This window comes from Nicotiana tabacum, chromosome 24 (genome assembly GCF_000715075.1).
Source record: "Nicotiana tabacum cultivar K326 chromosome 24, ASM71507v2, whole genome shotgun sequence".
Taxonomy (NCBI): Eukaryota; Viridiplantae; Streptophyta; class Magnoliopsida; order Solanales; family Solanaceae; genus Nicotiana; species Nicotiana tabacum.
In genome coordinates this window covers 65,098,048-65,170,136 of record NC_134103.1, presented here as the reverse complement: position 1 = coordinate 65,170,136, position 72,089 = coordinate 65,098,048, and the positions used below count along the sequence as shown (strand labels likewise).

The 72,089-nt window shown below is 38.2% G+C and overlaps 1 protein-coding gene and 1 non-coding gene across 9 annotated transcripts; one reads left to right on the top strand and one right to left on the bottom strand.

The window, feature by feature from the left end:
- Positions 1 to 28,653: 28,653 nt before the first annotated feature.
- Positions 28,654 to 33,200, top strand: LOC107770921 (uncharacterized). Of its 8 annotated transcripts, none has more exons than XM_075248165.1 (9): positions 28,660 to 29,046; positions 29,216 to 29,327; positions 29,662 to 29,762; positions 29,868 to 29,936; positions 30,377 to 30,423; positions 30,545 to 30,637; positions 30,726 to 30,815; positions 31,100 to 31,148; positions 32,358 to 33,200. In XM_075248165.1, the coding sequence occupies exons 3-8, from the start codon at positions 29,699 to 29,701 to the stop codon at positions 31,106 to 31,108; spliced, it is 372 nt and encodes a 123-aa protein (XP_075104266.1). In that variant the 5' UTR covers positions 28,660 to 29,046; positions 29,216 to 29,327; positions 29,662 to 29,698; the 3' UTR covers positions 31,109 to 31,148; positions 32,358 to 33,200. The 8 variants fall into 8 exon arrangements, 7 of the variants coding, with proteins under 7 accessions (XP_075104271.1, XP_075104270.1, XP_075104269.1 ...); XM_075248164.1 differs by having other exon boundaries at positions 31,417 to 33,200; XM_075248166.1 differs by having other exon boundaries at positions 28,661 to 29,046; positions 32,687 to 33,200.
- A 701-nt stretch (positions 33,201 to 33,901) lies between these two features.
- Positions 33,902 to 34,121, bottom strand: LOC142178731 (small nucleolar RNA U3). Its single transcript, XR_012706994.1, has one exon. It is a non-coding gene; the product is annotated as a small nucleolar RNA U3 (small nucleolar RNA).
- Positions 34,122 to 72,089: the final 37,968 nt, after the last annotated feature.

The following is a 72,089-nucleotide window of genomic DNA, read 5'->3' as shown; positions in this document are numbered from 1 at the left end:
CGATCCATATAACCTCACATAGCTCACAGCTCGGCACTCAGGCCCCATCTCAGTCACTAACCTCTCCAGCCCCTCGGGCTCATAAAATATCATAATAATCAGCCCAAACAGAGAATACAACAAGTATCAACAAGAATTGAGAGAGAACAAAGATGTAACACACAAGTAAGACTTTGACTGAGTGCAAGACATCAATTAGCAGTCAATTCAATAAGTATACGACCGCTATGGGTCCCAACAGTGATATCATATGGCCTAAGCATGGTTTCTAACATAAAAGGTAGTCAATTGCTCAAAGACAAGGAAAAACAAGTAATAATAATGGCTATTCGACTTTACAGTCTCATGGGACGGACCAAGTCACAATCCCTCGCGGTGCACGCTCACACGCTAGTCACCTAGCATGTGTGTCACCTCCAAATACTCACATCATACCAATTCTTGGGGTTTCATACCCTCAAAACCAGATTTAAGACTGCTATTTACCTCAAACCGAGCAAATCTCTACTCCGAAATGCCTTTGCCTTTCAAATCGGTCTCCAAACGTCCCGAATCTAGACACAAGTATAACAATACAATCAATATAGGCTAAAATGATCAATTCCACAAGAAAAGTACTAAATTATAGCCAAAACTCCGAAATTGGCTCGAACCTGGCTCCCGGGCCCATGTCTCAAAATCTGACAAAAGTCACAAAACCCGAAAGCCTATTCACTCACGAGTCTAACCATATCAAATTTACTCAAATCTGATAATAAAATCCCATTCAAAACCTCAAAATCCCAACTCAAGAGTTCTCCCTCTTTTTCCCCAATTTCTCACCCCAAATCACAAATTAGAAGATAAAATTAAAGATGAAATCATGGGATTTAACCAAAACCAAGTAAGAATCACTTACCCCAATCAATTCCACGAAAATCCCTTCAAGAATCGCCCAATTCCGTGTTCTCTAGCTCAAAATGTGCAAAATGGGTTCAAAACCCTCGTTTTTGAAATTAATATTGCCTGCCCAGATATCCTTCATCGCGATCGCGGAACATTCCACGCATTCGCGAAACACAACTTCGCACACATACGCGATCACGTAGAACAAACTCCTTGCGATCGCGTACAAGGAAACCAAAACCGGCTGCAACCAGACTTCAACTATCAAGCCAAGTCCAAAAATGATTCGTTAACCACATGAAACTCACCCGAGGCCCCCAGGACCTCAACCAAGCATACCAACACATCGTACAAACTTAGTCGAGCCTTCGAATCACTCAAAACAACATCAAAACACCAATTACACTCGGATTCAAGCCTAAAGAACATCTAAACTTTCAAATTCCACAAACGACGCCGAAACCTTCCAAACCACGTCTGATTGACCTCAAATTTTGTACACAAGTCATATTCAACATTACGGACCTACTCCAACTTTTGGAATCGGAATCCGACCCCGATATCAAAAAGTCAACCCCCCGGTCAAACTTTTCAAAAATTCAACTTTCGCCATTTCAAGCCTAAATTAGCTACAGACCTCAAATTCACAGTTCAGACACGCTCCTAAGTCCAAAATCACCCAACGGAGCTAACGGAATCGACGAAACTCCATTCCGGAGTCGTCTTCATACACTTTCGATGACAGTCAAACTCCTAAGATTTAAACCTCCATTTAGGGACTAAGAGCCCGTTTGGATTAGCTGATTTGAAGTAGCTGATAAGAATTAGGTGTTGAAAAGCACTTTTAAGTGCTGCAACTTATTTAATAAATAAGCAGTTACGTGTTTGGATACAAGTGCTGAAATTGATAATAAGATGTTGCAGTATTTGATAAAAAAGTGTTGATAAGCTCTTTTTCTGTTAAAATGACTTAAATAACCTTAGAAGTGTTTATACTTATTAGGGCGTAATTTCTTCAAAATTTTAGATTCCAAATCAATTCAAATGCCAAATATTCTATTTGTCATTTTATTTTAAATACAATTGTGCTTAGATAAGATAACTTTTATGATAAATATTATTTATTTTATGATAAGCATATAATCATAAGTTATAATAATTAATAAATTGATTAAAGTTTCTCAGTAAAAAATAAACCTTTAGGACAAAATATTTGAAGAGAAACAAACACTATCTTTATCACCACAACACTTAGAAAGCAAAACACCAAAAATTTGATATGTCCTCATTTATTACATACAGCTCAAAGATTAATACACAATCACATAGATATAAATATGCAAAGGAATAGAGAATTTGCTTATCTTAAATAGTCAATGAGCATTGCAGACTTGAAGAGGCGGGGGAGGGGGGGTTAGGTTGAAATAGTACTTGAAGCAGTGAGTATCGATGTAAGAGTTTTATTCTAAAAAAGAATATTTTAAGCATAAAATAGTAAATATTTTGGTCAAACTTAAAGTGCTTATAAGCTAAAAATTTATAAGTTGGGGGTGACCAGCTTATGACATTTGGCTTATTTTTGACTTATAAGCACTTTTAACTTTACCAAACGCGTAGATAAGCCGAAAAGTGCTTATAAGCTAGTTTGACCAGCTTATAAGCTTAGCCAAACATTCTCTAAGTGTCCCAAAACAATCCAAAAACCAAAACGAAATCTCCCGGCAAGTCACATAAGCAGAAACAGATACGGGAAAAATAGTAAATAGGGGATCGGGGCTAATACACTCAAAATGATCGACCGGGTCGTTACATCCTCCCCATCTTAAATCAATCGTTCGTCCTCGAAAGAACATAGAGACATACCTGAAGTGGCGAAAAGATGATAACGACTGCGCATATCATGCTCGGTCTCCCAAGTCGCCTCCTCGGCCGGATGACCCCTCCACTAAACCTTCACAGAAGCAATACTCTTCGACCTCAACTTTCTAACTTGCCTATCTAAGATCGCCATCGGCTCCTCAACATAAGATAAATCCTTGTCCAACTGGACTGAACTGAAATCCAACATGTGAGACGGATCACCGTGATAATTCTTGAGCATAGAAACATGGAATACTGGATGAACTCTTGCTAGATTGGGAGGCAAGGCAAGCTCGTAAGCAACCTCCCCAACACGTTGCAATACCTCAAATGGTCCAATAAACCTCGGGCTCAGTTTGCCCTTCTTTCCGAACCTCATAACACCCTTCATGGGTGACACCCGGAGCAAGACCCGCTCTCCAACCATGAATTCAACATTGCAAACCTTTCGATCCATATAACTCTTCTGTCTGGACTGGGCTGTGCGTAGTCTATCCTGAATTACTCTATCCTTCTCCAGCGCATCCTGAACCAAGTCTGTACCCAATACTCTAGCCTCGCCCGGCTCGAACCAACCCACTGGAGACCTACACCACCTACCATACAGAGCCTCATACGGTGCCATCTGGATGCTCGACTGGTAACTATTGTTGTAAGCAAACTCCGCTAGAGGAAAGAACTGATCCTGCGAAACCTCAAACTCCATCACACATGCATGAAGCATATCCTCTAATATCTAAATAGTGCGCTCAAACTGTCCGTCCATCTAAGGGTGAAATGTTATGCTCAACTCCACTCGAGTACCTAACTCATGTTGTATGGCCCTCCAGAACCGTGATGTAAACTGTGTAGCACGGTCCGAGATGATAGATACCGGTACGCCATGAAGCCTGACGATCTCGCAGATATACACTCGAGCCAGCTGCTCAGAAGAATAGGTAGTAATCACAAGAATGAAATGAGCTGACTTGGTCAGCCGGTCCATAATTACCCAAACTGCATCAAACTTTCGCTGAGTCCGTGGAAGCCCAACAACGAAATCCATAGTGATCCTCTCCCATTTCTACTCCGGAATCTCTAACTTCTTAAATAACCCACCTAGTCGTTGATGCTCATACTTTACCCGCTAGCAATTTAGACACCGAGCTACATACTCCACTATGTCTTTATTCATTCTCCTCCACCAGTAATGTTGTCTCAAGTCCTGATACATCTTCGCGGCACCCGGATGAATAGAATACCACAAACCGTGAGCATCCTGAAGAATCAACTCACGTAAACCATCTACATTGGGCACACATAGCCTGCCTTGCATCCTTAATTCACCATCATACCCAATAGTGACCTACTTAGCATTACCGTGATGGACCGTGTCCTTAAGGACAAGCAGATGGGGGTCCTCATACTGACGCTCCATGATACTATCATAAATAGAAGACCGAGAGACCCCACAAACCAATACTCGACTTGGCTCAGAAACATCCAATCTAACAAACTGACTAGCTAAGGCATGAACATCCAATGCCAATGGCCTCTCTGCTGCTAGAAGATATGCTAAGCTCCCCAAACTCTCCGCCCGGCGACTCAAGGCATCGGCCACCACATTGGCCTTCCGGGGATGGTACAAAATGGTGATATCATAGTCCTTAAGAAGCTCCAACCACCCCCGCTAATGCAAGTTAAGATCCTTCTATTTGAACAGATGCTGCAAACTCCGATGATCAGTGTAAATTGCACAATGGACCCCGTGCAAATAGTGCCGCCAAATCTTCAAGGCGTGAACAATAGTTGCTAACTCAAGGTCGTGGATAGGATAGTTCTTCTCATGGGGCTTCAACTGGCGTGAAGCATAAGCAATCACTCTACCCTCCTGCATCAGAACACACCCAATACCGATCCGTGAGGTATCACAATACACTGTGTATGAACCAAAAGCTGATGGTAGAAATAGAACTGGAGCCATGGTCAAAGCAGTCTTGAGCTTCTGAAAGCTCTCCTCGCACTCATCCGACCACCTGAATGGAGCACCCTTTTGGGTCAATTTGGTCAAGGGCGATGAAATAGATGAAAAACCCTCTACAAAACGATGGTAATAGCCTGCCAAACCCAGAAAGCTCCTAATCTCTATGGCTGAGGACGATCTAGGCCAACTCTATACCGGCTCTATCTTCTTCGGATCTACCTGAATACCCTTGCTGGACACCATGTGCCACAAGAATGCCACTGAACCGAGCCAAAACTCACACTTGGAGAACTCTGCATAAAGCTTCTCCTCCCTCAATCTCTGCAACACAATTCTTAAATGCTCTACATGTTTCTCCTGGCTACGAGAGTACATCAGGATATCATCAATGAATATAATAACGAACGAGTCCAAATAAGGCTGAAACACATTGTTCATCAAATGCATGAACGTTGTTGGGGCATTGGTCAGCCCAAAAGACATCACAAGGAGCTTATAATGGCCATATCGGGTCTTGAAAGCTATCTTAAGAATATCTTAGTCCCGTATCTTTAGCTGGTGATACCCTGACCTCAAATCAATCTTGGAGAATACCCTTGCTCCCCAAAGCTGGTCAAACAAATCATCAATATGCGGCAATGGATACTTGTTCTTGATTGTGACCTTGTTCAACTGCCTGTAATCAATACACATTCTTATGGTACCATCCTTCTTTTTTACAAATAGAACTGGTACACCCCAAGGTGACACGCTAGGCCGAATAAACCCCTTATCAAGGAGTTCTGAAGCTGCTCCTTCAATTCCTTCAACTCAGCCGGTGCCATACGGTACGGTGGAATAGAAATGGGCTGAGTGCCCGGTACCAAATCAATACCGAAATCAATATCCATGTCGGGCAGCATGCCCGGAAGGTCTGCAGGAAACACATCCGGGAAATTTCGCACCACAGGAACAGAATCAATAGCAGGGACCTCTGCACTAACATCCCTCACAAAATCCAAATATGATAGACAACCCTTCTCAACCATCCGCTGAGCCTTCAAGTATGAGATTACTGTACTAGGAACATAGTCTATAGATCCGCTCCACTTAACCCTCGGCAACCCCAGTTTCTCCAACATCACAGTCTTAGCATGACAATCTAGAATAGCATGACATGGAGACAACCAATCCATACCCAATATCACGTCAAAATCGACCATACTGAGCAAAAAAAGATCCACTTTGGTCTCCAAACCCCAATAGTCACCACACATGACCGATATACACGGTCCACAATAATAGTATCGCCCATAGGAGCAGATACATGAACAGATGAAACTAAAGACTCACGGGGCATATCCAGAAAATGAGTGAAATACGAGGAAACATATGAATAAGTGGAACCAGGGTCAAATAATACAGAGGCATCTCTGTGGCAAACTGAGACAACACCTGTAAGCACAGCATCTGAAGCAATGGCATCTGGTCTGGCAGGGAGGGCATAGAAACGGGCTTGGCCACCCCCTGATCTGCCTCCCCCTCTCGAGTGACCCCTAACTGACAGGGCTCCACCCCGAGCTGGCTAAACGGGTGGTGAAGAGACTGGTGCTGATATCGTAGACTGGCTCATCTGCTGAGCCAGACCTCCCATAAGGCGGGGACAATGTCTCCTAATGTGGCCAAACTCTCCACACTCATAGCAACTCCTCGGTGCTGGTGCTGGGGACTGAAGGGAGCCCCGAGCACCGGGATGGCTGGTAGAAGGACCTGGCATAGACGAGCCCTGACCCAATGGAGCACGGGACAAACTCAGAGCTGGGAGGGCACTGAGAGATGAATGGCCCTGCTGATAACTGTGTCACCCATGGCCAGATGATACACCATGGTGGACTGGGCGAGCCGTCTGAGCATGTCTGAAAGGACAATCCCTATTGTGGTGGAACTGCCCACCAGAAGGAACACTGCTAAATCCACCCTATCCATCAGGCTTCTTGGCCTCCCTCTCAACCCTCTCCTGACTGCGAACCATCTCAATCTGATGAGTAATGTCGACAACCTCATCAAAAGTAGCACCAGACACACTCTCTCTGGTCATAAGCAATCGCAGCTGAAAAGTGAGGCCATCTATAAACCTCCTGATCCTCTCCCTGTCTGTGGGAACCAACCAGATAGCATGACAGGCCAACTCCGAGAATCGTATCTCATAAAGTGTCACAGACATATCACCCTAACAAAGCTGCTCGAACTGCCTGCGCAGCTCCTCTCTGCAGGACTGTGGCACGAACTTCTCCAGGAATAGACTGGAGAACTGCTGCCAGGTAAGGGGTGCTGCGCCAACCGGCCTACGCCTCTCGTAAGCCTCCCACTAACTGAAGGCAGCCCTATAGAACTGAAATGTAGTGAACGAGAGCCCACTGGCCTCTAGAATACCTGTTGTACGGAGTATCCTCTGACACCTGTCCAAGAAACTCTATGCATCCTCTCCCTCGATACCACTGAAAGATGAAGGATGGAGTTTCCCAAACCTCTCCAATCTACGCTGCTCATCCTCAGGCATAGCAGGAACCACATAGTCCTGAGCAGCTGCAACCGGCTGGGCTGGTGCTGCCCCCGGTGTCTGGAATCCCTGTACCACCTGCTCTGGCATGCGGGCGACGGGAGTCTGAGCACCTCCCCCAGCCTGAGAAGGGGTTGCTGCGGCCGGAACAGAGACCGCCCGAGCAAGACTGGTACACGCAGTCAAAATCTGAGCTAAGGCCTCCTGAAGGCCTGGAATCACAATAGGCACAGGTGGTGCATGAGCTGGTGCATCAACAACTGGAATCTGGTCTGATATAGGGCAACTAGTGGATCTGTAGGTACTGCCCCAGCTGCTGTGCGGGCTGCACCTCTGCCCCTACCGCGGCCTCGGACTCTCGTGACCCTGGCTGGTGGTATTGGTGGCTGTCCATCCTGCCCGGTAGTACGAGTCCCCACCATCTGTGAGAGAATGAAACAATAGATGTTTAGTTACTAGAATCAACAGATTCGTATGACAAAAATTTAAGAATGTGAAGTTTCCTAAGGATTCGGCAGCCTCTCGAAGATAAGTACGGACGTCTCCGGACCGATCCGTAAGACTCTACTAAACCTGCTCATGACTCGTGAGACCTATGTAAACTAGGCTCTGATACCAACTTGTCACGACCCAAAACCTAACCCGTCGTGATGGCGCCTATCGTGGTACTAGGCAAGCCGACCTTTCCAAAACACTTTCAAAACATTTAACGGAAATGAATTAAACATTAAAAATAACCAGAGTTTTTCATAAAATGGTGTAAAACCCAATTACAACATACGTGTGGAAAAACAAAATAGCCCGACATCCGTGTGTCACTAAGTCACGAGCATCTAACAACCAATCTAGAAATAGAGTCTACTACAGTCTGTGCCAAATGCCAATACAGGAGAGAAAAGATAAGAAGAAAGGAGAAACAAGGACTGCGAACACCGGCAGCTACCTCGTAAGTCTCCGATAATCAGCCTGCACACGAACTCAGCGACCGTCAGAACCGTACACACCTAGATCTGCACATGAAGTGCAGGGTGTAGTATGAGTACAACCAACTGACCAAGTAACAGAATTAAATAAGGAACTGAGAACCAGTGACGAGCTATAAAAATATAGTTCATTTCAAAAGATTTCAGTAAAGAGTGAACATGCTTTCAATTCCAGTGGTGTAAGTCAAATCAGTTCGAGCTCAAGTAAAACAGATATGAATCTTCTAGAAATTTCACCACAATAACTGATAACAACTAAGTGCATCAATAAATAAAAACAAATGCAGCCTCTCAAGGCATTAGTCACTCAATTTATCTCAATAACTCATACTCTCGGCTCTCAACCCTCAATACACACTCTCAATATGTACCTGCACTTACTGGGGGTGTGCAGACTCCGGAGGGGCTCCTTTCAGCCCAAGCACTATATCGTTGCGGCGTGCAGCCCGACCCAATCTTATAAGTAGCCATAAGGCTCGTTTCGGCGTGCAACCCGATCCATATAACCTCACATAGCTCACAGCTCGGCACTCGGGCCCTATCTCAATCACTAACCTCTCCAGCCCCTCGGCTCACAAAATATCATAATAATCAGCCTAAACAGAGAATACAACAAGTATCAACAAGAACTAAGAGGGAACAGATATGTAACACACAAGTAAGACAGTGACTGAGTACAAGACATCAATTAGCAGTCAATTCAACAAGTATACGACCGATGCGGGTCCCAACAGTGATATCATATGGCCTAAGCATGGTTTCTAACATAAAAGGTAGTCAATTCGTCAAATACAAGAAAAAACAAGTAATAACAATTGTTATTCGACTTTACAGTTTCACAAGACGGACCAAGTCACAATCCCTCGTGGTGCACACTCACACGCCCGTCACCTAGCATGTGCGTCACCTCCAAATACTCACATCATACCAATTCTCAGGGTTTCATACCCTCAAAACCAGATTTAAGACTGTTACTTACCTCAAACCGAGCAAATCTCTACTCCGAAATGCTTTTGCCTCAAAAAGCGATCTCCAAATATCCCGAATCTAGCTACAAGTAGAAAAATACAACCAATATAGGCTAAAGGGATCAATTCCACAAGAAAAGTACTAAATTATAGCCAAAAATCCGAAATTGGCCCGAACCCGGCTCCTGGGCCCACGTCTCGAATCCGACAAAAGTCACAAAACCCGAAAGCCCATTTACTCACGAGTTTAACCATACCAAATTTACTCAAATCCGATAATAAAATCCCATTCAAAACCTCAAAATCCCAACTCAAGAGTTCTCCCTCTTTTTCCCCAATTTCTCACCCCAAATCACAAATTAGATGATAAAATTAAAGATGAAATCATGGAATTTAACCAAAACCAAGTAAGAATCACTTACCCCAATCAACTCCACGAAAATCCCTTCAAGAATCGCCCAATTCCGTGTTCTCTAGCTCAAAATATTCAAAATGGGTTCAAACCCTCATTTTTGAAATTAATACTGCCTGCCCAGATATCCTTCATCGCGATCGCGGAACATTCCTCGCGATCGCGAAGCACAACTATGTTGCCCCGCATTTTTACCCTATGCGATCGCGGAATCACCCACGCAATTGCGGATTACTTCCTCTCATACCTACGCGATCGCTTCCTGACTCACGCGATCGCATCCTGACTCACGCGATCGCATAGAGCATTGGCCACACCTCCCCTCCTGCTCAAATCTTTCTACGCGAACGCGACCTTAGCCACGAGTTCGTAAAGCACAACTTTGCACACATACGCGATCGCGTAGAACAATCTCACCTCTGCCTCAAATAAGCTTACGCGATCGCGAATGAATCCCTGCAATCACATACAAGGAAACCAGAACCTACTGCAACCAGACTTCAGCTATCAAGCCAAGTCCAAAAATGATCTGTTAACCACCCGAAACTCACCCGAGGCTCCCGAGACATCAACCAAGCGTACCAACACATCCAAAAATATAATACGAACTTAGTCGAGCCTTCGAATCACTCAAAACAACATCAAAACACCAATTACACCCGGATTCAAGCCTAAAGAACTTCTAAACTTTCAAATTCCACAAACGACGCCGAAACCTACCAAACCACGTCCGATTGACCTCAAATTTTGCACACAAGTCATATTCAATATTACGGACCTACTCCAACTTCCGGAATTTTAATCTGACCCCGATATCAAAAAGTCAACCCCCCAGTCAAACTTCCCAAAAATTCGACTTTCGCCATTTCAAGCCTAAATTAGCTACAGACCTCAAATTCATAGTCCGGACACGCTCCTAAGTCCAAAATCACCCAACGGAGCTAACGAAACCAATGAAATTCCATTCCGAAGTCGTCTTCACACACTTCTGACTACGGTCAAACTTTTGAGACTTAAACCTCCATTTAGGGACTAAGTGTCCCAAAACACTCCAAAAACCAAAACAAAACCTCCCGACAAGTCACATAAGCAGAAACAGATACGGGGAAAACAGTAAATATGGGATCAGGGATAATACACTCAAAACGACCGGTCGGGTCGTTACAATGCTAATCCTCAAAACAACCAATCGGGTCGTTACATTCTTCCCCTTTTAAACAAACGTTCATCCTCGAACGTGCCAAGAATCATTCCGAAATCCTCAAATCACTAAATGTACTCACCATACATATACTCACGGGTGATCTCACAACACCCCAATCCATATAGGCCCGACGACACCATCCCGACTGAAATGTATTCCTTCCACCAATACCAATAAGCCTTAGAACCAAATTTCTCACCATCTGATCATTTCCAAAAGACCCGATTCCTAGATCAACACACGGTATCAGCCTCAACCAGTTGCAACAACTCATGCCTACACCCACCAGGTATAACCACACAATGTAACACATCACACATATGCCCATAACAACATCTCTGATCATAATAGCTGCCCATAATCAAATCCAGCACCGGCAATTAACCTCAATCCGCTAGAACCCTGCTCCAAACCTTCACAACACTAACAACGATGCAAGAAACATGAAGACTTCATAACTATTCACCTGAATAAACAAGTCACATCTAACACCACCTGGGCATACACCTCGCAAGCTAAAACCCAATAAGTACAGCACGAATATGACTGAATATACAAGGATACACATGAAAGAACCATCAAACATGACCGACAGGCACAACTCCCTATCAGTAGCGTACTACAAATCAATTCCACAATGGATAATCAAAGTATATGAACAAATCACAAGGATCTCATCCTAATATAACTCCATTGCGGCCCGCAGCTCGATTCAAACATATCAAATCACATGAAGACGCGAGGATCCTATCCTCAGCTATGAATCACAAGTAGTATACGCATCGAACCAACTGAAACCTTCCACTAATTTAATTTCGCCAACAAAATCACAACACATACTGAACTCCTACACTAATAGAGCATCTAAATCACAAGTCGTAACCAATCACCCAGAAATCACATCAAAAACCTACCGTAATGGATAATAGAAAGTCACTCCTAGTCTCATAGCTCTCAATAATGAATAAAACAAAATGATAGACACGGGCTACCACTATAGATTCTCCCAACAGGGGTAAACACATAAGCAGAGTATAAAATCACGAAACTCACCCATATGTGAAGCAACATAGGAGGAATCACCCCGATAAGCAGAACCGAAACAAAATACGAATGATGCTCCTCCATAACAAATCGAAACCAAACTTGTACGACACCATCTGGCACAACGGCCTTAGCCCTACAGTAGAAAGCACATCAACGGGTCGGGCCTCCCCCTCTTGGGCGCCCTCTACTTGCCTGACCTGCACCCCAAGCTGGCGGTGCAGGGATATCAATAACTAGATAAGAACTCGTCACATGTACCCCAAGCTCTCACCATGTGGCTAGTATCTCCACACTCAAAGCAACCTCTCTGCTGACATCCCTGTGGAATTTGTCCGGTATGGGTACCCTGAGACCCATGGGTACCTGAAACACCGTGCGAAGCCTGAAGTACAAACTGAACTGGCTGACCCACAAAACCTCGATCATGTCGTACCCTTCCCCTAAAATAGGGACCAGTAGATCCTCCTGGTCTACGAGGCTTCTTAGACTCCCTGTTCCTCCTTAGATGTTGCTTCCCTAACCACGGGTTGAACTGGAACAACAAGTTTAGTCGGCATGACACCTAGAATCTGAACAACATGGACTCGCTTCTCTGGAGTACGGGCGGCGGGAGTCTAAGCTCCTCCCCCGATCTGTAAAGTAGTTGGTGCAACCGAAATCAGTCCCGCCTGGAACAATGTGCCAAACATGCTTAGTAACTGTGCTAACGTCTCTTGAAATCCTGGGGTAACAACAGGCGCCTCCAGTATCTGTCTCCCAACCGGAGCTACTGGCAGCTCCTCAACTGATGCTCTGACAGGTGCTCTAGCTACAGCATGCGCTCCTCCTCGGCCTCTGCCTCTACCTCTGCTTCAGCCCCGGCCCCTAGCAACACCGGCTCTACGGCAGCATCATCGGGAACTGCAACTTGTGTCCTCACCATCTGTGAGAGAATAGAATGACAAAGGCTCAAACTCCGAGATCCATAAACGCACACGATAGCAATGAAAGAAGTGAAATTATCCTAATAGTTTTGTACCCTCTTGAAGATAAGCACAGATATCTCCGTACCGATCCGAAAAACTCTACTAAACTCGATTATGACTCGTAGCACCTATGAACCTAGAGCTCTGATACCAACTTGTCATGACCCCAATTTCCCTTCGTAGGATGTCGTGACGGCACCTAGTCTCTAAGACTAGGTAAGCCTAACAATTATTGAATTAATAGCAAAATTCAACCAACAACTATTAAATATGAAATAGAAATCTCTATACAATCCTTACAATCCTAAAACTAGTAGTACAAGTCATAAGCTCTACTGAGTTTTCTAGAAAATCCCTAAGTACATCTGTTCCGGAATAGAAATAACAGTACAAGGTAAAATTCCAGAAGGTGACTCTGAGCCTTGCGAATGTAACAGTAGGTTTACTTTAGTCTCTACAGCAAAGCTAGCTAGCTATTGATCAACCAACTCTGAAATACATGGATCTGCACAAAAATATGCAGAAAGCATAGCATGAGTACACCACAGCAGTACCCAATAAGTATCAAGACTAACCTCGGTGGAGTAGTGACGAGGGACAGTCAAGACACCCACTGGACTAAACAACCTGAACAAGTATGAAGGTGAACTAACGAGGAAACAATGTTAATATAAAGCTAAGCATGGTAAGGAAGATAAAACAATACTCGCAATGAAACACTAGAAACAACAATTAGCAACAAGAAGCAAACACCTAGTAATATTGTAGACTAAGTTGAACACAGTCTAAGTCCGATTAAACCAAATAAAGGAAAACAAGTAACAACTCAATAAGAACAACTGATTTTACATCAGATTTATTCAAAATTTCTACGATGTACCAAATCTCATAATCACAAATCACGGGTCCCAATTCATGAACCCTAATCACTTGGCATCTTGTGCCCACATTACAATTCATAACGCAAGGACGACTTACGTGCCAAGAGAGTGACAATATCTAATATTCGCACGGACCACTCGCGTGCCAACAATAACAATGAATCATGACTGCACGGAAAACTCATGTGCCAACAAAATAACTCTCACACAGAAGGCAAGTACACGGGAGCATATGTAAATGGTCAATAATATCAGGATTCATCTTCTTAAACCAATATGGGTGATTTGTTTACGTGTATGCCTGTGCAAGTGTTCTACCACAATTCAAGTCAACAAGCAAGAGTAAAGACAATGAATGGCACATAAGAAACGATCACCCCAAAATGTAAACGGTATAACTCACACCAGGTAGGCATACCACTACACAAATATCAACAATAACAATGCCCTCGGGCCATCACATGTCATCGCATATCATTCCCCAACATAGCCCACCTTGTCTCGCCACGTGCACAATAATAAAGTAAATTCTCGCCTTGTCTCACCGCACGCGCACAATAATATTCCAACCTTATCTCGCCACATTCGTAAACTCACATATATAGCCCGCATTATCATGCCGCATGTGCAAATATCAATAGTAACAACAGCACTGATAACTCACGTGCGAACACTCCAACAATCCTCACGACAATACCACGTGTGCCAAAACATAGCAACACAATAAAATGAATTTCACAAAACGTGCCCATATGCCACAACATTTCCTCAAAACATTTTCAATACCACAACCACGCATAGCCCTCGGCTTAACAACACTGAATACAACAGCAACAACAATAATAATACGAGAATACGGCAAGGAAATCAACACAAGAACTTCGCAACACAAGAAACGGAAGAACGAGCTCACAAAAAAAGAAACAACATGGAATAATGGTCTCAACAAGAATAGCTTAACAAGGGAAAGATAATGTGTAACAACGATTCCACAAAAGTACAATTCGACGATAAGAGAAAGAGAGCATGAATCAATGATCCCAAATAAGAATACGTCAACAATGAAAGGGATAACAACACTTCAATTAAGGCTAAGCAATTACGGAAGAGATACTAATAACTTCAATTAAGGTTAGGCAATTACGGAAGAGAAAATAATAACTTCAATTAAGGTTAAGAAATTATGGAAGAGATAATAATAACTTCAATTAAGGTTAAGCAATTATGGAAGAGATAATAATAACTCCAATTAAGGTTAAGCAATTATGGAAGAGATAGGAACGCAATAAAAGAGGCAACAACTTCAAATAAGGCACGTAGGAGTTTAATTGGCAATAAGAGCAGAACATGAATCAATTAATTCAAAATAAGACACGTAAGGGTGAATTTAGTAAATAGAGGATTTAACATGACAAAACAACTTCATATCTAATGAGCATAAGAACCTAAGAGCCCTAAACGGTCAAATTTCCACAATTAAGCTCGAGTACGAACTCGTCACCATGCGTGCACAACCTTCACATGACACAATTGGCACAAATGACTCAAATCTTAAGGGGTAGTTCTACACACAAAGTTAGGTAAGATACTTACCTCAAAGAAGCTAGACCGATACTCTAAAATAACCTTCTCGAGTGAAACAACCTCCGGACGGCTAAAATATAGCCAAAATAACTTCAAATCATAAATAAAACTCATATGAAATAATTTCGGATAATAAAGCTTTGATTTTTAATTAAAAATAAAAAGTCTACCCAAACATCAACCACTGGGCCCACACCTCAGAACCCGATAAAATTTACAAAAATCAAACACCCATTCTAATACGAGTCCAACCATACCAAAATTATCAAATTCCGATATCGAATCGCCCTTTAAGTCCTCATTTTACATTTTTGAAAGTTTTTCTCAAAATCCTCATTTTCCCCAACTCAAACCACTAATTAAATGATAAAAATAAAGATGGAATCATGAAATATAATAAATTTCGGATAAAGAATACTTACCCCAATCGAACACGTGAAGAACCCCTCAAAAATCGCTAAAATCCAAAGTCTCTAGCTCAAAAGATGAAAAATAGAACAAAACCCTCGATTTTGGAAATTACATTCTGCTGCCCAGGTAACATGAATCGCGATCGCGAAGATTTGTATGCGATCGCGAAGAAGAAAAATAACAGATGCCAATAATACACTTCGCGATTGCAAGAGAAGGGGTGCGATCGCGATGAAGAAATATCACTGCCCCAAAAAGGCACTACGCGAACGCGGATGATCAAACGCGAACACGAAGTAGCAATACCCATACGCACGTGATCACAGACATAGTCATGCGAACGCGAAGAGGAAAAAGGACCGGTCACCAAAACAGCCTTCGCGATCGCGGTTGTACCTACGTGATCGCATAGAAGGACATCAGACACCAGTAACAGCATTCCAAACGAGGAGGAAATGGCCCATAGCCCATCCGAAATACACTCGAGGCCCCCGGGACCCCGTTGAAATATACCAACAAGTTCCATAACATAACTCGGACCTTCTTGAGGTCTCGAATCACATCAAACAACGTATCTTACCTCGAATCAAACTTATGAATTTTCAAATCTTCCAACTTCCAAAACTCGTGCTGAAACATATCAAATCAATCCGGAATGAAGTCATATTTTGCATGCAAGTCCCAAATGACATAAAGGAGCTAATCCAACTCTCGGAATCGCAATCTGAGCCCGATATCAACCAAGTCAACTCTCGGTCATACCTCTCAACCTTCCAAAACTTCAACTTTCTAATTTTTGCCAAAATGTTTCAAATTATCCTACGTCCCTCCAAATCTAAATCCGGACACACGCCTCAGTCCTAAATCACTATACGAAGCTATTGGAATCATCAAAATGCCATTTCAGAATCGTCTACATAAAAATCAAACCCCGGTCAACTCTTACAGCTTAAGCTTCTAAAACAAGAATCCTTCTTCCAAATCAATCCCGAATTATCCGAAATCTGAATTCGACCATGCACGCACCTCATAACAAATACAAAGCTGGTTGAGACCTTAAGCTACCGAACGGGACGCTAATCCTCAAAACGATCAGTCGGGTTGTTACAGTGATTTTACATGTGTTTTCCTGATTTGATCATATATCTACTTTATACTTGTTGGAAGTTTATGAACTTGTACAGGTGACTAGCGAGTATCATTTATAATTCTTGTTTCTATTACCTCGCCAAGGTTAGTTATGATATTTATCGAGTACATAGGATCGGTTGTACTCATACTACACTTCTGCACCTCGCGTGAAAATCTTGGTGCTGATGTTGTTGTGTATGGCGGGAGCCGGTATTGAAGATGTACCTGCATTCTGGTTATAGCTGTCACTTGTCCTTGGTAACTTTAGATTTGCAATTCTATTTATGTATATTTCAAATAAATGATGAATTTATTTCGTACCAACTTTGTAAATTCAAAGTCTTAGAAGCTCATGACTTGTACTACCAATTCTTGGAATTTTGTGTAGAAGTTCAGTTATTTTACTCTTTGGTTCTTATTATTCTCCTTTGAGTTGTGTTGAATGTTATTTGGCTTATCTAGCGGGTTGGGTTAGGTGTCATTACGACTAGATGAATTTCGGGTCATGACAAATAATTTTGTCTAGATTTTTAAGAAAAATATGATTTTATGTGATGGTTGGGATATGTGTATTGTAATTTAACAAATGTATAAAAATATAATTAAATATAAAAAAATTAATTCTGTGATTTTATATTTTGAATGGTGCCTTCTCTTGCACCATGTAGAACTTTATTGTGTCTTTATTTTGTATGAGGTAGATATATTTTAATAATTAGGAATCTTTATATGAATCGTTGACCGAATTCATTTATCTTTTTTAGCTAATATACATAGATTATATAATAATATATATATATATATATATATATATATATATATATATATATATGGATTAAACATATATTATAAATTCACCGATTATTTTCAGTTTAAGCAATTTAGAGAACGAATATTTAAGTTAATATATCTATATTTTATTATAAAAGTATGAATATTTTATGCTAAATATTGAACTACAAAATATCCCCAAAATATTGATCGACTTTTATGTCCTTTAATATTTACATTAATTTTCACAAGAAGTTACACGTAAAGGACACAACTGAAATTACCGGAAATACTACACTTTAATTGAAGTCCTACATTAGGACGTCCAAACTAAAAGTTGGGACTTTGGAACCAAATAGATCACTTAATTTGATTTGCACAAGGATTGATACTGTAAGATTAATCATTATGCAGAATAATCTCATAGAGTTTCTACTCTCTCTCTACTTTATTATCTATAATTTGTTTCAATGTATGATTGATACCCAATAATAATAATGATAAAATTTGCAGGATAAATATGGTTGTCCTTAGATACAATTTGAGTGACTCTCTAGGTATTTTTCTAATAAAACTTGCAAAGCGACTGAAACTTCTTTAGACTTACAAGTTCGAATTCTCTTAGAAATCAATCAAATACAATTTAATATCTTTAACAGATGCATATGTCTGCCACCTTCATCCATGGATGTTATTTTTCTATTGAATTTCAGCATATTTTATGTAGCATATTTCAATACCGTTTTTCAGTTAATTTCTCTTGACATGGATATTGCTTCTTTGGATTTTTAGAATCAATACAAATTAAAGGACTCAATCTGGCAATCATATTTGCAGCAAAAACCCAGGATAAAGCGGACTTCTTACTTCTTCCATGTTACCCTGAGGTAAGTTTCTGTTCATTACTTTTTTTCTTACTTCATTACTAATGTTATTTGACTTTTCATGCAAAAAATTGGTATTCTTACTATTTATGTTGTCAGGTACTAACTTCAAGAGCTACGACATAGTTGAAACTTGCTACTTAACTCTTTAGGATCATAATCACATCTACTTTTCGAGAAAACCAAATGACGAAGAAGGAGAGGGGGACACCATTATGATGGTTGATTTCTATTATCTTAAAAAAATTAAGTTTTTTTAATATGAATGTATTAATAAATTTACTTTTTCTCTTCTTGCATAAGAAATATCGACTACAAATTATATTCGTAGAAACTGGTTACTAGAAAATAGGAATGTTAAAACGCGCAATATTTAAAGACGAAAATATTCTCGACCAAAGCTAAAATATATTTTTGAAATATATATATAATTTCACGCCCGATAAAATTATCATATTTAAAATTTTACCCAATATATGAGACTTTGAATTAAACTAGAATTATTATTTGGCTACAGTTGTGAAATTAAATTTTATATGATATCTAGGACTTTGAATACAATGATGAAATTAGAATCCTACTAAACTTTTCTCTAAAGGCAAGGAAATCCATTGTAGTAAAGGAGTATTATCTTTAGAGGCTGGCCTTTAATGTTATTTTGCTTTTAGACATTATGTTTGGTATGGTTTGATGCAGTTTGATAAAGATTACAAAGCAAGTTTTATTGGAGGATAAGGATTTACACGAGAGTTTACTTTATCTCAATTTAGTTTTATATATTTTTATTTGGAAAAGGGAGAAAAAAGGAGTACGTGAAGGGACAAGAGATAGAAAATAGGTTTTAAGAATATTTCGTGCAAGGAAGAGAAAAAACGCTCTCAGATAATATTTCTAGATGTCCCCAAAAGAGTTTATTTAACCATGCATGTCCAACTCAAAAATTAAAATTGCTGGCTTAATTAAAGAAGAAGATTTTGGAATTGACAATAAAATTTAGTTGAAACTATATTATTTGAGAGAGGAAACAAAAAGAAATTAGTTTTAAGTAAGAAATTTGTAGTATCATATGAGAGCCTGATTGTCACGACCCAATTTTTCCTATACACCGTGATGGCGCCCAACGTCGTCGCTAGGCAAGCCAACAGTGAACTAGTCATGTATTTGTTCTTTTTAATAATTTTAAAGTAGATAATTTTTATTTATTAAGTAAATGAGTAGTGAAAAATTATAGTAAGGTAAATCATAAACTAATGAGAGAATAAATACAATAAAATTAATATTCAAAACCATAAAGTGTCTACTAAAATACTCCCAAAATTCGGTGTCACAAGTGTATGAGAAACTAGTAGAATATACAAACCACATATGCTATTGTCTGGAATAAGATAGACAGAAAGTAAATACAAAAGAGAGACTGCGGGTGCTGCAGAACGGACACAGAGAGCAGCTCACCACTATGCCTCGGGATAACGGGGGTGCGCGCCTGAATGACTGCTAGATACACCTGCCTCAGATCCTGCACGATTAGTGTAGAAGTATAGCATGAGTACATAAACAACATGTACCCAGTAAGTATCTGGTCTAACCTTGAAGAATTAGTGACGAGGGGTCGACATCGACACTTACTATGGGCCAATAAATAAAGTACAAAAATTCTAAATAGTCATGGAATACATCAATAATAATAACACAATAACAAACAGTAAACAAGTGATTCTTTAACTAGAAGTCAATTTAAAATCTCTAATTAGCGCATACTAGCTTCAACAAATACGGGCCATCAAGTAAACTATAATTTATCAAGTCATGGAAGTAATATCAAGTGTAATTGGATTCTGAACATTATCACGCACGATTTATGCCAAGGTCGTACGGCCCGATATAGAATAATGTGTACATTGCCGAGGGTGGCCGGCACGAACCATAGATGCATCTATTATACTGCCGAGGCGTTCGACCCGCTCCACAAGAAGAGAGAATACTCTACGAACATCTAATTTAAAGGCTATCACAAGACTAATATACAAGGAGGCACAATTTCTATCAACGGTCAAGTAACCCTCCAAAACTCAAAGTAAGTGAAGTTCGGTCTTTACAAATCCTTTATCAAGTTTCAATATAATTTAAGCACTTAAATTGACAAGTAGAGTGCAAATAATTGTGATGACCCAAAATATCATCTTTAAATTTAATAAGTAGTTCTGTGTTCTAAGACCTCAAAAAATATTATTTTTTATTTCTCGACTTACGTGCGCAGTCCGAAAAATTTTTCAGAAAGTTTTCATGTGAAAAATGGATTAAAATGTGAAATAGAGCTTTAAAACTCAATTGAGTTGACTTTGGTCAATATTTTTAGTAAACGGACCCGGATCAATATTTTGACAGTTTCAGTAGCTCTGTATCGTGATTTGGGACTTGGGCGTATGTCCGGAATTTAATTTGGAGGTACCTAACTCAAGTTATGACCATTTAACGGAATTAGCAATTTAAAGGCTAAAGATTTCCAAGTTTGACCACGGGGTTGACTTTTTGATATCGGAGCCGGAATTCGATTCTGGAAATTTGAACAACTCCGTTATCTCATTTATGACTTGTGTGCCAAATTTGAAGTCATTCCGGATTCATTTAATATGTTTTGGCACGAGATTTGCAAATTGAAAAGTTTAAAACTCAAAGTTTGAATCGGGGTATGAATTATAATTTCAGCGTTGTTTGACATGAAACGAGACCCCGAGTAAGTCCGTATTATGTTATTGGACTTGTTGGTATATTCGTACGGGGTCCCGAGTACCCCGAGAGTGATACTGATTGAAATCGGATCAAGAACTGGACTTAAGCAAAATCTGTATTTTTCCTTCTGCTGTAATCGCACCTGGGGATTTTTGCCCGCAGGTACGAGCTCGCAGAAGCGAGCCTTCCATCGCAGATGCGCCCAGGCGTGTCCAGGCTTCAATCACATAAGCGGACAACTTCTCGCAGAAGCGTGTCCGCAGATGCGCACCAAATCACGCAAATACGGGACTGTGCTGGCCTGGGGTCTTCGCAGGTGCGGCCATTTTGCGCAGAAGCGGATGTCGCAGGTGCAACAGGAGTGTCCGCAAATGCGGAACTTCACCTGGCAGCCTGGCATCACAAATGCAAGTTTTGTCTCGCAAATACGGAACTTTTATCTGCAGATGCGAAAATGACTGGGCAGAGCCCATAAAGTCGCCATTTTTACTTATTTTTTAGTTTCAAGTCTCGGATTTGGGCGATTTCAAGGAAAATTTTCACGACTTTGAATTGGGTAAGTGTTATTTAACCAAAAGTGATTATATTTCATAAATACATGTCTATATTCATCATTTATTTCGGATTTAGATGGAAGAAATCAGATTTTTATAAAATCTTTCAAAAACGAAAAGTTAAGATTTGAAGGTCCATTTGACATCGGAATTGGAAAATTTTTGTATGGTTGAACTCGTATCGGAACGAGTATTCGGATTTCGCAAGATTTTTCGGGATTTGAGACGTGGGTCCCATTGTCGAATATTTAAATAAATTTTAAATTTTTATCCGAAAAATTTGTAAATTCATATGGAATTAATTCCTATGATTAGTATTGAATATATCGAATTGTTTGTGAATAAATTTGTGGTTGAGTAATTGATTGGAATTTGCAAAGCAAGGTAAGTGTCGTGGTTAACCTTGACTTGAGGGAATAGAACCCTTAAATTATTTATTATGTGAATTGCATGTGAATGACTTATAGGCGAGGTGATGAGTGTCTATACGTCGTCAAATTAATTGTTTGCCTGCTTACTTGAAATATCATAAATTATTTTAAATCATAAATTAATTATTATAATAATTGTTTCTCTCCTATTCTTTGTCAAATATTAATTCTTGAATTCCTGCATTAATTGTTACATGCTATTTGAATTATGTGTTTTAATTGTTATTTGACATTTAGCATATTAAATATTAAACTACCTAATGTCTCTATGATTTTTATAATAAATTGTTATTTGTCATTGTTTGGTTCATAAATAAATTATAATTATTGTGTGCCTTGATACTTAATAATTTCTCATTGGAAATGGTATTTATTGGAGTAAGTTTTATTACATTTATGAGTTGTTTAAAATTATATTGGGGGAACGGGTTGCACGCCGCAACGGAAATGAAAGTATATATATATATTGGGGGATCACATTGCACGCCGCGATAGACTTATTTAAAAGTCAATATTGGGGGATCGGATTGCACGCCGCAATAGACTTATTTAAAAGTCAATATTGGGGGGATCGGATTGCATGCCGCAACAGACTTATTTAAAAGTCTATATATATACTTGATTGAAATAAATATATAACAGACTTGATTAAAAGGAATATATTGGGAGAGCGGGTTGCACGCTACAACAGAATTGGGTGAAATAATAATGGATTATGACTGCTGAGTTGGCTTCAATTATTATAAATGAGTTACCTGATTTATTTCTATTATTTGTTGTTGTTATTAATATTGCGTACAGGTTAATATAAGTGAACCGCCTTAGCCTCGTCACTACTTCGTTGAGGTTAGGCTCAGCACTTACCTGTACATGGGGTCGGTTGTACTGATACTACACTCTGCACTTCTTGTGCAGATTTCGGAGTTGGTCCCAGCGGCGTGCCATAGACTTGCTCGGATTTCAGCTATTCGGAGGAGACTTGAGGTATAACTGCATGGCGTCCGCAGTTCTGAAGTCCCTGTCTATTTTACTTAGCTGTGTGTTTATTTTCAGACAACTTTATTTTATTCAGATCTTTATTTGTATTATTCTAGAAGCTTGTGCACTTGTGACACCAATTCTGGGATGGTATTTAGACACCGTTATTTTTATGAATTTTTTACTACATTTCAGACTTTACTTCCACATTTGTTCTTTGATTATTAATAAATTTAAATTTTTTTTAAAAATAGATAATATTACTCTAACGTTGGATTTCCTAGCAAGTGAAATGTTAGGCGCCATTATGGTCCGAACGTGTGAATTTCAGGTCATGACAACAATACAAGTATTTCATGATAGGGTCCTAAAACTACCCGGACATAAGCATGATTTATATCTATTCAAGAACTCTCGTCACTTCGTGCGTATGTAGCACCCACAATTAGAAGTAAATAGTAATTTAAAACACATATAGGGTAAATTTCCTCTTACAAGGTTAGGAAAGAGACTTACCTCGTCCCAAAGCTCACTTTTCGGTCCATAAATTCACTCTAAATCCTCAAGTTGGTGCCAAACAATCCGAAGCTAGCCAAATATTATATAAATTAATCAATATACACTCAAAAATTCATAATTTAACTATTAGAGTACTTACCCAACCCAAGTTGGAAGATTCCTAATATTCGCCCCCAGGCCCACGTGCCCGGATCCCGGAACTTTTTGAAGATAATCATTATTCATAGCCTCATGAACCCAAATATATAATTTTTTCTCAATTCCATAATCATTTTCGTGGTCAAATTCTATTTTTATCAAAACCTAGGTTTTTCAACTAAACCCATAATTTCTATAATCTTCATGTTAAGAATCTACCCAAAATTCGCATATTAAACTAACATTAAGTAGTAATTACTTACCTCACTATGATTGGTGAAACGTCCCTCTCCAAGAGCTCCACAATCGACCACCCCAAGTGAAAAATGAGAGAAAAAGAAACTTAAGTTCGATATGAATGCACCCTTACTGCCCCAGTGATTTTCGCACCTGCGAAGAATCGTCGCTTCTGCAGGGCTGCTCCTGCGGTCACTTGTCCGCATATGCGGAACACGCATGACCCACGACTGTTCGAACCTGCGGTCAAGTCCCGCATTTGCGAGCCCGCATCTGCGAAACACGCACGACCCACGACTGTTCGCACTTGCGGCCAAGTCCCGCATCTGCGAGCCCACTTCTGCGGCTCGCCTCGCGCACCTGCGACCATGGCCAGACTGCCTCTCTCCACATCTGCGGACCCTCCAATGCAGAAGCGAGTTCGTTTCTGTAGAAAATGCTTCACTTCTGCGGACCTTACTGACTCCCCTCCATTTCGCTTCTGCGAATAATACGTCGCGCCTGCGGTCCCTACCGCAAGTGCGAACGCACCAGATGCCATCCCCTTCAGCTCTTCTCCAAAAAGCAATCAAGCTTTGTCGACCCTCCGAATTCTACACGGGGACTCCGGGGCCTTGACGAAATATATTAACAAGTTTGTAAACATAAAACGGACTCGCTAGAACCCTCGGAATGCGTAAAACAACATCAAAACTAAGAATCGCACCACAAAACCAAATCGAATCAACTTATGAACTTCAAGTTTTTCCAACTTACTTCGAACGCGCCGAGTCATACTTAAACTACACGGAATGACACCAAACTTTGCGTGCAAGTTCTAAATCACCATACGTAACTATTCCCAGGTTCGGAATCACAAACGGACCTCAATAATACCAAAGTCTACTCCAAACCAAACTTAAAGAACTTAAAAACCTTCAATGCGCCAACTTTCAATATTAAGCACTGAAACGCTCCCGGTTCATCCGAAACCCGATCCGAACATACGCCCAAGTCCAAAATCATCATACGAACCTATTGGGACCATCAAATTCCGGTTCCGAGGTCGTTTACTTAAAATGTTGACTCAAGTCAAATTTAACCATTATAAACCACTATTAAGGAACTAAGTGTTCCGATTTCAACCCGAACCCTTCCAAACCCGAACTAACCATCCCCGCAAGTTATAAAACAGTAAAAGCACATACATGGAGTCTTAATTAACTGAACATGGATCTAGAAAGTAAAACGACCGGTCGGGTCGTTACACTGACTAAGCGCAACCAAATACTTATTGAGACATTCACTAAGCTAAATTTTTGACAACAATACTAAAATTTACTCTGATGGCCACGAACAAGTAAAGGAGTATATTTTCAAAGGCTGGTTTGTACATAAATATTTTGACAACAACATCACCATAAAATGAAGAATATCTTTTTAAATAATAATTTTTAATATGCATTTGTTTTACAATGATAATAAATAAATGCATGATTAGATAATCTCTAATGTTGGACTATGTTTATTGCATTATGTTTTCTTACATAAACTATGTATTGTACTTCAAAGAGAGATTAATGTCAACAATAAAAATTTTACTCATAATACAGTATCCAAAATTGACTAAAAGGAATACACAAAAATATTATCTACAAAGAAGTATTAGATAAGATATGAGTTATGACTATATTGACTAAATACAATGTTCTATTGGAAGTACACCCGTTCGAGGAAGCAAATATAAAAGCCCACTTTTATGCGAATTCTCCTCTGAAAGTACTAGCTACCGGGTTAGCAAATTGTAACTAGAGATTATGGAATTGCTTATTCACAAAGCTTATTTTAGGCAGACAGCAAATATTGTCGAACTAACTTAATTACTAAACAGATCATCTTTATTGGTCCAGATAATATCCAATCTTTTTGAATTTAAGTATTATATTAATGTAAATAATATTGATTTTCAATATTTAAAAGATTGTTGCATTTTATCTACTCCAATTGCTTTACACTAATTCTTTCTTCTTCTACGTTTTAATAAAAAAAAATCATTGGTATAAATAATTGATCAAAGATTCACGCGCAACGCGTGTACAGAAAGACTAGTTCTTCCAAAAAATATTTACTAACTCGTTGGAGTGGACCTACATTTCTGTTCAAAAAAAAAAGATAAACATTTTAGTGATTATGTTGGTGGGATAAACAATTTGAAATGCCATGATAAATTAAGGGATTGTTTAATTCCATGTTTGCTATAATTTTTTATTCCGGTATTAATTATGCCACAATTGTTGTAATATTTTTATATCATCCTCAATGAGATTACTAATCTCGGGAGAAATCAGCAAAATGACAAGGATTTCCTTCTCCAATGCTCTTTCTCCAAAGACCTTTAAAATCCTAAGGCTAAAATTAAAAATAAAAAATTATCCTAAGTTATCTATTGTAAATTCTAACACATATTTTATATTATACTTTATATATCCAATTATTAGCCCAATAAATCAAATATCTACCAATAAAAGTATATCCACTAAATAATCTCATTATTATTTTAAGCATCGTATTATCTTCCTGGATAATTTGTTTCCCAATCAAACGGTCCTTTAGATCGGGACTATTTCACTCTCGACTTTAGATCTTTATAATTTATTGGGAATGAACAAAGTTATGATATGAAGTGGTTCTCGTTTTAATAGATTTTACCTGACGTTAATCTAGATTAATAAGAGTCCAAAAAGAATATCTGACACCGAATGAAAAAGTAAAAAATTAACTTAAAAGAAACAATACATACAACCTAGATATTTTTTCTTTCATGGATTCAGGTGGTCATCTATCAGGTGAAGATGTATACCACGTTTAGGTGGGTAATACATTCCATGACAGTCACCCCTCACCTTGGATAAGTTTCCACAAAAATAAAGCATATAGCAAAGAAATTGTGAGAAAACCACAATGTCAGTGGTGACGGGGCGGCCCAACGGTGTTTGGGACTTAAAGCCAAACTTCAATGAGATGCCCTAAGTTTTTCGGTATTAAAAAACTCATTTAGTAAAATTTTATTTAAAGTTTATTTTTCTAGTTTATTGAGATGTAAAATTATTAATAATTTATTTATAATCGATTTCTTGACTAGGATTATATATGTTTCCACTTTCTAGGATTATTATTCAATTCTTTTAGGATTTCTTGATTTTTTTAAAAATCTGTGACTCACCAATTTCTTCTTCTTGGATTCCATTGTCGTTTAACTCAACTATATTAGTGATTTGTTCATCTACCACAAAATTTTCCCTAATTTTTTATTTAAAATTTTTATTGTTCGTTAAAAATTTATCAAACGCTCCTTTTTGGGATTGTATTAAAGTTTCAATTCTTCCATTTTTTGGTATTTTTTAATACGTGGATTCATATTTTCTTGTTGACATATTAAAATTCATAATAAATAAATAAAAAGATAATACATATACTTACAAACAAAAGATATAAAAAAATAACAAATTCTAGTTGCAAAGTAATAAGAAAAGTACGGAACAATTGAACCTGGTTTAACAAACAGTTATAGATAACTTGATATTACTTTTGTTGCTTCAATATTTTTGGTGCAATGCCGGAAAGCTTGACAAAAACGGGTTGTAATTGCCTTTTGCTATCTTACTTGACGGAATGTTTTATGAGATAGTTGACTTGTAAAGAAAGACAAAGTAATTAAAGTAATATGAGCCTCATGATAATGGTGATAGTGTTTAAAGGAAGCAAGAAATATATTCACAACTAAAGTTTAGAAATCCCAAAAATAACTATTTATATTATCAAATTATCTCTTATTTCCTTTTTCATAAAAAATATATTTTTATTTTTGATATATTAGATATTTTTTTAAAATAAATATTATATACAACTATTTAATATTAAAAAATTTTGGACCCCATGAATATGTGGCCTCAAACAGTTGCTTCAGTTGCCTTAGTATCAAGCCGCCCTTGTCAGGTGAAACAGAGGCGGGAACTTCCTACCTTCCCACTTTCATTTCTTCTTGTATGCATGTAAAAAAAACATTTTACTGTTTGATTGGTGAATGAAAATATTTTCAAAAAAGATAAATATTAGTAATAATAATAATAGGGTGTAAATCCTAGTAAGGTCTGAAGAGGGTAGTGTGTACGCAGACCTTACTCCTACCCTGGGGTAGAGAGGCTGTTTCCGATAGATCCTCGGCTACCTCCTTCCAAGAACTCCCCAGTTTGCTCTTGGGGTGACTCGAACTCACAACCTCTTGGTTGGAAGTGGAGGGTACTTACCACTAGACCAAGTAAAATGAGATAATTTTTTCTCCTTTTTTGATAAAAAAAATATATTTTTTTAAAATGACTAATGTCATGTTAAAAAATATAAAAGAAATTTTTAATAAAATATATTTCTGAAAAATAATTTCCTTCATACTAAACACACTCAATTCATTTGATCTTTCATCATTTACCGGTCTTCATAAAATATATTAAAAGCCAGTACCGGGTGTCAATAAATATATTTCGTGTATATAATGCACTCTAATTGTATGCATATAATAAAAAGAAATTATAAAAATAGGAGTATATTTATTTTTATAATGAAGCTCAACAGTACAATCTGCATTTATAATTCTGATCCATTTTTGATTCATATCAATCTCTTTGTCCCACCAAACTCAAAACGCATTTTCACTCTGTTCTCTGTACACTCTGAACTTTCACTTGTCTGTCTTCAAATAATTGGATCACCCTTTTGAGGAATGGAAGTAACTACCACCTGAATTACGAATTCGTACGTGTCTTTCTTGGTCTTGGAATATTAGGTTCATTTTAGACTTCAACAACTGAAGGAAGCTGCTAAAAGTGTGTAATTTTGGGATCTGAGTAAGTGTTGTGTTTATGGTAAAAGAAAAAAAAATGGGAAGTTTTGAGGAGAAAGTTGTTGCCGTGATCATGGTGGGAGGACCCACAAAAGGTATGATCTTTATTGAAGCTGAGCCCTCCAATCTGAATTCTAATGATTTTTTGGTGTAGAAAATCAATGAGAACCCTTCAATCATTTGTTTCAATTCTATGAAATTAGTATTGTTCCATTTTGTTTCAATTGATTCTGTATGATGTCAACCATAATCTTGCATTAACAGGTACGCGATTCCGGCCATTGTCATTGAATATCCCAAAGGCCAAAGCCACTCTTTCCATTAGCAGGACTGCCTATGGTTCATCATCCAATGTCCAATCTCTGCTTGCAAAAGGGTATGCTTTGTTTAGAAGTCTGTAATGCCTAAAATGGCAATAAAGTTTAAACTTTTTGGTGTTCTACAAATAGAAAGTCTCGCGCCCAACACATTCTAGATTCTTGTGGTATACACGTTCTTATTTTTGTGCATTGCTTTTTTATGAGTTATATATCCTTTCAGAGATTTATATGTCGGTAAAGAACTTTTCGTACATTTTATTTTTCTTTGTATTATAAGTTTATATGGTGTAACATGATCAATTAAGATTCCTATAGTTAATCCCTACTTGTTTGGGACTGATGCATAGTTGTTGTTGAACTGATAGTAAGTTTTGTACCATGGCTTTTCAGATTCCGAACCTAGCGCAGATCTACCTCGTTGGCTTCTATGAGGAGCGTGAATTCGCATTATATGTTTCCTCAATCTCGAATGAACTTTAAGTTCCTGTCAGGTTATATAATTTGCCTAATGTTTCTTGCATTGAATTTTCAATTAAATTTTGGATTTGAAGCGTATTGCAGTCTCTATTGAACTTGTTAAAATTAGATATTTGAAGGAGGACAAGCCACATGGTTCAGCTGGGGGACTCTACAACTTCAGGGATCTACTAATGGAAGACAGCCCGGTTCTAATCTTACACTCTTCTTCGTTACATTTTTGTGTTTGATAATTGTAGTTGGCGTGATATTGCTTAAATTGATTTGAGAGACTGATAGTAGAGGTAGTAAGTCGAAAATAACTGCAATTAATAATTAAGACTACTGCCTCATCACATTTGATAAACATTCTTAACACAGTTATATTGTTTCACATGGTAGTCGCATATTTTTTTGCTCAACTGTGATGTCTGCTGCAGTTTTCCACTGCCTGAGATGCTTGGTACTTTGATTTTCTTTTGCTGTCTGAACTTTTCTTACCTCGCACGCAGCTTGATACTTTCCCTTTTTAAGATTTCCATTTTCCTTACTTTCCATCTTAACCAATGTTGAACTAAGACAGACCACCGTACTGACTTTGAGTTTGATTCTCAAAATATTACCATCTTTTTTTGCTTCAAATTTGCAGAGGCTCATAGAAGATACGGTGGGATGGGTACTATTCTTGTCAGCAAGGTAGGTAAAATTACTCTCGAGCTGTCTGTCGTGGCTGCTTTCTATTTCATAGGTAATTGCCATCTTCAACTCATGATTCCTCTTCCAGTTGGAAGTCTTATTGGACTTATCAATGGCGCAGGTGTCCGCTGAATCAGCTTATCAATTTGGTGAACTAGTTGCTGATCCTGTTACTAATGAACTGTTGCATTACACAGAGAAACCTGAAACTTTTGTACGTCCACAACCAAAATTTTAATTACTGCTATGCAATTATGAATGTTGTGGGTTTATATATGATGGTTTCTTGTCTACTATGGCAGGTAAGTGACAGCATCAATTGTGGTGTCTATATATTTACCCCGGATATCTTCAATGCTATACAACGAGTATCCACTCAAAGAAAAGACACAGTTTAGTCTATTAAGCATGGCTACATGTTCTTCTTTTTCTCCTCTCTATGTTATTAGGTCAAAAGGATCAATCCTTTCATCTCATTGTTCAGCATCTTCTAGTGTTCATTTCAACCTTTATTGAACACTGGTATGGTAAACATTCCAAAACTGAACTGACATGATTGACTAGAAGAATTGTTAACTTGACCGGGGGGGGGGGGGGCTCCAAACTTCTTAAAATTCATTTCAAGTAATAGTAGCTTATGGGGTGATTTTATGAAAGCTTTTTTCTTCTTTTGCAGCTAACTTAAGGCGTTTATCCAGCTTCGAAGCTCTTCAGCCACCAAATAGGTATAAGTTTCCTCCTGGTACATTCAGTAGAAGTTTTTGCTGCTATCTAGAGAGTAGAGACCATGCTTTCATTAGCCAATACCATTCAAAGGTTTCACCATAGTACCTCTACAGGGTGTCTGTCTACCCAAATATAGTGCAGGATTCCATTTTCATTCTGCTAAGCTTTATGGCATGATTGCATTTTTCGTTCTGAATATTCTTCGACTATTACCACTTATGGAAATTAAATTTGCCTTTATTCATTAGCTGATATTTCCTTTTCCAGATAGAGCGGCTAGGTTCAAATGTAAAAGTAAGGTACCTTTATTTTACTAGGGGGGCAAGTTTTCTATTAGTCTACAGTGTTTTGAGATGCTGAAGTTTGACATACAGTAATTACTTTTGTCAGAATGATGGTCATTTATTCCCACTTTCCATGAGTCAGATGTTTTTTGAGTGATCTCAAACAAAGTGGAAAAAGGTTATACTATTCATTCTATGCTGTCAACATTATCATTGAATCATCAACTCCCAAAATACAAATTCACTCTTAAAGCTTCGCATGAATATTATGGTACAGTTTAGTTATCTCTTGAAGGAAGCTTTTTCTGCACAATGAATTCAAATATGATAATACTAGAATTTAAGAACATATCAAACTCTCTAAATGCCATTAAACACAGTGGGAATTCAAATGTCCAGATCTAGCTCAATAAATTTTATGAATTCAAAGACACTGCTTCGACTTCTTACGAGTTTTAACTTGTAAAATATTTTTCTATTACAAATCGACTTGTTTTTCTTTCAAAACTTTTTTTGTTGTCCCCTTGAAGGATACAAGTACCAAAAGGGGAATAAATGTTCCAATAAAATATAAGATCTATAAAGCACGGTCAATATGCAGTCTGGGAGTATCCGGCATGATACAATTACGAAAAGGATACACGGCCTAAAATTTAGTGTCCTAGATTTTCCTTCTGCAGAAATTAAAATAAGGTTCATTTCAGTGTTATCGCAACACCTAAAAGCCAGTGTTATACAAGGTTTTCTCTGACAGGAGTCTCCCAACAGACTTTGTTCGGTTGGATCAAGATATTTTAACACCTTTTGTTACATTGATCCCAGCTTAATTACATCTCAAATTTCCCACTCATATATATCACACAAATATTTACACTCATAATAGCCCAAGGTCATCTGTTTTCTGATGAATCTTATTCTTTGTAGAGCACAGAATTATAATAGACAAGGATCCTATCATGTATTGTGCATTCACTAGATTGCCAAAACTACAACTTCTATGTGAACTAGACGAGATCAAGTATGAATTTCTGCTTCCATCTATGACTCAAACGAGCTGTATTTAATGTTCTTGCATTCTTCTAGAACATTCTTCCAGAACATTCTTCCATCCTACCCGTCTTAAGTCCTATTTTATCCTTTCCCATTGTTTTTCTCCCACAAATAATTCCTTTTGTTCCAAGTTGTCTTGATATTGCTTTACTATGACCTCTGTATCACCTCCAGAACAACTTGTCTGTTACTAATTTGAACAGATGGGTCCAAATGTGTCCATATCTGCCAATGCTCGTATTGGAGCTGGTGCCAGGCTCATCAGTTGTATAATCCTTGACGATGTCGAAATCAAGGTAACTGCATCACTATATCACATCTCATAAGTCATAAACATTTGCTGTAATTTAACATGGATACAATTTGATGCTGTTGTTATTCATGCAATTGTTGGCTGGAAGTGATCTTCCATTGGCAGTTAAGGGCATGCTCTTCATTCTTGTTCAATGACATAAAAAGAGGAGTTGCTTTCTTTACACCCCAAATATGCACTCTTGAGTTGTCCATTTGTCAGTTATCAAATATTATCATTTCGTTAGTTCCTGCTTTTCAGTTTAGGATGATTAAATCAAAGGACAAGCTATCATATTATTCTATTTGTATCAGAATTCTAGAGTCAAAAACATGATCAGACAAACTAAAGTGCTTGTGCGTCAAAGTTTGAAAATATAGTTTCTACTGGTAATATATTTGGTAGGTGTACCATATTAGTATGAAGAGCGTATTCCAGGCATGATTTAAAGTTTTAACTAGATGGCAATCGATTGATAGGACAATTTGGCATTAGCATTTTCTGTTATTTACTTTTTGTACATCCAGTTTAGAATTAGTATTCTTGTTTCTTATTGATTTGTAACTTGACCTTGTTACTTTGAATTAATAAATAAATTATTCTGTTTTTGTCAAAAATCAAATATCCAGTGGTTTTTACTTAGATGCCGTAAGTTTTTAAAATCATACTTTGAGAAGAAAGTTGTACTGAATAAATGATTGATGAATAAAATTATGTTGCACTTATATTTTATATGATACCAAGCTATAAAACAGAGCTTATTTTATTGTTGATGAAGGTTCACTTCTCATTGTGCGAACTCATTCATAATTTTTAGTATTTCTTTTATATTTAAATATTCATTTTCAAGATAAAACTATTAATACGTATTGTACCATGAATCCAGTGGAAGAAACAGTGGAAGATGTCCTATTGTACATATCATCTGTACATAATTTTCTTACTAATCTTCCTCTTTCATGCTGGTGATTGCGTGGTTTTCTATTGCTTGAACTTTGCACAATATACATTCTTTCTGCTCGAGACTTTGTCCAAATACATACTAGTAATCCCTCTCCGTTCCCAGAATTTTAGCTAGTTTCAGCAAGCAAGTTAACTTTGGTGAGATGCCAAAAAACAATTGAGAAGTCTGTCAGACAACCAAGAGATCATCTCAGCCATGGCAGAGCAGGACTGAGAACGATCCTCTACTGCACCAAGACCCACAAGGGGCCAACGGGGACTGTTAATCACGCTATGGTCCCTTGGCCATGCCTCATCAACCAGACTTGGTTTCCTGTCTCCTTAGAAACTCAAGGATACAGTGGTACGAGCCTATAGAACAGATCCTGTTCAAGTAAGGTCGTATCCTTATCTCTGGCGAAAACGATTTATAAAGTGCCAAGAACTTACATCCTAGTCCGATGTGAGACAGCTTAAAATGGCATCACTGTTTTGGTAACTTTTGACGTGGACCAGGTGAGCGGCAGATTAGAGCACGCAAGGGTTTAGGTTTTCAGACAAGGTGGAGTTTGACTTTGACATGGGAGTTGGTGCGCATATAATCTCTGGGCTTGGGCCTACTGCCTGCAAACAACACATATCCTTTTTTTCTCTTACTGGAATTGCTACTATCCCAAAAAGTATTTATCTACTACTAATATATAGACACACGTGTTGCACGTGGATCCAGATCAGTGAGTATAATTATTTTTAGACAACAATATAAAGTTAAAAAGGGAAAAAAAAAACAGCAATAACAACACAAGGAACAAAACCTCATGTAAATGTGAGAGAAGTATCCGGTAGCTCTAATTAGGTATTTCGCTTATTGCGAATCTGTAAATGTATGAAAAATTATTCATACAAGAAAAAAATAATAAAGTGAAAGGCAACATCACATGAAAAATAAGTTGAAGCATGGAACCTTGATACAGATAAAAAGAAATATGAGGAATGGATTATGTACCTGCTAAGAAGAGTCCAAAAGTTGAAATTGTTAAAAGAGAGCTTGAGCTGCTAACGATTACAAACAGGAACGGGCTTTTGGAGGGTTGTGCTTTTAAAGAGGAGGTTTTGTATCAATTCATTAGATAGGAATTCTTAACGAAAATTTAATTTAATTTAATTGATTACATACCTGTAGGCATTTCAAGAATCATTGGAAGATGTAAATATTATAGATACATGCACCATAATAAATTTTTAAATTTTCAAAACAAAATTTAATATTCCAAGACAAATCTCACTGTTTACGTGTTCTTTTACATTAGTGTTGAATGAAGCGTCTAGTTTTTTTTTTTTTTTTTTTGGGGGGGGGGGGGGGGGAGGGGTTGTAAAATTGACATTTTTTGTAGCCATTATCATTTTTGAGAGGATCCAAATTAATTAGCTAACTTCATTGTGCATTTATCTGGAAATTGAATCAATAAATAACACAAACACTTCGCTGCCCCCATCAAATATTTAGTACAAATTACAAAATGGGATATATTTAGAGGGTAATATGCCCATTTAATTTTTAAAGGAGAGAATGAAAGAGATGACTTTGGTATATCTCTTAGGCCAAAAATCACATTTTATTTTCTCAAAATTTTGAGTTTTTTCATCGTTTTTTTAAAAAAATTTCCCATTTATTATTATTTTTGACGTAAAGTAACTATCAATTGTCACGCCCCATTTTCTCGCGAAAGCGGGTTTCAACATGTGACAACTCTTTTATTGGGTATTAAAAGAGAAGAGTCGTCACCTAACGATTTTAAGGTGTGTTAGGGCACCTCTTTGCAAATAACTCTGATTAGAAATAGTCTGCACTACCAAAGATCGGGTAAGGGGTCAAATTACCTCGAAGAGAAGGGGTTAGGCACTCTTTGAGATCCACAACTGTGGTTTCCGGCCGAATTTTAAACTAAGTGAGATTATATGTGTTATTAAGTAAACTAAGTGACTAAGCGTGCAAATTGATTAATTATTATTATTAGCTAAGTGGTTACATATGCCACTAATCATTAATTGTACTAAGTGACAAAGAAAGTAAAAGAACGAAAATTTGAATAATAATAATTAAACAAAATTGTTTAAAGCAACTTTAGACAACAAAAGTACAAGTAAGAAAAAGAAGTCGAAAGAAGCGAAGAAGTGAGGTTACTAATTGAAAGCAAAACAACCACCGTTACATAATTACAATTGAAAACACACAAAATTAAAACAAAATCTAGCTACCGCATACAAATGAAATATATAAGGATGATTAATTAGCTAAAGGGGACCTAAATTTTTAAGCTTAATGGATCAACTCCCGTGTAAAGTCGGCTAAGACTTTTATAGTCAAAAGTGCAATGGCTATTCGAGCAATTTGTGTATCATCTCCAACTACCCTTATTGTTATTTTTAAGTTGTTAACCTAAGAGCGCACTAATTAATTCTAAATCGCATCTTAATTCAGAACTACCCGTCCCTTCTTACGGTCCAGGAGGCTTTAGACACTATTCTGAAGGTATGGTTCTAGATTTGAAGAAAATCTTAGGTTTCTAATTCTATTCTTATTAGCGTCACATAAAAGGGAGCACATTGAGATTTGAACAAGTAACACATAAGGCAAGTAAGAGCTCATGTTGGCCATCGAATTAATTAAGTAATTAGTTAATCAAATGAAAATTAATACCATAGATTTATAAAATAATTGGGCACTCATAAGTTAATCTTCATGAAAATAAACCAAAAGAAGAAAGGATGGAACGACGACATTTTTTTTAAAAAACTGAAGAAACTTTAATTAAATAAGTCCAACTAAAAAAATAAAAATAACCATAAAAAAAGAACTCCTGCCATATGACTTCTAATGAGCCAAGTCTAAAGAGAAAGACACATTCACTTCTGAAAGCATGGAAAAGATAAACTTTATTGAATCCAGAAAAGTTCTAAAGACAATGGCATACCAAAATGAGTAAGCAAACCATTAAATTAGGTACGAGGGACACACGTTTAAATATAAGAGAGATTCCATGAGAAATACAGGCCTTGAAATTTTTTGATAGACTAACTGTTTTTCCTCAAAGTTCAGATAGACCCATATATTCCAAAGACTTGAAAAAAAAAAAATATTAGACTGCCCAATGTATTTTAAAAAGCCGAACACACTGTCAAAATTATTATCATGCGCACAAACAGTCCAAATATGATTGGGACTAACCATTTCCTATAGGCATGGATACTACTGCTTAGAAGGCTCAACAAAACAAATAAACATGCTATTAAAATTCAAAGCAACTACGTGAACACATGACCATCAATTAGCACCCAAGTCCTATCTCTAATAAATCTTTTGACATCATTACAAGCGTCATTATAATACCACTGAACAGGATACAACATAAGTTAGGCTAAATGAGCTTAGTCTCTAAATAAACTTTGACATAGCAACTGTTAAAACTCCCCCTTCCCAGGCAACTTACACTTGGCGCAAGAGTCAAACTCCAGCCAAATGTCCTTTAGTTAAGGCTCATGCAAATTGCAAATTATACAAGGACACCATAGGCGGATCCAGGATTTGAAGTTTATGGGTTCCTACAACGATCTCGAGTTATATAGTATATAATAATAACTGGGTTCCCAATCAGATTTTTATAGATATTTAGTGAATTTCTTAATACAAATAAAAGGTTTGAGCAAAAGCTACTAGGTTCACGGAAATTCACAACCTTAAAGCTGGATCCGCCCCTGAAGGACACAGAGTACCAAAACAAACAACACAGAGAGGGTTCACCACAAGAAATTAGATTCTTAACTGATCATTCCCTAAAAGCATGATACCTAATGAAATTGAGCTTAAATCACTTGCTGAACACAAATGTAGTATCGACTGATAATTACTGATTCTCAAGACACTAGTAAAAATAAATAAGGAACTCTTAAGTGAATAAGTATCCCAATGACATGACACCTAGGCTTAGTTATACATTGAGACATGTTCAGGTAGTAGAGATTTTAAAGTAGCAGGAAGATTCTAAGCAAAAAATTTGGCGGAACTCGTGAGTTATCTCATTACACCTAGAATTCACCACTTCAAATTCATTAGTTCGAACCTAAACATGGCAAACGTATTCTCGTAACAATATCAAATCACCGAGATCAAGCATATAACCTTTAGGCGTAGCCTTTTCAATTAAGAAGTATCAAATTATTCTTTTTGGTCCTGAAGGCATAGCGTCTAATTAAGCGAGAGACAGAAATTCAAATATAGGCTAAAAGTGTAGACATGATCTGCGCATATACATAGTTATTACTTATTTGGCAACTCTTAAGTCATAGTTTCTAGTGAATAGAATGATTTGAACAAACTCGCACGAATCAAATAGATGATAATCCTATAGTCAGGTTCTCTAGCACGCAAAAATCGCAACCCACGGATAGAGTTAAGCACATACTGAGGTTCAAGAGATGTACCTGGCTTTTAAACTTGGCATGCATTGAATAGAATGCCGCACGGCATTCAGCATAGCCAAATGCAAACAAAACGCGCAAATTAAAGAGAGTAAAAAGAAGCAAAAAGTAAATCGGAAGGAAAAAAACGAATTAATCTATTCTACCAAAATGTTTAACATATAAAGAATCGTAATCAGACCAACCAGTTTGATGACCAGAGTTAGTAACGAAATAAGAAAACCAGAAAATCCAAAGCGACGAACGAGTAATAACCACGGACAGTAATATATACTTCCTCAATGAAGAATGAATATTAGCACCCCACGTTTTTGCCTTGATTTGAAGCTGGCAGAAATAAGTAGTAATGGAGAAATCGGAAACTGATAGCAGTGAAGAAAGAGTGTTCTATCAACGGGTGTGAAAGCCAGCAATTAAAGCGTAATCTCAAGGTGTAAGCCGTATATCCGAGATGCCCAATATGCTCTCAAGATGCAAGGTATTTATAGTGCACCAAGGTGTATGATCTCAAGATGCGGCTATATGCGCGAGCACACTCCCAGGTGCGCAGCCGCGCGCTTCCTTTTCCGGAAAGAGTCCTATTTAGCGTACGAAAAGGTGTTTTCGTTTGGGCCCGACCCTACTTGGTATAAATACATGTAAAAACGTTACTTTTGGGACTTTTGACACATCTAAGACCTAAGGAGGCTAAGGAGAAGTGGGAGAAGCAAGAGCACAAATATTTCATCATTCAATCCTCACTGAAGACAAGAGTTTGGATCGTTTATGCTTTCCTTTAACTTAAACTTATTTGTGATGAATTACTCCATATCTATGGAGTAGTTCTCTTTAAGGTCTGATGGATTTGGTGTATTGATATTTGTTTGTGGATTATAACTCTAGTTTTTATGTAGTGAATCGTTTAGGATTATTTAATTGTTGCATTTATATTCACATGTTCATGTAATCGAGAGAGGCATAACTTGTGATATCATTGCATTATCTTGTTGGTTGAGTTCATTAATTCTTCGTAGTAATCGAAAGAGGCTAGTTGAATTATTGTTTAACCCTAGTTAGGAGGATAATCGAGAGAGGTTCTCCTAATGACCAATCCACTACGAATTCTTGCATATCTTCACTGAGCTTAAATTGGTTCATATTGTGAGGTTGAGACTTAATCGAGAGAGGAGTTTATACTAAATGTTTGAACTATTAATTGAGTGAATTCGAGAGACTCACTTTGACATTAGAAATAAATTAACTAGAGTTAAATCCCAGATATTTATCTTACACTTATCCAATCAATCCCTATTTTCTCTCATTGATATATTCCTTGCTTACTTTCGTTTGAGTGTCATTCGTCAATAAGTTAGACTCTTAGTTAATTTTATTTTTAATCACATAAATCTCAATTATTGATCATCTTGGATAGCAATCAAGCTATAAACTATGAAAATACTGTTTAACTCCAATCCCTGTGGATACGATATTATATTATACTATATTCGACTAGCGAGCATATTTAAGTGTGTGTTTTGCACTCGTCAAGGCTCATAGTTACGGTATTCCATTCACATAGGTGTCACAAAGATGTATCGTGAATTGAAGCAACATTATTAGTGGTGAAAGATGAATATAGACGTTTGGATTTCCTTGATTGTGTGCCTGCTACAGGTTAGATTGGTGCATGACTCGATCCTCTGGGAAGGAAGTGCTTCCATACAAACTAGAAATCGAGAAACAACTGCGACAGTTAAGGAAGAAAAGAAATCTCCCCGAGAATACTAAGAAGGTTGGGAAATCCTCAACCCAAAGAAATTATGGTGGGAGATGATGATAATGTTGATTTGGCTGCAAGAGAGGCAACCCAGCAAAGAGAAAAAGTTGTAAGGGATGCGGAGGAAACAACTCTTCGAAATGCACAACTTGTCTACGAGGAGGAAAGGGCTCAGAGAATTATTCAGAATCAACCTTTGGGTGCAAACCAATTCGGAAATATAGCTCCCGGTGCTGGGAGACCACTTGGCGATTATCAAGTGTGAGACTACCTCCAGTTGCGGCTAACAAATTTGAGTTGAAGCAGAGGTTGCTCCAAACTCTTCAAAACAACTGTGTCTTCAGAGGAAAGATGAACGAGGATCCAAACAACCATGAATGGACTTCGAGGAGATTATGAATACCTTTCAATACAACGGTGTGTCACAAGATGCAGTCTACTTAAGGGCATTCCCCTTCCACTCAAAGATGATGCAAAGCACTGGCTTCGCAGTTTGCCTAATGGATCGATTAGAACATAGGATGAGATGACCAGAAAATTTCCTAACAAATATTTCTCATCAGCTAAGACGGGCAAGTTTAGAAGAGAAATCCATAACTTCTACCAAAACGAATCTGAAACTGTGTTTGAAGCTTGGGAGAGGTTTAAGGAAATAGTGCGAAAGTGTTAACATAGCGGAATTGAACTCTGGATGCAGCTCCAGGACTTTTGGGATAGATTGACACCAGCCTCACGAAGAACATTGAGTAATACAGCTAGAGGCCCATTGATGAAGAAGACTCCAGGGGAGATAGTTACAATTCTAGATGAGTTATTTGAAGATGCAAATCAGTGGCCCTCTGAAATTGCTGAAAGAAGAAGATCAACTGGTGTTCACCAAGTTGATGCTAACACATCTGTGCAGGTGGACCTTGATGCCATGGCAAAGGAAATAAGGAAGCTAACCTTAGCTTCAATACATAATGAGCCTCATACAGCATGTGACATATGTGGAAGAGGACACCCTACTCATGAGTGTCAAGCTTCAATTGAGGAATTTAATGTTGTAGGTAACTATAATTTCATTACAATAGGTCAGAAGCACCCCGATTTTTCATGGAGTTCACCTGGGGCTATTGCAAATGCATGGCAACAAAACAACTCCAGATTACAGGGTCAAGGAGCTCAGGGTTTTTGTGAATCAACCTAGGACGCAGTTCCAGCCTCAATATTTCACTCAGCCTGGGCTAGAAGATCTGATGAAGTCTTTCATTGTCAAGACATATGAGAGATTAGATGCTAATGGTTCAGCTATCAAAGAACTTGGCACTGGTTTGCGGAACTTGGAGAAGCAAGTGGAGAAAATTGCAACTGTATTGTCTGAGAGAATCCTAGGTACTCTGCCAGCTGATACCGAAAGGAACCCCAAAGAAACAGTGAATGATATGACCTTGAGAAGTGGGCAAGTGCTGAAAGATCCCACTCCAGTCCAAAAAGAGGTGGTACGTGAAAAAGAAAGTGAAGAGAAGCTAAAAATTGAAGGTGATAAGAGGACAAAAAGCAAGAAGGGAACTGAGAAAAAGAAGGAGGAGACTTCGAGAAGGGAGGAATCTAATGAGAGCGAGCACATGCCTGCTCTACCTTTTTCCCAAAAATTGTATAGAGAAAAGCTGGACAAACAGTTTGAGAGATTTCTAAATATGCTGAGACAAGCTAATGTAAATTTTGCATTCACAGAAGTTCTTCACAAATGCCAGCTTATGCCAAATTCTTGAAGGAGATCCTTACAAAGAAGAGGAAGATAGTAGAGACCTCAGTGGTCAAGCTCACAGAGCATTGCAGCATAATCTTCCAAAACAAACTCCCACAAAAGTGTGAAAATCCAAGGAGTTTTACTATACCTTGCTCGTTAGGCACTCTTAATTTTGATAAGTCTTTGTGTGATTCCGGTGCTTCAATCAATTTAATGCCTTTGTCTATTTACAAAAAATTGGAGAATGAGCTTGGAGAGATAAGGTCTGCGCCAATATCATTGCAGCTGCCAGACCAAACAACTATAATACCCGAGGGGATAGTGAAAGATGTCTCAGTTCGGGTGGATAAGTTCGTATTTCCAGTAGATTTTATAGTGGTGAAGATGGAGGAGAATAAGGAGATACCCCAAATCTTAGGAAGACCATTCTTAGAAATGGGTAGAGAAATTTTAGATATACATGATAGATAACTCATGCTTAGAGTGGGTGAAGAGACTATAACGTTCGAGATGAATGTATTGACGGGGATGAAAAAGCAGAAGCCAGTTGCAAGCGTAGAGTGAAAAGTGAAGAGTTCAAAATAGAAGGTCCCGATGATAGAAAAACACAAGTGTGGGGTGTACCCCAAGAAGGTTGAGAATAAGTTGTATGCATGGATGTGTGCACTAGTTCGGGCGAGAAGAATGGAGCCCGACTTTTATTCAAACCCCGACTAGAGATTCAGGGAAGTTTCCTCTATCTTATGCTTTTTAATTGTGTGTCATGGGGACATGCCACAACTTAAAATATGTGTGTGTGTGTGGGGGGGGGGGGTGTATGTTGTATGTATATTAGTTTTAGTTTGTTTTTGCTTTTTATGGGGTGGGGGTATTTGTATGTTGTATGTATATTAGTTTTAGTTTGTTTTTGATTTTTAATAGTTAAAAGAAAAAAATTAGAATTTTTTTTTATAAATTTTTTGATTTTTCCCGACGATGGATATCATTCGACGGGTTTCTTGAGGGATTAAAGTCGAAATAAAAAAAAATTCTCTTGTTAGGTAGTGTATTAATTTCCACTTGGTGTTTCTTTGTGCCGCGGTTCTTTTTCAAGGGTTTTGATTGAACCGGGTGTAGTTTGTTTTTATTTTTGGTTAGGAGTAGGAAACCTTGTGCTATGATTTGAATTGGAAGCAATATCTCTTAACTTTGTTATGCCTTGAGAATAGTGAGTACTTTAGTTATGACACTTAGGCTTAGTTTTTTACTCTTGTATAAGTACCTTAAATTGTATGATCTTAACTTTGCTTAACTACTTTGACTAGAGTGTCTTGATAATCCAATCTTGAGTGAGTTATGTGCCATGTGTGTGTGAGGTTTTGTGTTATTCTATGCATTGCATTTGATGTCTATAACTCGCCACGTGTGTTTGCAAAGCGAAATGGTAGTTTTATTCAGTCTTGGAAGTGATTTAGGAATTTCTTTGTTGAGATAATTATATTATTTTGCCCACCTAATTGTTATGTATCATAGTTAACCCCTTTGAGCCTGTAATCTTGTTTCTTTGGTAACTACATTACAAGCCTTACCCATTTGTTTGGATTGACCATCTATTTGAACCCTGTACCTCTCATGAGCACTTAAAATTGTTATGAACTTTGTAAAAAGTTGAAGTATGGGGTGGTTGGTTTGGCTTTTGAGTGGAAATATTGAAATAAGAAGAAAGCTGCATTGTTTTGAAAAAAAGGTAAGAGCCACTTGAAAGAGAAAAGAAAAAAAATAGTTGTATTGTTGTGCAAAATATTCTTTGATAATGGCAACTCTTGATGTAATTGTACTTAAAGAAGTTGGGAGTTAATGTATATTGATGTGAAGGTGGAGTTATGGTTTGACATAAGTGTGGGATTTTGAAAGGTTAATTGTATGTATTAAAGTGCTTAGGGAGGTGTAGTAACTCTTATATCCAAATGTATCCTACCCATCTTGCAGCCTACGTTACTACCAATTAAAGTCCTACTTGACCCTTCACTGAATGAGCTCGAATTAGTAGAGTAGTACACTACGGGCAAGCCTATGGTTCATCTTTTGTGGCATACGAATATTGTTTCTAAGAGTGAGCGAATTCTTTCTATCTTGAGTTCCTAATTGTTCTTAATTTCTATGGTGTGTGGAACTACTCTCTATTGTTGTGTGAGGGTACTTGATTCACGAAGGAAAGGTAATGTCTTTGATCTTTAGGTTAGAGTAAGTGAGTGAGTTGTAAATAATGTGTGGTACTTGAGAGTCAAATGTTGAGGCTAGAATGTTACACTATTGTGCTTAATCTATTTTAAATATTCTTGGTATGATGAGTTATGAGAGTTATGTAATGAGGTCATGTCTATATAAAGTGTAGTTTGATTGCTCAAGGACGAGCAATGGTTTAAGTGTGGGGTGTTGATGGTAGGCTATAATTGTGTGTTTTAGTTGCTTATCACACTTTAATGAGTTGAGTTTTCAATCGCTAGTGTTTTGCACTAATTGTTTGTTTTATGCCTTGTAGGAGTGATTCCGAGTTATGTAGATATTGTGGAACTAATTCGAGTTATTTAGAGCTTCGAAGTCTCGGTAAAAGCCTAAAGGAATAAGCCGGGATCGTGTTTGGGGGTCGAGGATCACTGCTGGACGTCAAAATTCAAGGAAGAATCAACTGCTGAAAAAATACACTAGTGCGATGCACTGTGCGACGCAACAGTGCAAATTTATGTCAGAAATTGGCAAAGTTCTAAGGCTACCCAGGTGCGCGAGCACGCACTGGGCATGCAAGTTAGGCGGACTATTGTCCAAAGTGTGTGTCCATATGTGTGGGCACACTCCCAGGTGCGCGGTCGCGCACGTCCTATTCCGGAAAGAGTCCTATTTCGTGTAGAAAACTGTATTTTCGTTTAAGCCTCACCCTACTTGGTATAAATACATATAAAACGTTATTTTTGGAACTTTTGACACATCTAATGTCACGCCCCAAAAATGAGGAGCGCGACCGGCGCTCAACCGAGTGAACCCGGCCGAGTATGCCTATTGTCACACCCCAAAAACCGAGGAGTGCGACCGCCGCTCAACCGAGTGAACTCGGCCGAGCAAGCCTATTAGATTTCATTCTACCCAAACTCATCCATGAATAAAAAGGAGATGCACTCCATTAATCAAACACTGAAAATATTTTATTGACAACTCCCATTCATTCCATTAGCAACTTCGTTCATAATTTTTAAAATATTACAAGTTTATAGGTATAATGGAAAACATGATTTTCAAATAGCAACACTTCTACTTTAATTCCCAACATCATACACCACCCACAACCTATCTACGGAGCCTCTAAATATGATAGAAAAATAGTATGGAAGTGCCGGTAACAAGGCCCCGGCTATACCTTAAGACACAAAGTGTAACATCAAGTGACATCGGGCCCGGAATAGAATAAGGCTCACCAAAACCTGCTGAATAGGGAGTAACTGCTAACAAGGACCCAAGTTGCATCGCTGATGAATCACCTGCATCCATTAAAGATGCAGCGCCCCCGACAAAAGGGACGTTAGTACATATGGAATAGTACTAGTATGTAAAACTAATTGTCCTCTTTCAAAATAGAATACCAATGTAAGAAGGGGAAATCCATAGAAACAACAAGTCACAATCAATGATATTCAAATGCCAAGTTAAAACATAATAATTTCCAAAATATGAAGATAACACTAGGAAGTGATAATCAAATTATGATGATAATATTATTTTTGGTTGGGAGGTCTTTAGCATCGATATACCACTGTTCACAATACCACTGTTCACAATACCAATATTCCCAATATAGTGTTCACAATACCGATGTTCACAATATCAATGTTTACAATACCAATGCCACCGTACTTTTAACGCGGAGTCCGATCACGACCCGATCGACTAGGCTATCTCAATAGAGAATTAAACAAAATTACTATCAATTCCAATGCTACCGCACTTTTAGCACGGAGTCCGATCACGACCCGATCGGCTAGGCTATCTCATTAGAGAATCAACCTCAATCACTATCAATACTAATGCCACCATAATTTTAGCACGGAGTCCGATCACGACCCGATCGGCTAGGCTATCTCATTAGAGAATCAACCTCAATCACTATCAATACCAATGCCACCGTAATTTTAGCACGGAGTCCGATCAAGACCCGATCGGCTAGGCTGTCTTATTTGAAGATATCAACCAAAATCTCAATTTCAATTACAATTTCCAGCACAATCACTGCCATGTGTGCGGCATGGTGTCCGATCACGACCCGATCGGCTAGGCTGTCTTATTCGAGACATCAATCCTTTTATATCAATCAATCTCATCCCAATTAAGAGAAATAATTTTATCACATCAATCTCATCCCAAATATGGGGAATAATTCACAAAAATAACATAGGTGCAAATGTATTTACCTCATCATCTTTCACATTGTATAAATCTCTACTAGAAATTTTCAACCAATAACAACAACAATATTTTCTTGGCTCTTTTGGCCATTTACAAGATTTCTTATTCAAGGCACGATGGCCTTATTTGATATTCCACACTATTATTTCTTCCCTCTCATGTATCATCATCATAAATATCAACATACATATAATATTTTGAAAGTCACAACTTTAAGTTCATTAGAAATGAACAATTTAAGCACAATAGATTTCTTTCCGAGAAATAGAGTAAAGTGATTGGCAATTGATGCTCAAATTAAAATCAGCAACAAATAACACACCATTTATTCTTGACATACTTTTTCCCAAAAAAGGGAAATACACAATTTTCACTCACAAATATGTAAGAATGCAAAACACATTGAAAATACTCACAAAGCATAGCATTTGTTAGAACAACCACATATGGGCATGACTTGAGTTCATAAACTTTTAGAAAATTCTATTTTCGTAGTCAATTTGGAATAGTTGAATCAAGGCTCATTTCATAACCTTTCTCACATCAATTCATTTTATTGGCTCCATTGGCCACAAGTATACCTTTCACTTATATCAATCATCACATTTCATACTTCTTTCACATCTTTTAATTCTATTGGCACCATTGGCCACAAGTATAACTTTCACTTATATCAATCATCGTATTTTACACTTCTTTTACATCTTTATAGGTTATCAACAGTAAGCCATTTCCAATCAAGGCTTTAGGTACACATATGAGCAATTAAGAGTCTTAAGCATATTGAGTTTTCTCACACAATTTGGAATCATAACCTTCATTTGAAACACAACTCAAAGACATAGCATTTTAATACACATATCATTCTTGAACACATTCCCAAAGGATAACATAATGTGTTAGGAACATTCGGAACACGTTTTGAGTACTTAATTCTCGACACTTTGCTTATTCGGGACAATCGAATTTATTGAAAATAACTCGGAACATAGAATAAGGAACTTGAGACAACCATACTTGAAACTTATGAGAACATCATTGAATTCAATTCTAAGAGAGTAGTTTAGCCAACATACCTTGGTTTGAGCTTTCCTTAAATTACTACAACGTTCCGGAAATTCTAGTAATCCCAATCTATTTTGAGACATAACAAAATTGAACCATTATTAGGAAGATATTCATGGTCTCAGCTCATTTGAGCATTTTATCAAACACTAGGTGTGCAAATTTAACTACAAGGTTCTTCTACAAGATTTTCTTCACTCCACAACCCAATCTTTACTTATTTAAGCTCAACAATCTCCCCACAAATCTTATTGGTACATATATGTATACATAATACTCTCACACCCAATAATCATACTTCTCATGACCTAGTTTTAATCAAAATCCCGAAATTTAAGGCTAGGGAGTAGAATTAATCAAAATCCCGAAATTTAGGGCTAGGGAGTAGAATCTTACCTATTAGATGAAGATCTTGTGAAATCTTCAAGCCTTGAGCATAAATTGATGAACAAAATAACTAGGTTTTCTCTTTCTCTCTCTAAGATAGCTCTCTCCTCTCTCTATAAAATCACATTTTACCTTCTAAAATGACCCCCTAAGGCCTTATATGAAATTGGATCGGATATAAAAATTTTCAAAAATGACCTCCGAAGTCAATTATGTGGTGCAATTATGCTATAGCATAATCGTTTTGTGGGAAGCAGAATTGCAGCATAATCAATTATGCTACAGCATAATCAATTATGCAACAACATAATCAATTATGCTATAGCATAATTATTTTTTTCAAAATTTTCCCGTCTCTGCTCCACTTTGCGATGCTTATGCGGTCCGTGAAACCGTTTTGCGGTCGTGAAATTGATCACAGATGACGAACGGTTTGAAGCGTTGAAAACTAGACATGCCCCAAACACCGAAGAGCGCGACCGGCGCTCAACTGAGTGAACCCGACCGAGAAAGCCTATTGTCACGCCCCAAAAATTGAGGAGCGCAACCGGCGCTCAACCGAGTGAACCCCGCCGAGCAAGCCTATTAGATTTTATTCTACCCAAACTCATCTATGAATAAAGAGGAGATGCACTCCATTAATCAAACACTGAAAATATTTTATTAACAACTCCCATTCATTCCATTAGCAACTTTGTTCATAATTTCCAAAGTATTACAAGTTTATAGGTATAATGGAAAATATGTTTTCCAAATAGAAACACTTCTAGTTCAATTCCCAACATAATACACCACCCACAACCTATCTACGGAGCCTTTAAATATGACAGAAGAATAGTATGGAAGTGCCGGCAACAAGGCCCCGGCTATACCTCAAGACACAAAGTGTAACATCAAGTGACATCGGGCCCGAAATAGAATAGGGCTCACCAAAACCTGCTGAATAGGGAGTAACGGCTAACGAGGACCCAAGTTGCACCGCTGATGAATCACCTGCATCCATTAAAGATGCAGCTCCTCCGGCAAAAGGGACGTTAGTACATATGGAATAGTACTAGTATGTAAAGCTAACCGTCCTCTTTCAAAATAGAATACCAATGTAATAAGGGGAAATCCATAGAAACAACAAGTCACAATCAATGATACTCAAATGCCAAGTTAAAACATAATAATCTCCAAAATATGAAGATAACACTAGGAAGTGATAATCAAATTATGATGATAATATTATTTTTGGTTGGGAGGTCTTTAGCACCGATGTCACACCCCTTTTATGCCTCCCCCAAAGATAAATGTGTATTATGGATGGTGGGTTAAAGAGTTTTTTCAATTAAAGTGACAATTTTTTGAAATAGGGATTATTTTATTTACAGAGTCGCCACTCGAAATTAATTTTTGGGTGTTCCAAGTCACCTTTTATTTGAATCCCTAGTCAAAGGAAAGTTTGACTCTATTATTATTGGTCTGCAAAAACAAAGTCCGGGTAAGGAATTTTGTTGACCGGGGAGAAGGTGTAAGGCATTCCTCGAGTCCCGTGGTTCTAACACGGTCGCTTTATTGACTACAACTTAGCTTGATTTAATTTTGGATAACACTGTGATTTATTAGTTTCCATGTTTTATTTATCCGCTTTTAATTATTAAAAAAAATAATTATGGAGTTTATTTAAACAAGATGTGGTGTCGCGCACTTGTTATTTTTTGTACACATCACAAATCATGCTACGTAAAATGTACCCATCATTCACAACAAGTTTGTTTTAATTATTTGAAGTTATGGTCGAGTCACATGAAACATACACTCGAATTGGGGATTATGTATCACGACCATGCCACGGGAACCATAACCATAGTCGTGATGATTTATTATTAATCGCGTTTAAAGCATACTAACGGTGTTTATGAGTTGGTTCATTTTTTAAGCTGATTTGAAGTTATGAAATATTATGTGGGTTAACGCGTGAGTTCTATTAAAAGGACGTCTGAACTTTAGCACAATAGATTCACTGACTAACCTGTGTCTAAATTATAAATTATACTAGTACTGACCTATGGCCAAAAAGAAAATTACTCAACTGTAATGGTTAAAGGCATCACCAAACAATTCTAAATATATGCTACTACACACTTAGCACAAGTCCTGAAAAACAATACCAAACATCTTTCTTGGAGAAGGATTAAGATAATAGCTATCTGAGTATCAAGGTAATCAAAACCATTTTGACAACAAATGAAACGCTCAGCACAACACCTCCTGTTTTCAGCAACGCGCTTCTCACTTTTCACTAATGTAACTCAATCATGTAACGACGTACTCTTTTAATTATAAAGACAAACAGAGCAAAAAAACAAAGGAGTAAAACAACAGAATTATACATACAATTACCATCTTAAAGAAAACTTTTGATTGAATGTAACTATATTGGTTTTTCAATTTAAAAGAAAATGCTTACCCAAAAATATAACACAAAAGATCTGGAAAAGAATACAGCGAGTCAATTTGGGTCTTGATTTCCTCTATTAATGAACCTGAAGTTGAGAGCTTGTAACTCAATAGACAAGATGAGACAACGACCAAATGAACAACAAATAAACTCAACCAACAGGAACCATCGACCGGAGAACTTCTACGTCGACCTCGACGGACTCGAACTCAATCTTGAAGCTGCTATTTTTGTGCGAAAAGAGGGTGTTCTGGGCCTGTTTTGGGAAGTTTTAGGGGGCCAAAGGAGGGCTGGTTTGACAGCAGTTTTGTTAAAGATCTTTGTTGTTGTTTTGGTGTTGTTACCTTTGTTTTTAAGAAAGAGAGATGAGAGCCTGGTCTTGGGGAAAAATGAGGGAGGTTTAAGGGGTTATGCGACAGGTTTCCAAAATGGGGGAGGGTTGTGTGATTTAATGGCTGAAAATTGGGTATGGGGTTTGTGAGTGGGGGACAAGCCTGGGGGGAAAGGAGTGGGGAATAATGGAGAGTGGAGTAGGGAGCAAAGTGTGGAGGGGACAAGCATGGGGGACAAATGGAAGTGGAGTGGGGACACGCCTGGGAAGATGGGAGTGGGAAATATTCACGCACGGTAAAATATTAAGTGCTCACAGCATGCCCCTCTTTTCTTGGAAACATTAAAAGTTTTCAGGCAAAGATAAAGTGAGCCGTGTGACTAAATTTTGACCATATCGTTACTCAAAAGAGGAAGAAAAATAAAAGAAAATGGTGCAATCGAGTCCTGGTTTTGGACAGCCTACATATCTCTGGGTTATAAGGGAATCAAGATACGTGTAGTTCAAGAAAAGTGATGGAATGATGAGTTGGAGAGTCGAGTGAGGTTCCATCGAGGTTCCGGTCTGTGGTCTTGCTATTACATCAAAATTGAAAGAAACTAAACAAGCCTATCAACTATGAGTTACAAGATTCCTATCTATAAGTCTTTTGAAGCTTGATCTTGAATCTTGACTAGTTGTTCATGCAAGCTCTGATCTGAACCTTGATGCTTGCTAGCTGTAAGTGCTAGTTCATTCTTCTACGGCTTCTTCTGAGCAAAACGAGGAATATGAAGCTAGTAACTTCAGTCATGTCTTGAATAGTCTGTATCCTTTCCATCTGCTTCTGCATGTGGATTCCCTTTCTTTTCCTTTTCTTTTCTTTATTTTGGATTGAGACTTTTTCTTTTGTTCATCTCAAACCTTGTGCCTCGAGGTAAAACCTGCTCAGACATCACAACAAATAAACGAACGAAATTTTTCTGCCCCAGTTTTCACTAGAAATATTTCGTGAGTTATTGTAACAAAATTCTAAACTACTTCTTTATTGAAAGCAAATAAATAAAAAAATGGGAATGGTGTATCCTGAAAAGGTCATGATCCCAAAAAATGTCTCAACTAAGTATTGGTGTACCTTATGTTGGGAAAATATAGCAAGGTAATGGGATACCCTATATTGGCAATGATATCAGGGAGTGGTGTACCATGCATTTAAGCTCAAATCAACTAGGGAATGAAGTATCCTATGTTGGATAACACAGCTAGGGATTGGTGTAGCCTATACTGGTAAGGATATCGGGGATTGGTGTACCCTATACTGAAAAGGAAATGTAACCAGGGGTTGGTGCCCTGTATTACTGAAAAGGAAATATAACCAGGGATTGGTGCCCTGTAGAACTGAGAAGGAAATGTAACCAGAGGTTGGCGCCCTGTATTACTGAAAAGCAAATGTAACCAGGGGTTGGCGCCCTGTATTACTAAAAAGAAAAATATAACCAGGGGTTGGCGCCCTGTATTACTGAAAAGGAAATGTAACCAAGGGTTGACGCCCTATATTACTGAAAAAGGAAATGTAACCAAGAGTTGATGCCCTATATTACTGGGAAAAAGAATGTTGAATCCCCTTGGCAAAAAAGTTCTACCTGGGTTAAACTATGAAAAACAAGACTGGACAAAGAGTACTTCTACCCGGATTAAACCAAATTATGCAAACATGGGCGAAGAGTACTTCTAGTCGGAACTATGAACTGGATCCCCCTAGGCGAAAAGGTTCTACCTGGGTTAAACTACGAAAAACAACCTGGGCGAAGAGTACTTCTACCCGGAACTATGAACTGGATCCCCCTAGGCGAAAAGGTTCTACCTGGGTTAAACTACGAAAAGCAACCTGAGCGAAGAGTACTTCTACCCGGAACTATGAACTGGATCCCCCTAGGCAAAAAGGTTCTACCTGGGTTAAGCTACGAAAAGCAACCTGAGCGAAGAGTACTTCTACCCGAAACTATGAGCTGAATCCCCCTAGGCGAAATGGTTCTACCTGGGTTAAAAGCTATGAAAAACAACAGGAGCGAAGAGTACTTCTACCCGGAACTATATGCTGGATCCCCCTAGGCGAAAAAGGTTCTACCTGGGTTAAACTACGTAAAACATCCTGAGCGAAAAGTACTTCTACCCGAAACTATGAACTGGATCCCCCTAGGCGAAAAGGTTCTACCTGGGTTAAGCTACGAAAATAACCTGAGCGAAGAGTACTTCTACCCGGAACTATGAGCTGGATCCCTCTAGGCGAAATGGTTCTACCTGAGTTAAGCTACGTAAAACATCCTGAGCGAAGAGTACTTCTACCCGGAACTATGAGCTGGATCCCCCTAGGCGAAATGGTTCTACCCGAGTTAAGCTACGTAAAACATCCTGAGCGAAGAGTACTTCTACCCGGAACTATAAGCTGGATCCCCCTAGGCGAAAAAGGTTCTACCTGGGTTAAACTACGTAAAACATCCTGAGCGAAGAGTACTTCTACCCGGAACTATGAACTGGATCCCCCTAGGCGAAAAGGTTCTACCTTGGTTAAGCTACGAAAAGTAACCTGAGCTAAGAGTACTTCTACCCGGAACTATGAGCTGGATCCCTCTAGGCGAAATGGTTCTACCTGAGTTAAGCTACGTAAAACATCCTGAGCGAAGAGTACTTCTACCCGGAACTATGAGCTGGATCCCCCTAGGCGAAATGGTTCTACCCGAGTTAAGCTACGTAAAACATCCTGAGCGAAGAGTACTTCTACCCGGAACTATAAGCTGGATCCCCCTAGGCGAAAAAGGTTCTACCTGGGTTAAACTACGTAAAACATCCTGAGCGAAGAGTACTTCTACCCGGAACTATGAATTGGATCCCCCTAGGCAAAAAGGTTCTACCTTGGTTAAGCTACGAAAAGTAACCTGAGCGAAGAGTACTTCTACCCGGAACTATGAGCTGGATCCCCCTAGGAGAAATGGTTCTACCTGGGTTAAGCTACAAAAATAGGAGGTATGAACAATAGTGATGCATGCTGCAAAGAAAGGAAAGTGGAGATTTTGACGAAACCTACCTGTGGTGACATTCGTCCTTTAAGAATCGCCATTCTGCACTGCTTTGATCTTGCTTCAAACAAAGAAAGATTCGTGAGTTTTTAAAGTGGTGGTCGGTTTGTGGCCTTGATGCCCTTAGTAGTTTGAATTCACCCCTCCGCTGTCGAAGAACTGATTTTGTCAGTGTGATACCGAGGTTCCCGAATACTCTGTATCGCTTTTTAAAGACATTGTCTTTCTGACGTTGCCCCTGGCTGTTTCATACCCGGATGTCCATGGTACCGCTAATCCTTGTCCCTAAGGCAAGGCAATTTTCCTTTAAAATCAAACTTAGTTGTCTTTCACCTAGAACCAATGTTTGTCTGTAGTGCTTATCAACTTTTCCCATGAAGCAAGTCTTGCTTAAGCGACCTTTTCAGTTTCTTTGAGACACTTTGTCCGCCTTATCAAAAGAGATCACATATGGATTCCTGCCTTCGTCAATGCCGTATATACTCCAAATTATGCTCGGTATTACAGGGAAACTGTAGCCAGTTTTGCAGCCATTTTTGCTTTGCTTTTGATGCAAGATTAGACCGGAAGGGAATCTAGGAAAAATTATGGAAAAGAATAGAAGAGCAATTGGAAATGAAAAAGAAATTATGTCTAAATAAAAGGTGTCCCTTTCGGGGAGAGAAATAAGGAGACTTATCTGGAGATATGTGCCGACTTCAATGAATCATGACATGCATTTTGGACTGGATGCCTGATCTGTCTGAGCTATCTAATTCTCAAAATACGTCGCAAATGTTCATCTTGAAACTGTCTTAGTTGTGCTCATGTCGGAGCATGGAAGACCCTCATCCGGCTAGTACCGCCCTTTGCGGGTTTTCGCTAACTGACCTCTCTCATTTCTCTAATCACCGTCGCCTTACAGTGCCCATACGGGTTTTCACCGATAAGACTCTTTCATTTCTTCTTCTTTTTTTTTTTTACTAAGATACAACACGCGGAATGTTGGCTGATGCCCCTGGCATGGGGACTTCAAGTATTCTCAAAGATCGATCAGAAGTTCTTAACAGAAAAAGTCGAAAGGAACCTTGAACTAAATTACAACCTTTGGAACTGTTTCTACAGGAAAAACCGTAAGATAAAACAAACTTCTGCCCCGATTTTGGAGTATTGGGAATATGGATTTTTGTTGCAATGGGACCGAACCCAGGGTAAGGCTGCCTACGTATCCTTTCGGAATCAGGTCGGACGTAGTTCAATGACTCAGAAAATTTGCTCAATGACTCAGTTTTTTTTTTTTTTAAGTACACATGTTCCAAAAAGTGGAAAAAAAAAACAAAAACAAAAATACAACTTAAAAGGGTGACACTTTCTTGGAATAGCGAGCAATGGTAGCCTTCGTCATCTCGATCTAAGAAAATCATGCGCGAAAGTTTCACAGTGGGTATATATCAGACATAATATCTTTTGACTGCATCTGCATTGATAGTCATGTCTGGTACCCGTCCTTCTTCATCTACCAAGTGCAAGGCCCCTTTTGGTAACACTTTCTTGATGATGTAGGGTCCTTTCCAGTTTGGGGCGAACTTTCCTTTAGCTTCTACTTGGTGTGGAAGAATGCATTTCAGAACGAGTTGGCCTACCTCGAATTGCCTTGGACGTACTTTCTTGTTGTAAGCGCGTGCCATTCTTTGCTGGTATAACTGGCCAAAGCACACTGCTGTTAGCCGTTTCTCATCAATCAACATTAGTTGTTCTAATCGGGTCTTTACCCATTCTGCATCTTCAATCTCCGACTCCACAATGATCCGAAGAGAGGGAATTTCGACTTCAGCCGGTATTACAGCTTCTGTCCCATATACCAACAGATAAGGAGTTGCACCAACAGATGTGCGAGCAGTCGTGCGGTATCCCAGAAGAGCAAAAGGCAACTTTTCATGCCATTGTCACGAGCCTTGGATCATTTTCCTAAGAATCTTCTTGATGTTCTTGTTCGCCGCTTCAACGGCTCCATTGGCTTTTGGCCGGTAAGGGGTAGAATGGCGATGCATAATTTTAAATTGCTCGCATACCTCCTTCATCAAACTATTGAGATTAGCTACATTGTCAGTGATAATGGTATTTGGGATACCAAAGCGGTAGATGATGTTGGAATGAACAAAGTCTACCACTACTTTCTTGGTGACTGCTTTGAAAGTGACGGCCTCCACCCACTTGGTAAAGTAATCAATTGCAACCAAAATGAATCTATGCCCATGTGAAGCCTTTGGCTCAATTGGCCCAATAACACCCATTCCCCAAGCAACGAAAGGCCAAGGAGAGGACATGGGATGCAACTCTGAAGGTGGCGAGTGAATCAGGTTACCATAAATCTGGCATTGGTGACACTTGCGAACAAAACTGAAGCAATCTCGCTCCATTGTAAGCCAATAATACCCTTCCCGCAGAATCTTCTTCGCCAAAACATATCCATTCATATGAGGTCCGCATACCCCCGAATGCACTTCACTCATGATCTGCTCAGCTTCTGTGGCATCTACGCATCTCAACAAGTTCAAATCTGGGGTCCTTTTGTACAAAATTTCCCTATTCAGGAAGAAACCGCTGGCGAGCCTCCTTATAGTTCTTTTTTGATCTCCCTTGGCGTGCTCTGGGTATTCTCTCATTTTCAGGAATCGTTTTATGTCATGATACCATGGTTCACCATCTGGTTCTATCTCAATTGTAATGCAGTAACCGTGTTGATTCCAAACTTGGATTTCTAGTGGATCGATATGGGTGTTTCCCGGATAAGGGAGCATCGAGGCTAAAGTAGCCAAAGCATCGGCTAGCTCGTTGTGAAACCTGGGAATGCACCTGAACTCGATGGATTTGAATCTTTTGCTCAAATCTTGTACACATTGTCTGTATGGAATAAGCTTGATGTCTCGAGTATCCCATTCACCTTGGGCTTGCCGGATAAGCAAGTCATAATCTCCCATAACTAATAGTTCATGCACATCCAGATCGAGGGCCATTTTCAAACCCATGATACATGCTTCGTATTCTGCCGTATTATTGGTACAGAAGAACCGAAGTCGGGTTGTTGCAGGGTAATACTGTCCAATAGGTGAGATGAGGATTGCCCCGATCCCAACTCATTTGATATTGACAGCTCCATCAAAATACATTTTCCATAGAGGGTTGTCGTCTGGAACTACTTCCTCTATTGAGTTGACCTCTTCGTCTGGGAAGTATGTGGTAAGTGGCTTGTACTCATCATCAACTGGATTCTCTGCCAAATGATCGGCCAAAGCCTGTGCTTTCATCGCAGTGCGAGTGACATAGACGATGTCGAACTCTGTGAGCAGGATTTGCCATTTTGCGAGCCTGCCGGTGGGCATTGGCTTTTGGAAAATATACTTCAGAGGATCCATTCTGGATATGAGGTAAGTAGTATAGGCCAAAAGATAATGTCTCAACTTCTGAGCGACCCAAGTCAAAGCACAACATGTCCTTTCTAAAAGGGTGTACTTAACCTCATAATTTGTGAACTTCTTGCTCAAATAATATATTGCTTGTTCCTTTTTGCCTGTCACATCATGTTGCCCCAGAACGCATCCGAAAGAATTATCCATCACCGATAGATATAAAAATAAAGGCCTACCAGGTTCAGGTGGGACCAGTACAGGGGGTTTTGATAGATAATCTTTGATCCTGTCAAAAGCATTTTGGCAATCGTCTGTCCACTTGATTGCAACATCCTTTTTCAACAACTTAAAGATAGGCTCGCATGTGGTTATGAGCTGAGCAATGAACCTACTGATGTAGTTCAACCTTCCGAGAAAACTCATGACCTCCTTTTTGTTCTTTAGGGGTGGCAGATCTCGAATGGACTTTATCTTAGATGGATCCAATTCGATGCCTCTCCGACTGACTATAAAACTGAGGAGTTTCCCAGATGGAACCCCAAATGCACATTTGGCTGGATTGAGCTTAAGGTCATACCTTCGAAGCCGTTCGAAGAAAAATCATTCACGTGGTCAGCCTGTGTCTTTGATTTTATGATGACATCATCGACATATACTTCAATCTCTTTGTGCATCATGTCGTGAAAAATGGTGGTCATGGCCCTCATGTAAGTTGCCCCTGCATTCTTTAAACCGAATGGCATGACCCTGTAACAATAGGTACCCCATGGAGTGGTGAAAGCAGTCTTTTCTGTATCACCCTCATCCATTAGAATCTGGTGGTACCCAGCATAGCAATCCACGAACGACTGTATCTCATGCTTTGCGCAATTATCTACAAGAATATGGATGTTCGGCAAAGGAAAATTATCCTTCGGACTTGCTTTGTTCAGGTCTCTGTAGTCAACACAGACTCTAGTTTTTACATCTTTCTTTGGCACGGGCACAACATTTTCCACCCAGGTGGTGTATCGTACGGTTCTGACAACATTGGCACTCAATTGCTTCATTATTTCCTCTTTGATTTTATCACTCATGTCCGTTTTAAATTTTCGCTGCTTCTGTTGGACTGGTAGAAAATCAGGATACGTGGGAAGTTTATGAACCACTAAATCGACGCTTAAACCAGGCATATCATCATAAGACCAGGCAAACACATCTCTATACTCAAATAAAAGTTGAATCAAGGCATCTCTGGTTTTTTGTTCAGTGTGAATGCTTATCTTTGTTTCTCTGACTTCTTCATGACCTCCGATATTAATTGGCTCAGTTTCATTGAGGTTGGGCCTAGGCTTGTTTTCAAATTGTTCCAACTCTCTTTTTATTTCATCAAAAACCTTATCTTCATCATATTCGACCTCTTGATGCATTATTTCGAAATTAGACAGCCTTTTGAGATCTGGGCGTGAATTCCGCATGCATGTCATGTTATTAAAGCCGGCATTAACAAAACTGAAATGGAAATAAAATGGCAGGAATTAGGAAAAGGAAAATATACAAAATTTAACACGAAACTGAACTGCATTTCATTGAATTTGAAAGGATAGAAGGGTTAACATCAAAATAAAACAATCATACTAAGATATTCGGATTACAACCCTGAAAGTAACCCAAAGTACAAAAGAAAGAAGCTGCAAAAGTCAACTACTAAAACTCCTTCTTTGTGGGGAGAGGAGTTGCTTCCCAGTTATTGAGCATAGTTTCTGGGCCAATTAGTTGCATATCGGTACGACTAGTGCCTTCACCCGCCTGGATCATGTTCACTTCAGAAAACATCTGCCTGAGGTCATGGCAAATTTCATTAATGTTTGCATGCGCCGCGGAATTTTGACCATGTTTGAATCATGGCTCGACAAAAGTGTAGAAAATGTGAGGGATAGGTTGCTGCAAGACCCACCCGTGCTTTTTGCAGTGCTTGGCTTTGTCTTTGTTTGCTTGTGTTGGCATGAAGCCTAAACCAAAAGTACCCCTGTTACTGAACGGAGAAATGGGTTCTGAAATTCCTTGCAATGATGCCCCCAAACTTTTTCCTGGCTCATAACCTTGTCTCATCATAAGTGCAACTACCATTACAGATGTGGCAGAGAGACGCGGATGTAGAATGGGTTTTCCTTCCTCAACATGGTCCACAACAACCACTTCGAAAGCCTGATAGACAATGGACTCACATCCTTCCTTGGCCTCAATACATGGGATTAACGGGTCTTTATAAATGGATGACTCGTCTTCTCCGTGAGCAATAATTTCTTGCCTGTTGTGCTCGAATTTGAGCATCTGATGCAAGGTGGATGGCACAGCTCGGGCCGTATGGATCCATGGCCTTCCAAGAAGAAAGTTATAAGAAGTTTTCGTGTCCAATACTTGGAAGACAATTTCAAAATCAACAGGCCCAATCGTCATGGTGAGGTCGATCTCCCCAATGGTATCTCTCGCCGAGCCATCAAAAGCCCGGATGAGAACATTGCTGGGTCGGATCCTGTCTGTATTGATCTTCATGCTTTGCAAGGTAGAGAGAGGGCATACATCTACACTCGAGCCTCCATCAACCATAACTAGCTTCACATAATGCCCCTCGCATTTGACAGTCAAGTGCAAAGCCCTATTGTGACCGGCTCCCTCCGCAGGAAGTTCATCATCAGTAAAGGAAATTCTGTTCACCTCAAAAAATATATTGGCCATCTTCTCTAATTGATTCACAGTGGTATTCTCTGAGACATGTGATTCGTTCAGGATTTTGATTAGTACACGGGCATGCTCTCCTGAGTGTATAAGCAGAGATAACAGAGAGATTTGGGCAGGAGTCTTTCTCAGTTGGTCAATGATTAAGTAATCGTGAACTTTCATCTTTTTCAAAAACTCCTCCGCCTCTTCTTCAGTGACCGGTTTCTTTATTGGCATTTGGCCTTCTCTGATTTGCTTAGCCTTCCTCAACTCTTCTGGAGAATAACACCTTCCTGATCGAGTCAAACCTCCAGTTTCCCCCACTTTTTCTATGATTTCCTTACCTTTGTAGGTTACTACAGTTTTGTTGTAGTTCCAAGGGATGGTTTTCGTATTTGTTATACGGGGTTGTGTGGCAGGCTTGATTATGATCGGCTCTATTATACCCGTCGTACCACCCTGATTCTCCTTTGTGATGGGGTGACCTCCAAGGACGTATAACTTTGGGCTTGGAGCATTGGAGCGAACCTCCAACCTCGAGATTTTTGGAACAAATAAAATTGCCCTTTCTAAGCTCTGGGCACCTTTCACAATCAACGGTGCATCTAGGCTTGGACTTACTTCCAGTTTGGTTCCCTCTTGAATCGTTACCACTGTCATTTCTGCTCGACCAACCAGATTGTATTCATGATCTCGGCCAATCATTCCCACAAAATGAACATCATTGTGTACTGGCAACGGGTTATTGGTCACATTAGGAGGGTCCTCGCCATTCGTGACTACAATCAATTTTTCAACAATGAGTCTTTCTACGGCTCTTTTCAGGGTCCAACAGTCATCAGTGCTATGCCCCGGAGCACCTGAATGATATTCACATCTAGCATTTGCTTGAAATCCATGTGAATCGGGATGCATATGGTGGGGAGCGATGGGTCCAATCATGCCTATCTGCTTCAACTTCTGGAACAGATTAGAGTATGATTCTGCCAATGGAGTAAATTTTTCCACTGGCCTCTGCTCTCGACCATAATCCTGCCTAGGACAAGCGTTGTAGGGTGCCCAAAAATTTTGCTGCTGAGGTCGGGGTAATCTTGGAGCTGGTGCCCGTACCTGTTGATTGGGAGGATGAGCATATGATTGAGCATTAAACACTGTATATTGTGGCGGTCCCACAGAGTACTGAGGAATTGGCGGGGGATAGTAATGTTGAGGGTAGCTGGATTGCCCCTGCTGAATTTGCACATAAGGGTGCGATGCCCCTCTTTGAACTTCCCTGGATCCCGAAGTCATCATGGACCCTTCATCTCTCTTCTTTCTATTTGCCAAACTTCCCAACCCATTTTGGATAGCTTGGGTGGTGGCTTTGAGAGCAGCTTGACTTACAATTCTGCCAGTCTTGAGGCCATTTTCGACCATTTCTCCTATTTTGATCGCTTCTGCAAAAGGTCTACCCATTGCGGACATCATGTTCTGAAAGTAATCAGGCTCTTGGGCCTCCAGAAAAATAGTGATCAACTCGTGGTTATCCATGGGTGGCTTAACTCTAGCTGCTTGCTCCCTCCACTTGATTGCATACTCCCTAAAGCTTTCAGTCGGCTTTTTCTTCATATTGGACAGGGAATTGCGATCCGGCGCAATATCTATGTTGTATTGAAATTGTTTGACGAAGGCTTGGGCCATGTCGTCCCAGACATGCTAGTGAGAGATATCTTGGTCAATGAACCATTCAGAGGCTACCCCCACAAGACTTTCTCCAAAATAAGCCATCAGCAATTCTTCTTTTCCACCTGCACCCCTCAGTTGGTTGCAGTACCTTTTCAAATGGGCGATAGGGTTGCCGTGTCCATCATATTTCTCGAATTTTGGGGTCTTGAACCCTGGTGGCAAATGGATGTGAGGGAACATGCATAAATCACTGAACGAAACACTTTTGTGACCCCCTAATCCTTGTATGTTCTTTATGTTCTGTTCAAGACTTTTCATTTTCCTGGCCATCTCATCCGACTCAACCGTCTTGGTAGGCTTTTCATTTTCCACTGGTGGCTCATATTGAGGAGTCTGATTATATGGAGCCGAGACCCCGAAAGCCATGTTTGGAGAGTAGTATTGGCCATCATAAGCATGAGATGGTGGCTCGTTGATTGGCCTCATCACAGGATGTGGAGGCGGGATTGTGTATGCCGTCGCTCCAGACACGACTAGAGGAGTGTTCCTGACCGGTGCGACTGGAGGTCGCACATTAGAGGTACCAGGAGCAACGTGGAGGCTGTAGTTTGGCACATACCCTGGTGGTAGGATGTGGTCGCTCGTTGCATGGGGCGGTGGTTGAGTAGCCAGGGGTACGGTGGAAGTTCCCTCTGAGGGACCACGGGGTGGAGGCTGACCAGACACCCAAGCTTGATACACATCAGACAATTGCTGTCTCAATTTTTTTATTTCCTCCGACTCCTGTTCAACTGATTGACCCTGGGGGTCGTCACTGATCAACTCGATCTCATCATCGTTGACCATTACTACCGCTCCCTTAGATCTAGTGAAGTAATGATGTGTTGCCAGTTTCACCACAAACCAACCACCTTAAGCTTACTAAATAAGAGACAGCAAACGTGTTAGGGTTAAGCATTTTATATATATGAATCACACATAATGTGCCATGCTCCTATCATTGTCACTATTTCTAACATGCTTTTGGAGGCTTCATGTTTCATTCCAACTTATGAGGTAGCTTCTTATTGACGCTCTTATTTTCTTCTTCTTCTTTTTTTTCCCTACTTACGCCTCATTTTGGTTCCTCATCTTAGAATCATTAAAAACTTTTCACTCACGCCTCATTTTGATCCCTCATCTTAGAATCATTGAAAAATATTTTGATCGAACCTTTTGTGGGTTGCCTATGTATCATGTCGCCGCATGAATCAGATCATTACGTAGTTCAGGGGGAAATAATAACAATTTTTTTTTCAAATTGACTCTAAAGACATAAATATGACTGAAAATGCGACAAATATAAAATTAAAAATACGACAAATGCAAAATGAAACTAAAAACTAATTGACTGCACTTAAACTTTAATCTTCAATGGCATTCTTTCTTAAACTGAAATCATCAATGGTCTGCATCCCTTGGCCTCCACTCTCCCCCCAACATCTCGTACAAATTCTGAAACACTCCCGGCAATTGTGGAACGAGGGCACGTGCCTGTTGACCAACTTTCTCATTGTTTAGATGACGATGATCATCATGGATATATGCTGCTTTCTCTGCCAATTGAAGTACTTGCTCTCTAGCTTGCCCCATATTCATGTGACAATTCTGCAACCATATCTGGGTAGTGTTGAGGGCGTTACCCATCACAGTCTTGCGTCCCTCATTTTCTTTAATCCGGCGGTTTAGCACAGCTCTCTCAATCATCCACTGACGCCGCTCTACCTCAAAATCTACATGTTGATGACTTTTCATTTCTTCCAATTGTGCAAGAAACTGACCCTTTGAACGTATCGAATGGGCCCTTTCTCTTGCAAACTGCTCTCTCTGTTGATCAAACACCAATTGTTGTTGGTGCGCATCCTCTTCAATGATACTCAAGTCTTCTTGCAGCTTATGCATTTCAGCATTTTTATTTGCCTCAACTCTTCTAACTAAACCAATAGTGCTTGCCAATTCTTCTTCTAAGCGGGCCGCCTCATTTTTAGCATACTTTAGATCTTTATCCATGCCCTGTAAGGCCGATTGATAATCTTTCTCAATATTTAAATGAATCTGAGCGACTCCGGCTTGCAGTTGGGCTTGTTGTTTAGATATGGTCATCCGGGAATGCTCCAATTCCTCTTTTAACCTTTCTATAGCTCTTTGATCGTTTCTCCTCCTGTTGGATCCTTCAAGCCTATCTCTAAGAAACGAAGGGTTATGAAACCAGGTAATATATTCAGGGATCACCTCTCCATGATCTCGGTCTTCTACCATATCATTCAACTCCGAGACTTTACTTGCATACCAAATTTTCATAATTTCTTCTTCGTCATGAGGTTGATCTTTACCAAAATCATAACAGAACTTGCTCATATCTCGTGTTGGTGGCACCTCCTGTAGTCGTGCAAATTGGCGCATTACCCGAAGTGGAGCATAAGACTGAACACCATCCAATCCTATGAGTACCAAATAAGAGTGGTATGCAGACTCACAAATGACCTCTTTGGAGGAGAACCAATCGTAGTTCCAAGTGATCCGTTTGGCAGACAGAGTAAGAAGTAGTTCTTTCCAGGCGCCAATCCCCTCTGGTAAGTCACATTTATCAATTCTTTTCTGGTGATCATAAGTATGATTGGGCCATAGCTCACTAAAATTAGTGATCGTAGGATGACGATAGAAATGCTCCAAAAACCATATCTGTAACAAAATGTTGCAACCATCGAAGTTTCGCGCGCCCATTTTACATCTAGTTAAAGCACAAAAAATGCAAGAAAGAATCATAGGAACCAAAGTATAATCACTCCCTTCTGAGGTCAGAGCCTCAACTACACCTGCCAAGCAGATGTCAATGCGTCCCTCTCTTTCCGGGAAAACTACACGCCCCAAAAAAGTGACCATAAATGCAAACCTTCTATGTATCTTCCATGTTTCCTTATCTTTCTTTGATTTCAATTTTCCCACATTCCTTTTGAAATTGCATTCTAGGCCATACAACTGAAACAAAAGACCCAACTTAACCCATTTGCCTCCTAGACCTTCATATTGTCCGTAATTTATGTTTAAAAGCTTCAGAAACCTACCCTCATTCATATTTTTTGGTACTATGGGCCTTTGGCGGCAAAGATTGCGGCCCCACCCCCTGGAAATGGGAGATTTCCTCCAAGGTCGGAGTCATTTCACAGTCGGTAAAACGGAACACATTATTTTCAGGATCCCAATGCGGAATCAAAGCTTCAATCACATCCCTCCTGGGCTTTATTGTAATCATGTGAACCAAATATCCCAAGTATTTCTTTATCTGGTTCCGCTCATATTCCTTAAAATCTCTCCACCAATCCCACAACAATTGTGGTATCTGATCGACAATCAGAAAATCTGGTATCCCTTATGATCTGGGCCTCTTTTCAGACCTACCTCTTTCCCCACTCATGGTATACTTGTCTAACCAGACACGGGGTTAGGCCTTGATCAAATATATTATTAACACACAAAAATTCCGATTTTTCGGGTTTTGACTCCATAAAAGAATATAAATAAATAAATAAAACTCAACTGTGGGACTATAAAAAATATTTTTGGATTTAGTATTTTTTTTTTTGATTTTCTAAGGAAAGAATTGTAAACGGGGAATTAAGGAAAGGAAAATATTTTTAATTTTTTTTTTTTTTAAAAAAAAAATTTGGGCCGGAACCGATGAGGTTTGCCTACGTATCTCACATCCGGTGAGAATCAGACCCGCGTAGTTCGGTGAAAACCGACTATGTACTTCTTCTCTTTTTTTTTTTATATGAAAATTAATCTTTAAGAACCATATGCACTAAACCACATTATTTTTTCTCTCTTCGTTCAACCGATATATGCTAAAGTCGGTCGACAGGTAAGCCTCCCAAATAATGAAACAAGTAGCACATAACATGACATAATGGTCTCCACAAGGTACCTGTCCTAAAACAGAACTTGGCCCATGAGTCGAGCGCTGCTAAGTCAAATGCACATGATGCAAATAAAGCGTAGCCTACTAGGGATATTCATTGCTTGTGGCTTGTTCTTCTAAGTTTGTAAATCCTAAAGGAGATGGTATCTAGACCTGGCTTACCCGGGCGGACAACCCGAGCCGAGGAGCGTCAAGCATTACCAGTAGTAGAACAGCACTGGCTAGCTAACGGCTCTCCCGCCTAAACATGTGTGACTAAATCCTTCACCAGAAGCTGGTAGGCTAACTGGCTTTATCTCAAGACAGAAATTTTGTGATGCTGGTAGGCAAACACAACATAACTAATTATCAGAAGACTCAGTGGGATGCGAGAGAGGATACAATTTATATATACAGTTCAACAATATCAAGACAGTAAAAAATGGACAAGTAGCACATTAGTCCCAAATAAATCACAATATATACAAAAATTAATAAAGCCAAATAAAGTCAATGTACAAGCTCGAATTCTTGAAGTCCCCAGCAGAGTCGTCATAGCTGTCACACCCCTTTTATGCCTCCCCCAAAGATAAATGTGTATTATGGATGGTGGGTTAAAGAGTTTTTCCAATTAAAGTGACAATTTTTTGAAATAGGGATTATTTTATTTACAGAGTCGCCACTCGGAATTGATTTTTGGGTGTTCCAAGTCACCTTTTATTTGAATCCCTAGTCAAAGAAAAGTTTGACTCTATTATTATTGGTCTGCAAAAACAAAGTCCGGGTAAGGAATTTTATTGACCGGGGAGAAGGTGTAAGGCATTCCTCGAGTCCCGTGGTTCTAACACGGTCGCTTTATTGACTACAACTTATCTTGATTTAATTTTGGATAACACTGTAATTTATTAGTTTTCATATTTTATTTATCCGCTTTTAATTATTAAAAAAATAATTATGGAGTTTATTTAAACAAGACGCGGTGTCGCGCACTTGTTATTTTTTGTACACATCGCAAATCATGCTACGTAAAATGTACCCGTCATTCACAACAAGTTTGTTTTAATTATTTGAAGTTATGGTCGAGTCACGTGAAACACACACTCGAATTGGGGATTATGTATCACGACCATGCCACGGGAACCGTAACCATAGTCGTGATGATTTATTATTAATCGCGTTTAAACCATACTAACGGTGTTTATGAGTTGGTTCATTTTTAAGCTGATTTGAAGTTATGAAAAATTATGTGGGTTAACGCGTGAGTTCTATTATAAGGACGTCTGAACTTTAGCATAATAGATTCACTGACTAACCTGTGTCTAAATTATAAATTATACTAGTACTGACCTATGGCCAAAAAGAAAATTACTCAACTGTAATGGTTAAAGGCATCACCAAACAATTCTAAATATATGCTACTACACACTTAGCACAAGTCCTGAAAAACAATACCAAACATCTTTCTTGGAGAAGAATTAAGATAATAGCAATCTGAGTATCAAGGTAATCAAAACCATTTTGACAACAAATGAAACGCTCAGCGCAACACCTTCTGTTTTCAGCAACGCGCTTCTCACTTTTCACTAATGTAACTCAATCATGTAACGACGTACTCTTTTAATAATAAAGACAAACAGAGCAAAAAAATAAAGGAGTAAAACAACAGAATTTTACATACAATTACCATCTTAAAGAAAACTTTTGATTGAATGCAACTATATTGGTTTTTCAACTTAAAAGAAAATGCTTACCCGAAAATATAACACAAAAGATCTGGAAAAGAATAGAGCGAGTCAATTTGGGTCTTGATTTCCTCTATTAATGAACCTGAAGTTGAGAGCTTGTAACTCAATAGACAAGATGAGACAACGACCAAATGAACAACAAATAAACTCAACCAACAGGAAACATCGACCGGAGAACTTCTACGTCGACCTCGACGGACTCGAACTCAATCTTGAAGCTGCTATTTTTGTGCGAAAAGAGGGTGTTCTGGGCCTGTTTTGGGAAGTTTTAGGGGGCCAAAAGAGGGCTGATTTGACAGCAGTTTTGTTAAAGATCTTGGTCTTTGTTTTGGTGTTGTTACCTTTGTTTTTAAGAAAGAGAGATGAGAGCCTGGTCTTGGGGAAAATGAGGGGGGTTTAAGGGGTTATGCGACTGGTTTCCAAAATGGGGGAGGGTTGTGTGATTTAATGGCTGAAAATAGGGTATGGGGTTTGTGAGTGGGGGACAAGCATGGGGGGCAAGGAGTGGGGAACAATGGAGAGTGGAGTAGGGAGCAAAGTGTGGAGGGGACAAGCATGGGGAACAAATGAAAGTGGAGTGGGGACACGCCTGGGAAGATGGGAGCGGAAAATATTCAAGTACGGTAAAAAATTAGGTGCTCACAACCGATATACCACTGCTCACAATAACAATGTTCACAATACCAATATTCACAATACCAATGTTCACAATATCAATGTTCACAATACCAAATTTCGTTGAACAAGATAAAAAATCATAAATAACACCGAAGCAAGTACTCCAGTATTGAAAATCTCACAAAGCGGTGTACGAAATCTGAAGTTATTAATGAGAAATCTTCTCTTGAGGGACTGAATGAAACACCTAAGGATCTTTGATTCTTTACTTTATTTTTCTATTTTATATTTGGGTGTATTGATTTTATTGTTAATTTTCTTTAATATTTTGTTGGTTTTCTGGTAGAGGTATGGTTGATTTTACCGGAAGTGTTGTATGTCTGCTTCAATAATAATCCCTGGCTTATTATTATTATTATTATTATTATTATTATTATTATTATTATTATTATTATTATATGTAAGCTCTCATCAATGCTTTATGTCCTTTACGGGCATTTTTTTATTTATATGATTTTCTTGTTAGTGATTGTATAATTATAACTGGTGAATTGGATGGAGAGAGTCACAATTTATGGATAGACACGTATGCAAAATTATTAGGAAAGTTGTTACGTGGGAATGGATTCCTAGAAGCATGTGATTCACAATATCTTTCTTTCAACTCCTAACAATTCGTGTATCTTTTAATAGTTTTCTTAAACTTACTTTAAAGAGTATTTTATGAAGATTAGTTTATTATTTTGTTTTAATTTTTTTATTATTGTGGGTGTTTTAATTTACAGTAAAAAAAATATTACTTATTCTTAAAGTTGATTCTCTGCTTCACTTCGACAATGGAATTTGAGCATAGGAAATTACTCTCTCCAACTTTGGATGTAGTTAAGAAGCGGGAGTGATTATGGCTTGAAGTACAAGAATCCATCATCTTTAGTTACAAAGAAGGAATGTAAATTATCCCGTTGAGTGAGCAGCTATAGCATTTAGTTCGGTAAGTGTTTCTTTTAGAAGTTTAATTGATAATTTATATTATTTGTTTTTTGCTATTCTTAAAGTCAGTATTTCTACAATTTATTTCTCTACAAATAGTATCTATTATTAGGTTTAGAATTAGTAGTAGGTAGTTATTTGAAGTCTTTATTTGAAATAAGGATTTTCTTTACTATCTGTCTAGAGGAAAAGATAACAAAACTATAAAAAGACCAATCATAAGTAATGATGCAACTTATGATGGAGTAGCTTCATTGCCTATATCTCGATGACTTTTGTTGAGTATGGTTTCTTCCTTTAATGTATTGGTTAACCAAGGTCATTTATCATTTTCATGAACTTAAATATTTTTCTTTAATTTTTATTTTATAATTTAAATATAATTTTAAAATAATTTATCAATGTGATTATTAAAAAGTTTATGTTTATTGATATGGGTACACGCGCAAAGCGCTTACCCAAAGACTTATATATACTCTATACTATATTAAAAATACGAAACTCCTTATCGAAATATCGTTCGCTTTTTTAACCCTTGTTATGTGCATTTTAAGTTGGATATAATTGTAACTGTGATCATCAATAATTTTAATTTTGGAGAAAAATAAAAAACTGCCGTGCATTTAGGGATCGATAGGATTCTTTAAATTTTTCTTTGGTTAGGATTAGGATTTGTAAAGTTAAATTATTAAAACTTGAATAGAACACAACAATTACATATTGGCTAAAAATAGAAATTCAAAAGTTACGACTAGGTCCCAATTTCTGACGACTCAACGTCTCCTATTTTCTTCTGACATCAACTTTGGCACTATATTTTCTATATATCTTCTTTCTAAGCTTGATTTATTTTTTCCTATTGAGTTGGTGAATATTATGTTATTTTCTTGATTTTATGACCAGTAGTCTAAATATATTGATCCAAAGTATCAAACGAAAATTAAGATGTTAAAAATAATAAACTGTCAAGTCTTGAGATTGATTTTGATAGCAGAAAGGTGGTGGAAAGAAAAAGATAGGAAAAAAATAAATTTAAAAAATAGAAGAGATTTCAGTGGGATATTTTGAAATTCACAAATGGGGATATTTTGGAATTCACAAGTGAGGTTGGCTAATTTTTAATGTGAAGCATGTATAGATGACAAATTGGTTCGATGTAGCTGAGATATTCCATTGAATACTAAAGATGGATAATGGATTAGACTTTGATGAGTTCAATCACTATATTAATGTAATACTCATTTTACCATTTAAATGAATATTACGTTTATCTCGACGGCAATTACTATTATTCATAATTCATTCTTACTCTATATTATATATTCTATATTTTTTTCTTGATAGATGCAAAATACACGTGCAACGCACGTACACTAATAGCATGTTTGGCCAAGCTTTTTTTTGGGTGTTTGGCCAAGCTTTTAGATGGAAAAAAGTGCTTTTGAGGAGAAGCAGAAGCAGTTTTTGAGAAGCAGAAAAAAATAGTTTCTTTCCAAAAGCACTTTTCTGAGAAGCACTTTTGAGAAAAATACACTTAGAAGCAGTTTTCAAAAGCTTGGCCAAACACTAATTACTGCTCAAAAGTGTTTTTCAAATTAATTAGTCAAACACAAACTACTTCTCACCAAAAGTTCTTTTTTGAAAAGTACTTTTGCGAAAAGTACTTCTCAAAATAAGCTGATTTTAGAAGCTTGGCCAAACATGTTATAAATTTAGTACTATATTAAAAGCACGAAGGCCCTATCGAAATGTCTTTCGCCTTTTATACCCTTCAAAAGTTAATTTCACATTAGACAAAATAGTAATTTAATTATTTTTCTAATATCTAAGAATAGATATTTAATAATTTTCCTAATATTTAGTACTTCTTTCTATTCTTTTAGGTTTAGGAGACCTTTTTTTTCTCATAATTTGATAACCTACTAAACTTTAAATTCAAAGGGAGACTTCTCTTCGTTCGTTCATTTTAGGTTTAGAAGTCGTTTTCTTTTCCATCATATTTTGGAACCTATTAAACTCTAATAATCTACAGAAACTGCAAGACATATCCGTAAATTATGAATTAATGTTGCAAATATGTATAAGTTGCAGATTGATGGCTTGACACAACAGGTTAGTAGTATTTCATAAAAACTATAATTCCATGATTTATTTTTTGAGATTGATTTATTTAGATAGCAGTTCTTCTTTAATTGCGGTTCATAATTTTCTAACACTATATTCTTCTTTTATGTTGGTGTTTAATCCATATCTATTAATAGAGTTTTGGAGAATTCTGTTGCAATAAAAGGAGCTGGAACAATGACTCCCTTATACTTTAAGACACAGATGTTGAAAAGCAAATATGGGTAGGAAGAAGCAATCAGTTGATATTGTCATGAAAAATAACTTGAAGGATTTCAAACTTTTGGTACCATTCTGAACTATATTTTTCTATCTTTTGGTAGGGTTTAGAACTACTTTAATTCGTTGGTGGCTATATATATTTAACCTTTTAGATTAGATTTCAATTACCACCCTTGATAGCCGGTCGATTGATATATTTTTTTACTAAGGACAAGAGACAAAAGAAATTTTGATCAGAGACTATAGATGAAAAGAAACTTGATAATTTTAATTGTCTTTTATAACACACAAAAACTCGTAAAATGTATATATAGATAAAAATAAATACTTTAAACACTACTGTGATGATTTATAAGAATATTCACATTATATTTGCATGAAATTTTAATAGACACGAGATGACGAGAATTATATTACATTACGATACATTTCTTGTTGGATAAAATAATAATACACATTAATTTTCTACCTTATTTTTTTATGACAATTATTCTATTTCTGTCTAGAAACAATTTAGTTGGGGTTTAAATATTACTAATCCAATTATATTCTACGTATGTTAACTAAAGCTAACAATATGAAATTTCTTTTTATTTTTGTATTCTCTTATTTGAGTTTTGACGGGAATACTTGAAATTCATATTGGTTACTCGAGTAAATAAAATTTCTAAGTGCGACATTAATTAGAATACTTTTGCGTTACGCAATTTTTTCTTTTATTAAGTTGGCTAAATATGATTAATATTCTTTATTTTCAAAAGCTTGTGCTTTTTAAATTTTTATTTTATAACTCAATCAGATGGTTTATTATATTTGTATAATTTTTAAAATTTTATATTTATTGATATAAAGTACACGCGCAACGCGCGTACCCTAAAACTAGTAGTTATATAAAGATGTAAATCATAGTAGTGAAAATATTCGTGATACACTATGTATATAGGTGTAGAAGATTCATCAAATACCTATAAATAATATATCAACCTTATATACAACAGTGTATAAGAGGTGTTTATACATTATTATACAAATGAATCCTATCAAGGGAGCTTCACGTGTTCTTCTTCTTCCTTGGGCATCCTCTGAAATTTAACTCAAATCAAGCTTAAACCTACTACAAATCAATTCAAATTTAAGTTTTGAACTTCTCTTGATGATTCCAATCAATTGGGACAACACCCAATCCAAACAACTACCAAATCGAAAAACTCAATTTCTGAAATCGAAGTTTCGAACCACCTTTAATGGTGACTTTTATTTTTCAAAATTTTAATCAACCATTGGGATTAAAATTACATG

Excerpts from the sequence above, each read along its gene's own strand:
- LOC107770921 (XM_075248165.1), top strand. The coding sequence starts at position 29,699 with ATGAGGAGCGTGAATTCGCATTATATGTTTCCTCAATCTCGAATGAAC. Across the intron at positions 29,763-29,867 it reads GAACTTTAAGTTCCTGTCAG|GAGGACAAGCCACATGGTTC; the intron begins GTTATATAATTT and ends AGATATTTGAAG. Across the intron at positions 30,424-30,544 it reads GTACTATTCTTGTCAGCAAG|GTGTCCGCTGAATCAGCTTA; the intron begins GTAGGTAAAATT and ends TCAATGGCGCAG.